Source organism: Eurosta solidaginis, chromosome 2, assembly GCF_040869045.1.
Source record: "Eurosta solidaginis isolate ZX-2024a chromosome 2, ASM4086904v1, whole genome shotgun sequence".
Classification (NCBI taxonomy): domain Eukaryota; kingdom Metazoa; phylum Arthropoda; class Insecta; order Diptera; family Tephritidae; genus Eurosta; species Eurosta solidaginis.
The window spans coordinates 151,258,816-151,330,904 of record NC_090320.1 but is presented as its reverse complement, the minus strand read 5'-3'; the positions used below and the strand labels follow the sequence as shown (position 1 = coordinate 151,330,904).

At 39.1% G+C, this 72,089-nt stretch overlaps 2 pseudogenes; both read right to left on the bottom strand.

The window, feature by feature from the left end:
* Positions 1–16,580: 16,580 nt before the first annotated feature.
* LOC137241696 (tRNA-dihydrouridine(20a/20b) synthase [NAD(P)+]-like) lies at positions 16,581–50,185 on the bottom strand (annotated as a pseudogene).
* A 9,248-nt stretch (positions 50,186–59,433) lies between these two features.
* LOC137240283 (T-complex protein 1 subunit eta-like) lies at positions 59,434–65,059 on the bottom strand (annotated as a pseudogene).
* Between the last annotated feature and the right edge of the window lie 7,030 nt (positions 65,060–72,089).

The following is a 72,089-nucleotide window of genomic DNA, read 5'->3' as shown; positions in this document are numbered from 1 at the left end:
AACAAATCAACCACTGGAGCGATTTTCGAAGGGAGGTGAAATTTTTTTTCCTGCATAAGCGTTATCTTCAACATTTAGAAGAGGCCATCCGACAACGCAAGCAACAAGGCCGCGAAAAAGCCAAGGACTGCGTCCTCGCTTTAGAAACGCTGATCCGCCAGCACCCAAAAATGTGCAAGAAAAACCACCTCGTGCGAATCTACGATGACCTACGCGTTGAATACCGCCTCTTCGTTAAGGGCAGCGAGTTTAGGACGATCGATGAGCTCCTGGAAATTACGGAGGAATATGAGCTGCTAAAAAGCGAGGAAGCGAAACAGAACAAAGTGGCGATCCACAGCCTGTATCATCTTCAACCGGAGTACGATAGAAAGGAGTGCTGCTGGCGCTGCAGGGAACGCGGACACCGCCGCTTCCAATGCGGGGGCCGTTGGAGAATCTTCTGCTCCAGGTGTGGACAAGACAACATCCTCTCCAGGGATTGCCTATGCCCTTCGACCAACCAATCCACCGACAACAACACATCCAGGATGTCGTCAAACTATGTGAGAGGAAGCCGCCAAGCAGCATTTGTTCGGCCACAGAAACCAATGGAACCAGCAGCCTGCGAGCCCGCTTCCGAAATGCAAGTAGATGACCGTTTCTATATACCGATAACCATCGCGGGCATGAGCGTGCTCGCGCTAGTGGACACCGGCGCCACCCTTTCATACGTCGATGTGTCAATACGAAATCCCCTGGAGAGTAACAACATCAAACCACGTCTTAACAGGCGAAGCGTTCAATTGGCAGACCAGACGTGTGTGAATATGTCGAATTCCTACCCAGCAAGGATTACGTACCTAGGACGAACGACTAACGCAATGATGTCCGTCATCCCGAACCTGGCAGAACGGATGATCTTAGGAATGGACTTTTTACGGGAAAGGGGAATCGCCCTCACGCTATATGGCCAGCCGTTAGAAGTCACCTTGGCCAGAAGATCAGCCGAGTTAGACACACTATGTACAATGACCAGCTGGGAACACGCGAACAGAGGCCAAAATTCGGAGCAGGAAAATTTCCAGCGCACCACCAGCAAAACCGGTAGCCCAATTACTGCAGCCGAACATTCGACCATCCGCAAGCATAACCGACCACTGAAGCAGCGCTTTTACCCCCGTTACCCGGTTATACAAAAATACGACTGCAATAAAGAGTACCGAAAAAGCGCCGAACGCGATATGCAATGCGCTCTCCCGCCGCCCGATACAAAACACCGATGCAGACATATTTTACACAAAAAAACGCGACAGAGAAGAGCCCGGTGAGATTAATGGCAGCCTTGCAATATCCGAGGCCATGTGAAATAGTAACCGCCGACTTCGTGCCACCACTACCACGTTCCAAGCAAAGAAGCAATTACCTCCTCTCCATGATCTACAAATTCTACAAGTGGGTGGAGTTAATCCTGGCGCGCCAAGCAAAAACCCCAAGCGTGCTCAAAGCGCTATAAGAAAAGGCCATATACTTACTTGGTTGTCCGAAAACCTTCCTGACCGACAATGGGAAGCAGTTCGGAGGAAAAGCGTTAGCACCGTTCCTGAGCGACCACCTCACATGGGATTAGGAGATTCCACAAATGGTACTTGCAATAAACATGGTCAGAAAAGAGGGTACAAAAGCATCTGCAGCAGGCATAAACTTCGGCGAAATAAAACGACGTCAGAGCGGGTGCGCACGGAGGGAGCAGTACCAGTGGCCAGCCAACCGAGTAAAAACGCAAAGGGGACCAATTTTTTTCGAGTCACATTTTACCGAATACCTGATGGCCATGATGAAATCACAACCCGAGGAAGATGGAAACGAAGAAGAAGAATATAATGTATTATAATGAATTGTATGAAATATACTCTGTTAGTTTTAAGAACAATGAAATGTAACTATTCTTACGTTATACAAATGAATTAAAAACATATACTCTGTTAGATATAAGTGGAATGACTCTGTATAATTTTGAGAGAAAAGAAAAAAAAAAATTAATAAAGTGCTTCGCCCACATACACACCGGCATAAGACCTAGGCCATGCCTGGAGATCCATCTTTCCCCACCGCAGCTTTCCGTCAACCGAAGTGGGAGAGGGACTGTAACGTAGCGTTACAATAACATACCCCCCCTGTATTTCCTTATTCACTTAAACCTGAACTCCCCTCTACTTAGTTCTCTATACCATAGCCAACAACCACTATGGTAAATAAGCACATGCTGCCAACGACTGATAGTAAACCAATGGTGTGTTCCGCCAATACAAGAAAATCACAATAATGGTGTATTGGTTTCTCAACCAGTTTGCGGCACCACCTATATAAACAGCGAATTTGCATTTTTGCAATTCAGTCCTCGCAGGTGAGCCAGCGGGAGTGGTTGTATTTTTTAACACAAAATTTCCACTCCGGCTAGCTAGCTGAGTGGAAGGGGCGCTCCTAATCCCATGACGGCACGAATGGTGTCTTCGGACTATCTCCCGATCGATCGATCCTCGGTGTCTCGGCTGGTGCAGCCCCGCCCCCTTACGCAACTTCTATTAGCGTGCAAGTAGGGAGGCGGTGAAAACAGCACTAACCCGAGTCCTCGCAGTCTCTTCCCAAAGTGACCGACCCCCGTACTACCGATCCTGCCGAAGACTACCTATCAATCCGATCCCGCCGAAACCGCAAACCGAACCCCCCGGAACGAGCCGCCGCTGTCCAGGTAAACACCGTGGCCAGCCTACTTCCCCTCTCACTACGGTCCTGGTACGCGCGCCGTAGCCCAACGTCGCAACCTCGCCCCTCTGCTGCCGCCGCCGCACCCGTCCCGCCGCTGCTCCGACGACCGTTGGCCGTCCGCCATCCTACCGCCGCTAAGCCGCTGCATCCGTCCGGCCGCTGCTACGACGACCGTTGGCCATCCGCCATCCTACCGCCGTTAAGTCGCTGCATCCGTCACGCCGCTGCTACGACGACCGTTGGCCGTCCGCCATACCACCGCCGTGCCCATCCCGCCTTGCTGGTGCCGCCGCTGCTACACCAACCACTGGCCGTTCGCCATCCTACCGCCGTTAAGCCGCTGCTTCCGTCCCGCCGCTGCTACGACGACCGTTAGCCGCCGCTCCGCCCCCCCCTCACCATCTTGCGACGGAAAGTTGCTGCCCGTCTAATATCTCCAGCCGTGTGTGCGTGTGTTCATAACACATCAATATTGTGTATTTATTCAGTAGGGGTTTGTGGGACTTTTACCCGACTCTGGATTGACTGAGCGTTACCCCAGCCTTAGACCAGAGTTACCGAGAACATCATCTGTCGGGTACCACTAATTTATTTATATATGTAATACCACGAACAGTGTTTGACAAGCATTCCGAGTGTATTTCTGCCTTGAAAAGCTTTCACTGAAAACGCATCTGCCTTGCAGATGCCGTTCGGAGTCGGCATAAACGGGACCTATCCCGCCAATTTGTAGGAAAACAAAATAGGAGCACGATGCAAATTGGAAGAGATGCTCGGCCTTAGATCTCTTCGGGGGTTATCGCGCCTTACATTTATTTTATTTTAATATCACGAACAGTATTCCTGCCATGATTCCAAGGGCTTTTGATTTCACCCTGCAGACCTTTTTCATTTTCTTCTACTTAATATGGTAGGTGTCAAACCCTTTTACAAAGTTTTTTTTTAAGTTATATTTTGCGTCAAAAAACCAAACCAAACCAATGAAATATGGTATCCCTTGCTTCGTATTTGGTATATAATTATGGTATTTTTTTCGTTTTTCGAAATTTTCGATATCGAAAAAATGGGCGTGGTCATAATCGGATTTCATCCATTTTTAATACCAAGATAAAGTGACTATAATAATAACGACTATCAGTTGTAATGTCAAAAGAGAATTCAAAACTGATTTACTCTTTATTAAAAAGTTGCTTCTTTTATACAAAATTTTTTATATGCTAAAATACCTACTTACACTAATACTTACGAACTAAGTGTACTACATACATATATATTCAGTTCCCTCGGAACTGCAATCTAAACAAAAACGAAAAAAGTTGTGGGAAATGCAACGTAAATATAAATTAATCGTGGAAATAATTTGTGTGCCAGTAAAAGCTTGTAGTGAACATTTAGTCAGCTTTAAATTGAAAAATAATAAGCTTCAAGTTACTAGACAGTGCACGGCGTAGACTGTCGTAGCGTAGCACGAGTCAGAATATATATGTGTACATGTTCATATGTACGATCAAGGAGGTTTTTCCTTGCTATTGAATTACAAAAACGGTACGGAAATTTGTGGGGTTGTATACGCGAAACTATTATATACAAAAAAATAACGAGACGACCGAACCGTTTAATGTGAGCGACAATAATACAATAATTTATTTAAGCAACTTCAAATATGTACAAAGCATGAAAAGTAAAGAAGAGAGTGAGTGCAAAATTAAAGGCAGTGATACAATGAAATTTTTTATATAGATGCGTTTAACACGAGCTCATGCATGACAGTAACAGCGCCACAATCAATGATGCAAGATGGCGTATTTACAAAAAAAATCAGCTTATGTTTATTTTCGCCAAAAGTGTAAGTTTGTTTTTCTAAAAAAATGTAACGCTTTTGCGTTGCGAGCAGGCAACAATTTTCACAAAAGAACGAGATACCCCGTAAGGGCTTTACCTGCTTTTTAGAATAGAACAAGATATATTTACAAACCTTGCGCGGCATATAAAAAGCGGAACACTTTCATTTGATTTCATTTATTAGAAGAGAATAGACCCTTGGAAGGGTCCTCCCTTCCATCATGTCTCAAAGGTGGAAGGTAAATTATATGTATTCACCACCAGAAGGAGTCATCATAGCATCCTACGCCGACGACTGCGCGATAAGGGCCACCGGTCCCGGCCCACTCATCAATTAGCTATGTAATAAAATAGTCAACTAACTCCCTGATCTCTCCAGTTTTACAGCCTCGCGAAACCTGACATCGTCACCGACCAAATCAACGGCGACCTTATTTACAACATGGACACGGCAAATATCGACGATGTTGAACATCCACGTCGAGGGCATTACGCTACTGTCTTACAACCAAAAATACTGGATGTGATTTTCTATCAGAATCTGCATTTAGGCAAGCACGCAATCGCAATTGTACCTAAAATCCAGAGCCGTAATAAAATTCTCTAATCTCTTGCCCGCAGCATTTGGGGTGACAACAAAGAAACGTTCATTACCACTTAAAAAGCAATTGGTCGACCGATTGCATTTTACGCGTCCCCGATATGATCGCCAAGTCTAGCGTTACTCACTGGAAGAAAATACAGGCCTGCCAAAATACTTTCCTCAGAACCGCTACGTTCCCAGAACACCACCTACAACAATGAAGAGAGAGTACTCCCCATTAGGGTGAGAAATGAAATGCTGAATAAACAGTTTCTATTGAATACCCAGAAATCTGGGCATCCCAACAAATATCTGATTGATGAGGTTCCCAGGGTCTTAAGCATTATGAGGAAATAGCGCACCTGAGAACACAGCGCGTCACTGTATCTCAACTTTGATCTGGGTACTGTGATAGGTTAAACTCTAACCTATCCAGAATCAACCCCAACATACAAAATATATGTCCTGCTTGGAATGTGTCCTTACATCACACCAACAATCTCTTCATTTGTAATTTGGAACAAACGCCTCTAACACTTCTATCACTATGGTCCACCCTGTTGAAACTGCAAGTTTTCTTGGACTCCCGTTAGAGGATATTGATGACAATTTGTGATCGGTCGCGCCAATTGGATGGGGCGCAGCACTTCTACAACAACAACAACAACCTTCTACTCCTTAGGTGCCAATAATATAGGTTATAATTTTTAATGGTAAAGTCGGACCTCGATTATCCGTGATCCGGTTAACCGGTAACCCCTATTAACCGTGATGGCCAAAGATCAGTCTATTGTTTTTTCTTTGCAGTGTTTTCAAATTGTTTGCTTCGGTTAACCGTGATTACCTCTATTATCCGTGATGACAGCGAAAATTGTGTTTGTGTTAATAGCACGTCACTGTAGGTGAATATGTACATATGTATGTATAATAAACATGAAAACGGGGAATTCCCTTGTTTGACGATGAGCCAGAATCATTTACAAGTTATTATTGTAGTTTAGATTTGAAATTTGAGAAGTACGGGTGGTTAAATCTTAATATATTTAGTATGGCACGGTACCAGTGGTAAAAAGAAAAATAAACGTTTTAAATATTGAAGATAAAGTAAAAATAATTAACGAGCATTTGAAAAATAATGTGAGTGTTAAGATGATAGCTCAAAAATACGAAGTTGGGATGCAGACAGTTTATGACATTTTAAAAAGCAAAGACAAGCTTTTAAAGTTTTGTGCAGAGAGTGATTCGGTGGTTGGATTTCGTAACCGGAAAACTTTAAAGACAGCTGAAGAACCAAAAGTAGATTTGGCACTTTACGAATGGTTCAGACAAGAGCGTTTTAAAGGCACTCCAATTACAGGACTGATGATAAGAGAAAAGGCTAAAATATACCACACAAAACTAAACATTGATTCTGAGTGTGAATACTCCAACGGGTGGTTGCAAAATTTTAAGAATAGACATGGAATAAAAAGACTTCAGCTGAAGGAGAAAAACCTTCAGCAGACTATGTAAGTGCCACAATGTTTGTAGAACAATTAAATGAATTAATATTAACGGAAAATCGTGCCAGTGGGCAAATTTTTAATGCGGACGAGACAGGCCTTTTTTGGAAGTGTTTGCCCGAGAGCAGTTTGGTTTTTCATAATGAAAGTTTCATAGATGGAAATAAGGTGTCAAAAGAAAGATTAACCACTTCAGTTTGCGCTAATGCTGCTGGTACACACAAGTGCAAAGCTTTAGTTATTGGTAAAAGTGCTCGTCCAAGAGCCCTAAAAAATGTATACGACCTTCCCGTAATTTATAAAGCCAATTCAAAAGCATGGGTAACGCAAACAATATTTTTAGAATGGTTTACCAAAAACTTTGTGGCAGAAGTAAAAGAGCATCTTAAGAAAATCGGTCTTACGGATGATAGCAAAATCCTTCTGTTATTGGACAACTGCCCGGCACATCCACACGTTCACGATTTTAAGGCTGAAAACGTTATTGTAAAATATTTGCCACCGAATTGTACGTCCTTGATCCAACCGATGGATCAGGGTGTAATATGGTGTTTCAAATGCCATTATCGTAAAACTGTAGTGCAAAAACTAGTCTCGTCAAATAAAAGAGAAGATTTTAAGAAAGAACTTAATATAAAGAAACCCTGTGGTCCATTGATAATGCTTGGGACGCTGTTACTTCTGAAGTTTTGAAGAACGCTTGGAATAATTTGTTATGCCCAGATAACGAAGGTGCGTAGGCATATTTTTATAATTTTATAAAATATTTTCATGCAAAAATTCATTGATTTTTGTTATAGGTATTGACATATCGAATACGCACGTGAATGTGGCACAAATGATCAATATTGCGGATGACTTTACCACTGAGGATATAGAGACATGGCTGAAATGTGATGAAAATGTCTCCCAATTTGCTGTTTTGTCAGATGAAGAAATTATAAGCATGACAAACAGTAACTCAGATGAACCTGAGCGAGACAATGGATTGGAAGACACTGATTAAGACCATGTAATTGTTTCAGAAACCACTTTAAAAGAAGCGATAGAGGCATCAAGCACATTGCTGATTTTCCTGGATATCCCTGGTTGTCCCGGAATTACAGAGCAGGATAAAATTCAAGTTTATCGCATACAAGAAAAACTTATAAAAGAAAATTGTAAATTGAAAAATATTAGACAAACAACATTACACGACTTTTTTTTAAGAAATTGTATTCTTTTTTTTGCTTGAAGTCATTTTTTTGCCTCATGTTTTCAGTAGAAAATTTCATGTATACATTCATTATAAAATAAAATAAATGTAAGGCGCGATAACCTCCGAAGAGATCTAAGGCCGAGCTTCTCTTCCAATTTGCGTCGTGCTCCTCTTGATTTTCCCTACAAATTGGCCGGACGGGACCTACATGTTTTATGCCGACTCCGAACGGCATCTGCAAGGCAGATGAGTTTTCACTGAGAGCTTTTCATGGCAGAAATACACCCGGAGTGCTTGCCAAACACTGCCGAGGGGCGACCCCGCTTAGAAAAATTTTCACATTCAAATTACATTCATTATATTTAATATAAAAATTTACATAATTTTCTTTAATTAATTTTTTTTAATGTAAATATGTATGTACACCAATGTTCACTTGTTAAATAATAAAAATATTAAAAAAACTATAATCAAAATTTTTATTCCATTAACCGTGAAAATCGATTATCCGTAATGCTTCTGGTGTCGACCATCACGGATAATCGAGGCCCGACTGTATTTTTCAGACTAGGAGAACAAACGTTTTTAACATAATAGACACCATCAGCTAAACCAAACATAATGGTGACTATTTAAATTTAATACAGGTTCTGTAAAAAACTTCAATTTACTCGTTATTGATTATTGACATAAGTTTAGCACCTCTTTTATACATATTTTTATTAGCCCTATTCATTAAGTAATTATCAGTCTAGTAGTGGGAAAAAGCTGCCTTATAATTCAAAATCATGTTGTTGTTTGTTTTAATTACATATAACATTTTAAAATTTTTAGTTTTTATGTATGTATAATCTACAAGATCATCCTAATCGCCCCCTCCCAAGATCTGCAATTTATAATACTTCGGTTGAAATATTTTATGAAATGAATAGTTTAGCCAAAGAGGATAAATATAATAAGAGACGTCACTCGTTACTTGCATAATGTTTTTGGTTAGGGAAATCGCAGGTGATTTTTTGTGCGAGATGTGCATAAATGCCTTTATACATTTTCGTGGGGTATTTGTGTTTATTTTTCAAACTGTATTTAATTAATTAATTAATTCTCTTTTCAAAAATCACATTTGCATAAAGTGCCTATACGACATGGATAAATGCGAGACAATTAAAAATGCGTACTTTTCGCTGAAATTTGGCAGCCTTGGTCACTATTTCATGATCACGGTTGCCAGACCACATCTTTTTTCTTCCGCCCGAAGTTAAACAGTCCCGAAAGGAAAAGGTCCCGAAAGAAAAAAAAAAGGTCAGCTCTTGCCACGGCCCTAGCGTAGGCCAATGACAAAAGTATATACATATAAATTCTCCGACAAAAGTATATACCTATAAATTCTCCGGCTACAAATTTATCACATCAGCTCTATCAGCTGAAAAAAGACACGTGCGACAGGGTGGCACAGACCATTTAGTATAATGGTACGTGCAGATACAAAACCGTCGTGTAGAAAGCCTCGCCAATCTGACACATCAGAGTGGAAATCTTCAGCCGATTAGAAGTTTTATTGTGATCTTTAAAAGATATTTTCACATGTAAGGCCTACTTTACGAAAGCAAGAGGGGCCAATAAACTCATTCACCTTACAAAATAACGCCGTCACTCTGAAAAAGGCGGCAACAGAGAAAATATCCATCACCCTATCACAATGACCACCCGCCACCGAACGTGTACCACAGTCATAATAAGTAAACGAGCTTCCTTTTGTTTTTCTTCCACATTGACTCACTACGCATCGTTGCACAAAAGAACGCCAGGCCGCTCGCTACCCCAAGCTCTGCCCTCTATGTGACGGTCGACATCCGATTCGCTCGTGCACCGTCTACAGGGCGAAGACCCCGCTGCAACGGTTGCGCGAGATCATCCGCCTGAACTATTGCCAAAACTGCTTATCAGTGGTACATTGCGCGAAAAACTGTTCCAGCGACGGCAGGTGCAGAGCTCACAGAGTATATTAACTTTAATTGGATAACGGTTGGTTTTACAGGTATAAAGGAATCGAGATAGATATAGACTTCCATATATCAAAATCATCAGTATCGAAAAAAAAAATTTGATTGAGCCATGTCCGTCCGTCCGTCTGTCCGTTAACACGATAACTTGAGTAAATTTTGAGGTATCTTGATGAAATTTTGTATGTAGGTTCCTGGGCACTCATCTCAGATCGCTATTTAAAACGAACGATATCGGACTATAACCACGCCCACTTTTTCGATATCGAAAATTTCGAAAAACCAAAAAAATGCGGTAATTCATTGCCAAAGGCGGATAAAGCGATGAAACTTAGTAGGCGGGTTGACCTTATGACGCAGAATAGAAAATTAGTAAGATTTTGGACAATGGGCGTGGCACCGCCCACTTTTAAAAGAAGGTAATTTAAAAGTTTTGCAAGCTGTAACTTGGCAGTCCTTGAAGATATCATGATGAAATTTGGCAGTAACGTTACTACTACTACTATATATATGCTAAATAAAAATTTGCAAAATCGCCCACTTTTTAAAAAAAAATTTTTTAAATTTAAAAAAAAAAATTTTATATCTTTACGGTGTATAAGTAAATTATGTCAACATTCAACTCCAGTAATGATATGGTGCAACAAAATACAAAAATAAAAGAAAATTTCAAAATGGGCGTGGCTCCGCCCATTTTCATTTAGTTTGTCTAGAATACTTTTAATGCCATAAGTCGAACAAAAATATACCAATCCTTCTGAAATTTGGTAGGGGCATGGATTCTATGATGGTAACTGTTTTCTGTGAAAATGGGCGAAATCGGTTGAAGCCACGCCCAGTTTTTATACGCAGTCCACCGTCTGTCCTTCCACTCGGCCGTTAACACGATAACTTGAGCAAAAAACGATACATCTTTACTAAACTTAGTTCACTTACTTACCTGAACCCACTTTATCTTGGTATAAAAAATGGCCGAAATCCGACTATAACCACGCCCACTTTTTCGATATCGAAAATTACGAAAAATTAAAAAAATGCCATAACTCTATACCAAATACGAAAAAAGGGATGAAACACGGTATTTTGATTGATTTATTGACGCAAAATATAACTTTAGAAAAAACTTTGTAAAATGGGTGTGACACCTACCTTATTAAGTAGAAGAAAATGAAAAAGTTCTGCAGGGCGAAATCAACAGCCCTTGGAATCTTGGCAGGAATACTGTTCGTAGTATTGCATATATAAATAAATTAGCAGTACCCGACAAATGATTTTCTGGATCATCCTGTTCCACATTTTGGTCGATATCGCGAAAACGCCTTCACATATACATCTAAGGGCCACTCGCTTTTAAAACCCTCATTAATAACTTTAATTTGATACCCATATCGCACAAACACATATAGAGTCACCCCTGGTCCACCTTTATGGCGATATCTGGAAAAGGAGTCCACATATAGAACTAAGGCCCACTCCCTTTTAAAATACTCATTAATACCATTCATTTCATACCCATTTCGTACAAACACATTCTAGAGTCATCCCTCGCCCACCTTTAAGCCGATATCTCGAAACGGCGTCCACCTATAGAACTAAGGATCACTCCTTTTAAAATACACATTACCACCTTTCATTTGATACCCATATCGTACAAACACATTCTAGAGTCACCCCTGACCCACCTTAATGGCGATATCTCGAAAAGGCGTCCACCTATAGACCTAAGGCCCACTCCCTCTTAAAATGCTCAGTAGCACCTTTCGTTTGATACCCATATCGTACAAACATTCTAGAGTCACCCTTGGTCCACCTTTATGGCGATATCTCTAAACGGCGTCCACCTATATAACTAAAGCCCATTCCCTTTTAAAATACTCACTAACACCTTTCATTTGATACCCATATCGTACAAACACATTCTAGAGTCACCCCTGGCCCAACTTAATGGCGATATCTCGAAAAGGCGTCCACCTATAGACCTAAGGCCCACTCCCTCATAAAATGCTCAGTAACACCTTTGAACTTAGGATCACTCCCTTTTAAAATACTCATTAACACCTTTCATTTGATACCCATATCGTACAAACATTCTAGAGTCACCCCTGGTCCACCTTTATGGCGATATCTGGAAAAGGCGTCCACCTATAGACCTAAGGCCCACTCCCTCTTAAAATGCTCAGTAACACCTTTCGTTTGATACCCATATCGTACAAACATTCTAGAGTCACCCTTGGTCCACCTTTATGGCGATATCTATGGAACTAAGGATCACTCCCTTTTAAAATACTCATTAACACCTTTCATTTGATACCCATAACGTACAAACATATTCTAGAGTCACCCCTGGTCCACCTTTATGGCGATATCTCGAAAAGGCGTTCACCTATATAACTAAAGCCCATTCCCTTTTAAAATACTAACTAACACCTTTCATTTGATGCCCATATTGTACAAACACATTCTAGAGTCACCCCTGGTCCACCTTTATGGCGATATCTCGAAAAGGCGTTCACCTATAGAACTAAGGATCACTCCCTTTTAAAATACACATTACCACCTTTCATTTGATACCCATATCGTACAAACACATTCTAGAGTCACCCCTGGCCCACCTTAATGGCGATATCTCGAAAAGGCGTCCACCTATAGACCTAAGGCCCACTCCCTCTTAAAATGCTCAGTAACACCTTTCGTTTGATACCCATATCGTACAAACATTCTAGAGTCACCCTTGGTCCACATTTATGGCGATATCTCTAAACGGCGTCCACCTATGGAACTAAGGATCGCTCCCATTTAAAATACTCATTAACACCTTTCATTTGATACCCATATCGTACAAACATATTCTAGAGTCACCCCTGGTCCACCTTTATGGCGATATCTCAAAAAGTCGTACACCTATATAACTAAAGCCCATTCCCTTTTAAAATACTCACTAACACCTTTCATTTGATACCCATATCGTACAAACACATTCTAGAGTCACCCCTGGCCCAACTTAATGGCGATATCTCGAAAAGGCGTCCACCTATAGACCTAAGGCCCGCTCCCTCATAAAATGCTCAGTAACACCTTTGAACTAAGGATCACTCCCTTTTAAAATACTCATTAACACCTTTCATTTGATACCCATAGCGTACAAACATTCTAGAGTCACCCCTGGTCCACCTTTATGGCGATATCTGGAAAAGGCGTCCACCTATAGACCTAAGGCCCACTCCCTCTTAAAATGCTCAGTAACACCTTTCGTTTGATACCCATATCGTACAAACATTCTAGAGTCACCCTTGGTCCACCTTTATGGCGATATCTATGGAACTAAGGATCACTCCCTTTTAAAATACTCATTAACACCTTTCATTTGATACCCATAACGTACAAACATATTCTAAAGTCACCCCTGGTCCACCTTTATGGCGATATCTCGAAAAGGCGTTCACCTATATAACTAAAGCCCATTCCCTTTTAAAATACTAACTAACACCTTTCATTTGATACCCATATCGTACAAACATATTCTAGAGTCACCCCTGGTCCACCTTTCTGGCGATATCGCGAAAAGTCGTACACCTATATAACTAAAGCCCATTCCCTTTTAAAATACTCACTAACACCTTTCATTTGATACCCATATCGTACAAACACATTCTAGAGTCACCCCTGGCCCAACTTAATGGCGATATCTCGAAAAGGCGTCCACCTATAGACCTAAGGCCCACTCCCTCATAAAATGCTCAGTAACACCTTTGAACTAAGGATCACTCCCTTTTAAAATACTCATTAACACCTTTCATTTGATACCCATATCGTACAAACATTCTAGAGTCACCCCTGGTCCACCTTTATGGCGATATCTGGAAAAGGCGTCCACCGATACACCGAAGGCCCACTCGCTTTTAAAATACTCATTAACACCTTCATTTGATTCCCATATCGTACAAACACATTTTAGAGTCACCCCTGGTCCACCTTTATGGCGATATCTCGAAACGGCATCCACCTATGGAACTAAGGATCACTCCCTTTTAAAATACTTATTAACACCTTTCATTTGATACCCATATCGTACAAACATATTCTAGAGTCACCCCTGGTCCACCTTTATGGCGATATCTCGAAAAGGCGTTCACCTATAGAACTAAAGCCCATTCCCTTATAAAATTCTCATTAACACCTTTCATTTGATACCGATATGGTACAAGCACATTCTATAGTCACCACTGGCCCACCTTTATGGCGATATATCGAAAAGGCGTCCACCTATAGAACTAAGGACCACTCCCTTTTAAAATACTCATTACCACCTTTCATTTGATATCCATATCGTACAAACACAGTCTAGAGTCACCATTGGCCCACCTTAATGGCGATATCTCGAAAAGGCGTCCACCTATAGACCTAAGACCCGCTCCCTCTTAAAATGCTCAGTAACACCTTTCATTTGATACCCATATCGTACAAACACATTCTAGAGTCACCCCGGTCCACCTTTATGGCGATATCTCGAAAACGCCTTCACATATACAACTAAGGCACACTCCCTTTTAAAATACTCATTAACACCTTTCATTTGATACCTATATCATACAAACCACCTGGTCCACCTTAATGGCGATATCCCTAAATGGCGTCCATCCATAGAACTATGGCCTACTCTCTCTTAAAATACTCTTTAACACCTTCCATCTGATACACATGTCATACAACCACATTCCAGGGTTACCCTAGGTTCATTTTCCGACATGGTGGTTTTCCCTTATTTTGTCACCATAGCTCTCAACTGAGAATGTAATGTTCGGTTACACCCGAACTTAGCCTTCCTTACTTATTATTATTATTATTGTTATTATTTATTCATTACGGCCAGAAGCCTAATTACAGTTTCTTTATCTTATAGCAAAGGTTTTACAATTTTTATATAATTTTGTTTTAAATACTGTTATTTGGTTGCAACCTTTTACATCCAAAGGCAGATCAGACCTTTCAGACCCTTGTAGAAAGTATTCTGTTGATCAATTTCAGTTCTAAAAAACGGCAATTTGAAATTATGTTTGGTCCTCGTATTTACGTTGTGAATTTGCTCACCTAATGCTATATTTTTATTTAAATACTCAGGCACATTTCCACGTTTGATATTCAATATAAATTTCATGGAGTGAAAAAAAAATTTTTTTTTGCTTCACACTTAACCAGTCTGAAGTCTTCAACATGTTAGCCTATTATTTAAGTTCATACATTTGAATAGTAGGTTTTTGTTTAATAAATTGAGTCTTTCTTTAAACGGCAAGAAATATCAACACATACATATATCTTCTTCCTGCTTTTCTTTATCCCTAGTTTTAGGCAACCATAGCTCGTCAACCTCTAACCAGGACGGGAAGAGTGGCGAATGACCGAGGCATTTGCAATCAATCATGCACGTTATGCAACTCATCGTGCGTGCTTCCAAGCCGGCGGACTGGCCGTCGTTAGGTTAAGTTAGTTATAAGTTTTTATTTTTTCCTCTTCTTTACGGCCGGTGATCCTTGGAGGACTCTGAGGTTGCGTACCGCAAGGGGGGCGGCATGTTTAGGCCGAATGCCTAACTTTCACTTCATTGATGGCGCTCCTCCCTAATGTTTTAATAATATTTCCAGCCACCCACACTCACGCCGGACTTGTGTGCATGCATGCACATGCATGCGTTTCATACACATACATGTGTGTGTGTGTAGGTTGTCAGCACCCATGGACGTATATTTGGGGGTGGTTGTGTGTGTGGCTTTTCCCCTCCTTAATACCAGAGGACCTTTTCGCGGCTTAGCGGTTGTCATCAACGGGACAACCGGACTCTTTCTCGATTGACCACCAAGCAGTTCACGTCGCCCAGGATCATCACCGCCAGCATTTGTACGTAAAGGTAAATTTACATCATAACCACTGTACTTTTTCTTTTCACTTGAATTAAATCATATATTATAACGAGGAAAAAATCCTCATGTGTTCTTATTTATTTCTTTTTGAGTGAACCATCCACTCCGAGATCGACCCGTGTGCGCCTCACTGCCGCTTTCAGACGCAACCAGGCCGAACACTGGGCATCCCAACAGACATCTGATTGACGAGGTTCCCAGGGTCTTAAGCATTATGAGGAAATAGCGCACCTGAGAACACTGTATCTCAACTTTGATCTGGGTACTGTAATAGGTCAAACTCTTACATATCCAGAATCAACCCCAACATACAAAATATATGTCCTGCTTGCAATGTGTCCCTACATCACTCCAACAATCACTTCAATTGTATTTTGGAACCAACGCCTCTAACACCCCTCTCACTATGATCCACCCTGTTGAAACAGCAAGTTTCCTTGGACTCCCGTTAGAGGATATTGATGACAATTTGTGATCGGTCGCGCCAATTGGATGGGGCGTAGCACTGCTACAACAACAACAACAACCTCATTGAACCTTCTACTCCTTAAGTGCCAATAATATAGGTCATAATTTTTAATGGTATTTTTCAGATTAGGAGAAGAAACGTTTTTAACACAATAGACACCATCAGCTAAACCAAACATAATGGTGACTCTTTAAATTTAAGACAGGTTCTGTAAAAAACTTCATTTTACTCGATATTTCTTATTGACATAAGTTTAGCACCTCTTTTATACAAATTTTTATTATATAATTATCAGTCTAGTAGTGTGAAAAAGCTGCCTTCTAATTCAAAATCAATTTCGTCGTTAGGTGAAGACACCTTATCTTTGAATTCATTGAAAAATTTACCATCCGAATTCTCATTCCAAGTGAGCACATCTGGTGATTTATTTGAGGATGTATACACTTAGTATATTCTAAGGGACTACAATACGATTCTGTGTGGGGCTTTAACCCTTTCACCCCTGAGTTTTTTTTCGAAATCAGGCGGTGTTTTCATCATTACGACAGCTAATCCTGTAATATGACTAAAATATAAGATGTTTGGCATACCTGAATCCTTACCGTTATCCTGGGATATATAATCCCAATAACATTTATTAACATTTATAGGTGGGACGAATAAGTCCCAATAATACCAAAAGGGCCAAAAATTTGTACACATCTAAAGGTATAAACAAATATTGGGATATTATTATCCCACACAAATGCATTATTGGGATTATATGTCCCAATGCAGTCATAAATATAAAAAACTTACTTTGTTCATTATAATTTCTTTCCAATTTCAAAGGATTAATATTTATTCACACCTAAATTTTAAAGCAAGCGGTATATTACGAATAAAAACGGTACCAGATAGACGTTTCACACTGAAATACAACGCGTTACTGATGAAATTTCGCGACATGTCTGTGCAAAATATTGCGTAACGGGAAATTTGATGTAAATAATGACGAAACGCGGTTACTGATCATCAAAGAAGGCTTCAAGGTTTTATTGGGCACATTTCAATGCGTAATTGGATAAAAACTAAAAGTTATACACATATTTGAAGTTTGCTGGGACGTATTGTCCCAGTAGGGGCAAAAGGGTTAAGCCATAACGTTCCTCACAAAATTCAAATATTTGTTGCTTGCTCCTAAAATTGTTGAACTCCAAGCTCAGCTTCCTTTTCATATGACTGCTCCACATAAATGTAAAATGGTGATGAAAACATTGAATATGTATGTGATCATCAGCACGTGTGGCAATATCCAACCATTGCTGCACGCATTCCATCGATGTTTCGGCTTCCCCGCAGAGTTCTTTAATAATTGTAGGATTTGAAAATAAACCTCGTGCTTCTATTACACCATCAGCCTGTGTTTTTATTTTTTTTATTTATTTATTTATTATTTAATTTATTTATACATTGCCATTAACAATAAGTGGTTTTTGGATGGACTTCTTTACTTGCGACCAGTGGCGGATCCGGGTGGTGAGGGGGCGATCGGGGTATTTGTATTTATTTTTCAGACTGTATTTAATTAATTAATTAATTCTCTTTCCAAAAATCACATTTGCATAAGGTGCCTACACGACATGGATAAATGCGAGACAATTAAAAATGTCCCTCATAGAAAACATTAGGCACCAATTTTTTAAATTTCCAGCGAGTTATTGGTGGCTCTTATTATATTTATCCGCTTTGGTTTAGCTATATATTCATTTCCAATTTCCATTTGTTTGTTTGTGGGTAAAATCAGTAGAGAAATTGTACCATTCTGGTATTTGAAGAAAGAATTGCGTACTTTTTGTTAAGGATTCGCATCTTTAATGGAGCAGTAAGGAAGGCAGTCGGCATGATCTAGTGGTGCTCTGTGGCCAGTCATATCGGCTGGACGGGGAACTTGCCAACCTTACCGTCCTGCGCCATAAACAGAAAAAATTCCTATCATTCCTTTGAAATGGTCAAACAGCGCAGAACTAATTCAAAACCCTGGAAATTCAAAATAAAACGACATCCGGTCGAACCGGATGCCACGGACAGACCGTTAAAACATTCAACTTCAAAAAAAAAAAAATTTAACCGAACCGGACATGACCGGTTACCAAACGCTGAAAATCAAAAAAGGGGAGAAAAAGGAAAAGGCCCAATATGTATAGGGGCGCCGCGGGTGTTGTTGCGACGCCCGGTGCTTTATCTCACCATGGCCACCGACGCACCTAATTTTCGGTGGCCCTTACCTGGAAACCCTATGCCTTCTAAATGAAACAGAACATCAGCATTCCCGTTTCACTTTACAAGTTTATTTAAGATTCATTATATTTGGGAAAAAAACTTAGACAATATATATACTTGATAAGTATTATGTAAATTCCTGAAGATTTATACTACCGAATGGTCAATCTTATAAAATCAACGTCAAAAAGAACTGCCCCATCCTTGATAGTTGATTTGATTCTATATCTTCTTCACGTCTCATTAGTGAATAAAATGGCTTAATCAGAAAAAAAGGTGTAACCTGAGAAAATTGATTAGTCTGCTCTGATGTTGACTTTGTAAGACAAACGTTCTGATATAATCGTCGATGATTGCCACAACTATGTGTAGACATGGCAATAAATACAATACAACTAAGCCTATACTAAGGCTTATTCAAAAATATGATAAAAGACCCCTAAGGCACAAGGAAATTTTTAAATTTTATGTATTACCCAATATGTAGTACGTAGTAAGATATATTTGTTATTTTCTAATTTTACCCAATAGATACTACCTTAGCTTATTTTATTTTACTTGACTCTATTGTAATTTATGGTTTTCTGAAGATTTAGCTAATTTTACTGCAAGTGCCTTTATTTTATTTAGCTTAATTCAGTGTAGCGTAGTTCTATTTAATTCAAATTTATTTTATTTCAGGTAATTTACTTGGATTGGTTTAATTGTATGCCCTTGCACCACAAAAGTTCACTAAAAAAATTAATCGGTTGTACTTGTTACCTTAGTTTATACCTTTATGAGGCATAAGGTAAAAAAAAAAATAATAATGTATTAATATTGGTCTTATCGTATACAATATTACTACTGACGATTTATTGCTTACTCAGTCACCTGCTTTATTACTACATTTACCCCTATGCTGGGAGAAAATAACGCTCATTCTAAGAGATTCAATGCTTTAGACTTAGAAGCAAAACAAAGATCTTTGTCCCACTGTTCAGAGTTACGCTTTTGGCAATACCTGAGGTAAGTTTTGGCGAATCTTACAGCTAAACCGGAAGCACTTGTCTGGGCAGCTAAAATGTAAAGGCATATTCTTAAATTTCATAAATGGTAATAATGGAGGAGATTCATAAAAGATCACCTATCGCAACAAAATTAACTTGAAGCAGCATAAAGTGCAGTAATTATAACTAACCGCTCCCTGCTTATGTGATGTCGTTCGGCTTTAACAAAATTGTCTTTCAACATGTATTAAATTGTCGATACGGTCTTGAAATCTGCTAATCCCTACCAGTTTTACAGCACAATCAATGAACTCAGCGGAATAGAGTTCGTGCTAAGGGCTTTGAATTTCTAAATCTATCGAAAACGAGCTTTATCCTGTCAGGCTTGGAAAATTGTATACTCCTCTTACATCACATAAGCTGAATACCAAAAAAAATTGTTCGTCGTTTTACTGTGTTGCGGTCTGCTGCAAGTGTTGAGGGAAATATAAATGTAATCTTTTATGCATCGCTATTTAAAATATGGGTTTTTTATAAAGAATGCCGTATACAATTACTTATTCGATTATAAATAAAAACTAATAAATCTTTGTCCGTATTACGGAACGAACTCACCATGTTTCGAACGTCGTTGTTGTTGTAGCTGGTGTTGCAGCAGGCCTATGTTCGGGGCCCTGCTGTTGTTGTTTTTAAAGTAGGTGATGTTGCAGCAGGCATATGGTTGGCGGCCCTGCTGGTGTTGTTGTAAAAGCTGGCGTTGCATCAGGCCTATGTTCGGCGGCCCTGCTGGTGTTGTTGTAAACGTAGGTGTTGCAGCAAGCTTATGTTTGGCGGCCCTGCTGGTGTTGTTGTAAAAGCTGGCGTTGCAGCAGGCCTATGTTTGGCGGCCCTGCTGGTGTTGTTGTAAAAGGTGGTGTTGCAGCAGGCCTATGTTCGGCGGCCATGCTGTTGGTGGTAAGTCCGGCGGTTGTCGTGCGTCTGGGTGGGCGTTGCCGGTGGTTGCGCGCGGTGTTGCACGCAGTAATGGTGCCAGCGCGCGGTTTCGTTGGCGCTATTGGTGGTGGTTGGGCGTCGAAGCGGTTGTTATGGGAACTGCGATGGTGGTTGGCGCAGTTGGTGGTGGTTGCGCTAAGCACACTTAAAGAGCATGCTTGATGATGCGCGGTTCCTAAAAATTTTTTTTTGCGCCGTCGTCCAGTTTTGTATCTACTGCCGAAATGAATGAGTGCTCGTTGTTAGTTTAAAACTCTCTGTAGTATTGTTATGGCCGACAATTAGTTTGTAAGCAACTATGGCTTTATTGCAGACCAAGAGAAAAAACGTGCAACTTTCTCATATACACAGTCGCCCCCTTTCATGAGCGGAGAAAAATAAATGCTTATGTAAAGTCTAGCAGACACATTTAAGATTTTAGCACGATTCCTTTGTTTTTCAATGAAAACTTGCACCCTTCACCAAACTGCTGTGATTTAGTTTTCTATCAACGCATTAGCCGCATCTCCTTACAGAAGTGAATTGCGGTTATTTTTCCACACATTTCTAACGCCAATATGCGAAAACTGTGCCGCTTTTGTCGCACTATCTTATTTTATATCGCTTTCTTTATTTATTGAATTCTTTTCAGCTAACGAAGTTTTGCAAAGCGCCGCGCCAAATTTACGCCACCGAACTACACGCAAAGTTTCTAATAAGTGCCAATTACTTCAACGAAACTACGAATTGCTTGCTACGCCGAGTTTTTCCACCATCTCTCTTGCAAAATTTTTCCACACACGTGATGATATCGTCGAAGATTTTTTCTTCTTCCATTCAACGATGGAAAAACGCAGTTATCTAACTGTGGCGGCGATTATCGATTGGTTTGTTGTTATGGTTAGCTCATCCCTACAGCCTTATACATGTCGCGTTCCGGCTGTCAAACCTTTGTGTTGACGTTAGGTGGAACGAAGAGAAAGCGTAAAACTTTGCAACTTTTGTATGTTGTGGGAACGTCGTGCGCTAATTTAGGTAAAATTTTACCACAACGACAGTGCATAATTGCCCATGCATCGGATGCATTTTGCGTTCGCTATCTCCTTTTGACAATCTCTATGCCAGTACAATGAAATGAATAAAATCAGCTGATGAGATGAGCCACCTACACAATTAAGCCAGGTGTTATTGAAAATTCGGCAATGTCATGGGAATTTTTGGCGCTGCCACCCGCACGAGACTAACAAGATTTTGTTTTAACCACCCCAGGCAGACATAAGTGAGGGTGAATCCTAACCTTTTTCCTATCATCAGCCAACTGGTACGTTCCAAGGGTGACTCTCCCAAGTGGACCATAACAAACCTGCTTTGCTTTGAAGACCTGAAGATAAAGCGAACAGGAAACCCGTTCATCTGTGGGAAGCGACTACCAGGAACCTTCGATGCCAGCAACGTGGGGCACGACTAACCCCAAAAGTTCTACCGCGAAGCCAGCCGGGCAACAAGGTCCATAAAAAAAAAGTTAAGTCAATTTTTTAATTAATTTTGTTTCTTAGTTTAAATGGCTTTGCGGCAATTAGACATTTGTTATGGAGAACTCGTCAAAACTCCGTATGGTTCTAGTGGTTATCGCCCCACAGAAAGGCAAAAAAAAACATATGTGTGTAGACATTTTGGTAAAAGAGAACTCGTCCAAACTCCGTATGGATCTAGTGGTTATCGCCCCCACAGAAAGGCAAAAAAAAACATATATGTGTAGACATTTTGATAAAGAGAATTAGTCCAAACTCCGTAAGGCTAGTCCAATACAAGCGTGGACTGCCATGCTGTTCACGGTTCCCGGTGAGTACGCGTGTGAACAACCTATGATATATATATGTAGTTTTTCAGCTTTACTGATCTATTAGGGTCAGGTGCAAATAAAATGCGATTTATTCCACGATTTAGCCCAACGTTTCGATAATTATCCTTATCTTCTTCAGGGGCGGTCTATATTTGATAAAGAAAAGAACAACACGGCGTTATCACAACACGCGGTAAACAACAAACGCACAGTAGATTTCACAACAACAAAAATAATAGACAAAGAGACGAGAGAAAGAACAAGGTACACACTCGAGAGCCTAAGAATAATGCAAAACAGAGAAAAGGCAATGAACAAGAATGAAGATACACAAGACATAGCCGCGACTTACTTATTATGCCTATGACAGATAATTAGTTTTAGTTTGACAAGTTTACCATATAGTGATGGTAGCATTAAAAAATTTGTTTGTAAAGTAATAATAAAATCGTTTTTTAAATACCAATGTGAGTGAATATAAATAATTGTTTGTGAAGGAATATTTCATATAAAATTGAAATTTATAATTGTGCAATACTTTGTTTGAAACTATGTAATTTGGATCGTGTAATTTTATTTCTAATGTTGTTTTTGTCTTTTGTATTTTGTTATAAACAAATATAGACCGCCCCTGAAGAAGATAAGGATAATTATCGAAACGTTGGGCTAAATGGTAGGTAGGTAGGTTGAACTGGCCGGTCCATGAGGACCTCACATAGACTGATTGAGTCCGTAGTGTTACCAGAAGTTTGTTTTAACGACCAAACTGAAAAACCCTATCAAAAACCAGGACCTATGTTATAAAATAACTCCGTCCTCTTGGCAAATACTAGAAGCTTCCTAGGACTTAAGCCACTTGCTGCTTCTAGATCTGACAGCTGTATCACTCCTAATAGCTGGAGTCTTAGCCTGGCAAGTGCAGGGCACGAGCACAGAACGTGCTTGATCGTTTCCTCCTCCAACCCGCACTTCCTACACCTGCTATCACTGACCAAGCCTAATTTAAAGGCATGTGACGCCAGAAGGCAGTGTCCAGTCAGAATACCCGTCATGAGTCTACAGTCCTCTCTTTTTAATGATAGAAGCAACTGTGTTAGTCTAAGGTTGTAAGACCTACACATAATCTTCGACACTTTACAGCCCCGCGCTTGAACCCACGCCTTTTCTGCTTGGTCGATCATGTGCACCTCTCGCCTTCGCTTAATCTCGCCCAATCTAATTGGGACGTCTACGGAGCAAGCTTCAAGGGATGCGCCCTTTTTAGCTAATTCGTCCGCTTTTTCATTCCCATCTATTCCCATATGCCCTGGGACCCAATATAGATGTATGCTTCTCCCTGTCTCGATTCTCTCCAGAGACTGCTTACACTCTAACACGCATTTAGATGCTGTGCTATGCGAGATTATTGCCTTAATTGCTGCTTGACTGTCAATATAAAAGTTAACACAGTTGCAGCTTAAGTTGTTCTCTTCCAGGGTTTCTACTGCTTTGGTTACGGCTAATATTTCCGCTTGGAAAACGCTACAGTAATCCGGCAGCCTGTAGGATCTGCTTAATTCTCGATCAGCGCAGTATACCGCAGACCCTACTCCTTCCACTTCCTAAATGGTGGAATAAATCGCATTTTATTTGCACTTGACCCTAATAGATCAGTAAAGCTGAAAAACTACATATAAATTAATAAAACTGATCGGAAATTACCATTAAACCTATAATATCATTGCTCGGGGAGATTACTGGGCGAGATGTCCCCGACCGCCAAAACGCCCAGACAGGGTAAAAAAAAAAAAAATTTAATTTGTAGGTTTAAAAAAATCAATTTATAAATTGGGAAAAAAAGTTGCAATCACTCCCGGAAGAAGTGTTTCTGGTGGGCATTCGCCCGAACGATTGGTCATGCGACTTTATATTAAGGAAAACAAAATTTGTAAATTGTTAGCTTAAGTAATGGTGTGAAAAAAAAACTTCTATCTAAAGCAAAACGCAACGCAATTAGGGGCTACAAAAAAAGTCAAAATTCACCCCGCCCTTCACCCTATATTATAGACGATGACTGGTAAAAAAAGTATATATATAAAAGAAATGTGCGAGGGAATAAAAAAAAATTCGCGAGAATAAATACTAAAATTACTGGTTCGATAATCGTATCACAAAAAAAAAAGATTCGAAAACTGGAAAAAAGCGATTAGGCAAATATATACTACAGGTGGTGAAGGGAATGCTGACATCCCATCATTAGAAGGAACATGGTATCTGAAAAAAAATTTTGTTACATAAAAAAGGGTTCGCGAGACTGGTTGGGGCCACTAGGGTCAGCCCCAGACACACACAGGTTGGTCCCAACACACCCAGCCGCAACGCAGAGGCGGTCTCCAGGGACGCGCTAGTGGGGCTGGCTGGGGGTGTTGGGGCCTCCCGTCATTCGCCCTGGACACTCCTCCTGCCTCCACCGCTATGGGTGGAGCGTCTTCAATACCCGCTCCCCAGACTGGTGGGACAGGAAAGGGTGCCGCCTTGAATCCCAGCTCAACCCGTCACAATCCATGTGGTATTCTGTGGTACCACCTGAGACGTGGGCTGAGATGGGATCCTACTATTCACACACACACTGACACCAGACAATACAAATTCGGCAGATAAAAGAAGTTATAAAAATTTAATGTTTCAAAAAAAATAAAAACCCCTATTAGCGGACTTATATGTACAAAAGCCGACTAACGGATAATATCCGGTAACAAAACCCCAATTACAAAAAAACAATTAAGTGCGTGCAGCACTGCCTCATCGGGTGAATACAAAAATTCGGAGGTCTGACGTTAAGTCCCGTGGCTCCTTCGGCCACTGCCCCCGATGACCACTCCGGACAACTTGATCCGTCAACCATCCCACCGCAACGCAGGTGGCTTCTCCTGCGCCTGCTCACCTCGGACTGGTGGGATGGTCAACTTCACAAGTTGACCCGGAATGACCCTCGCGACCAGCGCTTCAGGTGTCACGTTGGGCGCCATCTGTTATGGATTCGCATATTTAATGGAGCAGTAAGGAAGGCAGTCGGCATGATCTAGTGGTGCTCTTTGGCTAGTCATGTCGGCTGGGCGGGATTCTTGCCAACCTTACCGTCCTGCGCCATGGTCAAACAGCGCAGAACTAATTCAAAACGCTGGAAATGCAAAATAAAACGACATCCGGTTGAACCGGATGCCACGGACAGACCGTTAAAACATTCAAATTCAAAATTAAAAAAAAATAAACGCAAAAAAAATTTTACCGAACCGGACATGACCGGTTACCAAACGCTGAAAATCAAAAAAATGCTAAAAAGGGGATAAAAAGGAAAAGGGCCGAATATATATACGGGGCGCCGCGGGTGTTATTGCGACGCCCGGTGCTTTATCCCACCCTCAAATCCTTGGCCACCGACGCACCTAATTTTCGGTGGCCCCTTACCTGGCAACCCTATGCCTATGAATGGTCAATCTTATAAAATCAACGTCAAAAAGAACTGCCTCATCCTTGATAGTTGATTTGGTTCTATATCTTCTTCACGTCTCATTAGTGAATAAAAAAGCTTAATCAGAAAAAAAGGACAAAAAGATGTAACCTGAGAAAATTGATTAATCTGTTCTGATGTTGACTTTGTAAGACAAACGTTCTGGTATAATCGTAGTTGATTGCCCCAACTATGTGTAGGCATGGCAATAAATACAATACAACTAAGCCCATACTAAGGCTTATTCAAAAATATAATAAAGGAACCCTAAGGCAAAAGAAAATTTTTCAATTTTATGTATTACCCAATATGCAGTACGTAGTAAGATATATTTGTTATTTTCTAATTTTACCCAATAGATACTACCTTAGCTTATTTTATTTTACTTGACTTTATTGTAATATATGGTTTTCTAAAGATTTAGCTAATTTTACTGCAAGTTCCTTTATTTTATTTGGCTTAATTCAGTGTAGCGTAGTTCTATTTAATTCAAATTTATTTCATTTCAGGCAATTTATTTGGATTGGTTTAATTGTATGCCCTTGCACCACAAAAGTTCACTAAAACAAATTAATCGGTTGTACTTGTAACCTTTGGTTATACCTTTATGAGGCATAAGATAAAAAAAAATAATAAATTATTAATATTGGTCTAATCGTATACAACATTACTACTGACGATTTATTGCTTACTCAGTCACCTGCTTTATTACTACATTTACCCCTATGCTGGGAGAAAAAAACCGTTCATTCTAAGAGATTCAATGCTTTAGACTCAGAAGCAAAACAAAGATATTTGTCCCACTATTCAGAGTTACGCGTTTGACAATACCTGAGGTAAGTTTTGGCGAATCTTACAGCTAAACCGGAAGCACTTGTCTGCTAAAATGTAACGGCATATTCTTAAATTTCATAAATGGTAATAATGGAGATTCATAAAAGATCACCTATCGGAACAAAATTAACTTGAAGCAGCATAAAGTGCAGTAATTATAACTGCGGAAGATTAAATGCTGTTTAATGTCATTATCAATGCTGTGTATTTGCCTTAAAATGTTATACCACCTTGTGCTATGCCATCTCTATGATAATTTGTAATCGATGTTTGTAAAAATAAATCGTTGATACCCTGGGGTTTTTTGCCATCGCTTTGTTCAAGTTGATATAAATACGTGCAACGGCAAAAAAGTCACGTTAGGTCACGCGAACAAATCGACACGTAAAAAACACCAGGAAATAAACTTGCTAAGTCTAAAAGCCTGTTCATCCTGTGTGTCGATAGCGTGATACGCTTTATTTCCTGTTTTTACAAGTTTTTGCGGTTTGCAATCGTTTTTCGTGTTTACGAGTTTTCACGGTTTGCAAACATTACATTTTCAAGTACCATTCGCCGGCAATAGCGTGCCATTAAATTTGCTATTTGAGGTTATGGTGAAATGCCTGCCACTACTTTACATACATAGTGGCAGTATTAAATTTCAACAAGCGTCTGCAAAATATGATACCATGATCGCCTCCACGCCGGAGTAAACGTAATCAAGCAAATAATTCTGTGCCCACCACTTTTCCATCATCCAACTTAGCGAAGATCACCGCCAAGTCCGCTAAAGCCACATCGAGTGCTCCATCATTGAGTGTGTCGTCAAAAAGCGAAACAGCAAAGGCCGACAAAGGTACACCAATAGCTAGAACTCTGTCGTTAGAAGCAATGCCGCTTGTTCACAAGGGTCTAGTGTTTCGCCGTCCACTGGCCAGCCAGCTATCAGTCAGGCCACCAGCCTCATACAGCTAACTACTGCGCCACCATGTAGTCAAGCCCCAGCTATTATGTCATTTTCGCCGTTGCAAGAAATCAGTACTCCACCAATTACTGCCAAAACTATTGGTAATTTACTGACAACTGCTTCATCATCTGGTGTGCCATTCAACATTCAAATGACCAGAACCGCATCTTCTAGCGCTCCTCCATCTGTCATCACGCCACTCGCCACTGGAACGACAACTTCCTCATCGTCTAGCGCTCCGCCGTTTGGTGACCTACTGCACAGTACGCCAGCATCATATGCTTTACCATCGAATACTACATCAGCCAACGTTCAGCAGTACACAACCATGCCAATGAATGTTCCACCAGCCACTAACCTACAAGTGAATACATTCAACCGAACCCACCAGGTAAGCGAGTTTATATCAAACCCTTTACATGCTAATTTAATTTCTAGCAGCGCCGCCTCAGTCGGGCTCACCTCTGCTAACGTCGACCTCGCCAGCTTAGAACATGGCATTTCCAATGCTACAGCAACAACTTCAACCAACTATTCAGTTTCGTCACAGTTGAACGTACTTTACCAAATGCAACAACAAATAAGCAAATTGGAGATGCAACTGCATAATGCACATGCCAGAATATGCGAAAACGAACACCAACGTTTCGCATTGGTAACGACACCGTCAAGGCCGCCATTATCATCGATCACCCTACCCACGTATATTTATTACCATGCAAATGGTATCAAGCCAGCCGTACCGCAGCGTCAAGTTAACGCAGTCGGCGATACCGAACGCGCCTGTGTAAATAGTTTTGTCTGCTCAGTCAATGAACATTCTGCCTTAGGTATGCCACATAGTAGTCATGCTGCAAGCATTGATAGACAACCACACATAAATACTTCTGCCAGCCTTCGTAACGTGCAGACCGCAGCCTACGTGCCGCACAGTTATAATGCCCCTACAACCAATATTCAGTTGATTCCCCAAACTAATTTCGAATTTATTTACTATGCCACAACACGGCGCATCAACGCATACATCAACAGTGACGTCGGGAATTAACCCTTCCCCTACGAACGGTGCAGTTTTACCTAGGAAGTTGCTTGACCTACCACAATTCTCGGGGCTGCCAGAATACTGGCCTGTATTCTACGCATCTTATGTTGAGTCTACTTCTGTATATAATTATACTAACTTTGAAAATAATCAGAGATTAAATAAATGCTTGAAAGGTGAGGCGAAAGACACGGTTAAATCTTTGTTAATTCACCCTAGTAATGTAGGCGCGGTAATTGAACAACTACGGTTCAGATACGGCCGTCCAGAACAGTTAGTACGTAGCCAAATCAAAGAAGTGCGCGGCATGCCAAACATTTCTGAGACTGCCATCCACAAGTTAATACCCTTTGCAACAGCCGCTAGAAATCTTACCGTGTTTTTACAATCAATCGGTGAAGAAAAACATTTAGCAAATCCGACATTACTAGAAGAATTGACTAATAAATTGCCCCTTAGCAAACGTTTAGATTGGGCTAGATATTCAGCGGTGATTCAACCATATCCTACAATCGTTAATTTCAGCGAATGGCTTTCTGAAATCGCAAAGTTTGTCCAAATGATCCAGGACCATGATAGTCGTGAACCGAAATGTTGTCCGGTTTTGCATGCAACTAAAGATCAGGTGTCATTTAAATGTTTAATATGTCAGGGTCAACACCGTCATTTCGAGTGTCTTCGCTTTCTGGATGCCGAAGTGTCGGAAAGGTGGAAGACAGTCAAACATCTACGTTTATGTTTTAGTTGCCTATCACCAGGGCACCGCACTACTGCATGCCGCCGTCGTAAAATATGCACCACTGGTGGATGCCAAAAATATCATAATATAATGTTACATGATGGTGCTGCAAGTCGTCAGGTGGACACCATTGATTCGTCCAAGTCGTCAAGCACCAATAACGCTGTCCTTAGTTGCTCTGCGTATGCTTCAAGTAATTTGTTGTTTCGAGTAGTGCCCATCACCCTGTATGGACCAAATAAGAGCGTGAATGTTTATGCACTCCTGGACGAAGGATCGTCAACTACAATGATGGACTTGTCACTAGTGCAATAACTTGTAAATGTCAGGAGCGTCAAGTGGAAATTACATGGTTCGGAGGTAGAGCAGCAAATGAGGAAGCAGCTGTCACCAACGTTTCCATTAGCGGATTAGGTATGAGAAAGCGTCACACTCTTAGGAATGTCCATGGTATCGACAATTTGAGTCTACCAATGCAAACCCTCAGTCAGAGGGACATCTGCGATGCCGTCAGATATCAGGGAAAGATGCCAGTTCAGCCATACGAAAATGTAACCCCCAGAGTTTTAATAGGGTTAGACCACTGCCACTTGGGTCTACCTACCAAACCTGTAATAATCGATAGGGAGGGTCGCAATGAGCCTTTCGCGACCATGACGGAACTAGGTGTCTGCATTATCGGACCATCGAAGAACGTTCCACAAATACAGCCATCTTGCCTACATATAAATACTTCGGATCGTCATATGAACGCAATGATAGAAAATATTTCAATATAGAATCATTTGGGGTGAAAGCCGCGCCCTCAATCGTAAGTGCTGCCGACATACGAGCCAAAGACCTTCTCCGATCAACTACGATCAAAGTCAATGGGCGTTTCCAAACCGAATTGCTCTGAATGAACGACAACGTGGAGCTACCGGAGAGCTACTCCATGGCGTTCAGGCGCTTGGTGGGCATCGAGAGGAAGATCGCGCGTGATGGAGAGTTCGGGAAGGCATATAACCAAATCATTTCCAATTATGTGAAAAAGGGGTATGCGCGCAAACTGCAACTCTGCGAGCTAGTCGAAAGCAGCCCAAGGACATGGTATCTTCCACATTTCGCCGTGGTAAATCCCCATAAGCCGGGCAAACTTAGATTTGTGTTCGACGCAGCAGCTACTTCTCATGGAGTATCGTTAAATTCAAAATTGATGAAAGGGCCCCAAGAGTATCGATCACTAGCCTCCGTTTTATTTCATTTTAGAGAAGGTGCCGTGGCTGTTTGTGCTCATATTCAAGAGATGTTCCACCAGGTGGTCATCGTTCCGGAAGATAGATGCGCGCAAAGGTTTTTGTGGCGCAATGGCAACGATCAGCAGCTGCCAAATGTGTTTGAGATGACAGCGATGACATTTGGTACAGCCTGCTCACCTTGCTCGGCCCATTACGTCAAGGTGATGAACGCAAAATACCATACCATACATGACCCACGAGCCGTCCGAGCCATAACGGATTACCACTATGTGGATGACTACGTCGATAGTTTCTCCACCGCGTCGAGAGCCATAGAGATTTCCAAGCAGGTCTGCGACATTCATTCAGATACGGGTTTTCATTTGCGAAAGTTTAGGTCGAACTCTTTAGAAGTTGCAACGGCGTTAGTTGGTTACCTCAAAAGAAGCTATGGAGTCGGGCAAGGTGTTAGGAATGCTATGGCAGCCATCCAGTGACCACTTCAGGTATCGTCTGGAATTCTATGGAGTCAATCAATCAGTCATGAATGGAACAGTGGTGGCTACAAAGAGAATGCTGCTAAGTATCGTCATGTCCATCTTCGATCCTTTGGGGTTCTTGTGCCACCTCACCATCACAGCCAAGTTGCTGATGCGCGAACTCTGGAAGCGGAATTTAGGCTGGGATGAAGCCATACCTGGGGACGCAGGTGCAATGTGGCACAACTTTAGAATACAAATCTCGAACGTCACGGAGTCCAAAGTTACCCGTCACTATTTCCGACTAGGCGAACCAAAATCACTGCAACTGCACATATTTGTCGACGCCAGCGAAGACGCGTTTGGAGCTGTAGCTTTCTGGAGGTTGCAGAGCACGGATAACACAATCGAGGTTAGCCTCGTGTATGCGAAGACGAGAAGTGCACCACTCAGGACCCTTAGCATACCCAGGTTGGAGATGCAAGCTGCCGTTTTAGGGTCGCGAATGCTGACAACGATAACTGAGGAGCATACAGTGCCAGTCACCCAACGAATTCTATGGAGCGACTCGAAAACTGTACTTAAATGGATAGCCAGTGAACATTGTCGGTAAAAGCCCTTTGTAGCCCACAGAATAGCAGAAATTCTTAACGTAGCCACTCCAACGGATTGGAGATGGGTTCCAACGAAAGATAACGTAGCTGACGATGCTAGTCGAGTGAAGAAAGATGTAAGCATGTACCCATCGTCACGTTGGTTCACGGAGCCGTCGTTCCTCTACCAGTCGGAGGAAACGTGGCCTATCAACGACGCACCTATTGAGAATATCGAAGAAAGCGAAGAGCTTCGCCCGAAATACGTTTTGTTAAGCGCAACAGAAAGCGCATTTGAATTTGCGAGATTTTCACCATTCTTAAAGCTGAAAGGGTTACTGCCTGGGTGCTACGCTTTGTGCGCAATTGCAGATCTCGACAGAATAAGCTGAACGACGAACCTGCATACGGACTGACTGCTACGGAACTCGACGAGGCCGAACGTCTATTGTGTCGCCATGCCCAGCGAGAGGCGTTTTCCGCCGAATTAGGTCAATTAAAGGAAGGGTTGAATGTGACGGTGGTTAGTTCGTTGTACAAACTGTCACCGATTCTAGACTGTGACGAGCTCCTTCGAGTTTGCGGCCGTCTAGATGCAGTCAGTTGGCTTTCTTATGAAGCAAGGCGTCCCATCATTTTACCGCCTAATCATGCATTAACGAAACTTGTAGTCACCCACGAGCACGGGAAAATGATGCACCAGAACACGGAGGCAGCTATCTGCATGATTCGTCAGAAGTATTGGGTGCCTAACTTAAGGAGGATCATTCGTAGAGTAATAGCCAACTGTAACGTTTGTAAATTGAATAGGGCCAGAAAAATTGTGCCAATAATGGGTTTGCTGCCGGAGGATAAAGTGACGCAATACGTGCGGCCGTTCACTTACACGGGATTATATTATTTTGGGCCGGTGAGTGTGACGGTCAGTCGAAGCACAGAGAAGCGATGGGTAGCTTTATTTACATGCTTGACTGTACGTGCTATCCATCTGGAAATTGCTTATGATCTTTCAACTGACGCGTGCATATTGGCCATTAAGAACTTTATGAACCGGAGAGGAGTTCCCAGCAGAATAAGATCGGATAATGGCAAAAATTTCATAGGGATTGCTGGTGAGGTTGAACGTTTCTCAGATGTGTTTGACTGTTGCGCGTTGCAGGGTGAGTTGACATCGAAAGGCGTTGAGTGGGTCCTTAATTGCCCGGAGAATCCCTCTGAGGGCGGCATATGGGAACGCATGGTAAAATGCGTGTAGAAGGTGTTACGACACACAATGAAAGAGGTGAAGCCTAAAGAGCACACATTTTATAGTCTGTTGGTGGAAGCTGAAAACGTGGTAAATTCGCGTCCGCTTACACATTTGCCAGTAGAGCCTGAACAAGAAGAGCCTTTAACACCGAATCATTTTTTACTGGGGTGCGCAAACACAGCGCAAAGATGGAGTGCTGTCCAACCGGATCAAAAGCTTTGCTCACTTCGTAAACAATGGTGCGTTGCTAGACAATTACGGGATAGGTTCTGGAAAAGGTGGGTGGAAAAATATTTGCCGACGCTGGTTCGGCGTGTTAAGTGGTGTGCGCTAACAGAGCCATTGCGAGAGGGTGATCTCGTGTTCATTTGCGATGTAAAGGAACCACGGAAAGAGTGGCGACGAGGTCGCGTGGAGAGAGTTTACCCTCGGAAGGACGGCCAAGTCCGACGAGCTCATGTGTCAACTTCTTCAGGAACAGTTCAACGTCCTGCCTCCAAACTGACTAAGCTTGATGTAGATAGTGGTGAATCGGCTTCGATCCACGGGGTGGGGATGTGGAAGATTAAATGCTGTTTAATGTCATTATCAATGCTGTGTATTTGCCTTAAAATGTTATACCACCTTGTACTATGCCATCTTTATTATAACTTGTAATCGATGTTTGTAAAAATAAATCGGTGATAACCTGGGGTTTTTTGCCATCGCTTTGTTCAAGTTGATATAAATACGTGCAACAGCAAAAAAGTTACGTTAGGTCACGCGAACAAATCGACACGTAAAACACCAGGAAATAAACTTGCTAAGTCTAAAAGCCTGTTCATCCTGTGAGTCGATAGCGTGATAATAACTAACCACTCCCTGCTCATGTGATGTCGTTCGGCTTTAACAAAATTTTCTTTCAACATTTCTTAAATTGTCGATACGGTCTTGAAATCTGCTAATCCCTACCAGTTTTACAGCACAATGAATGAACTCAGCGGAATAGAGTCCATGCTAAGAGCTTTGAATTCTAAATCTATCGAAAACGAGCTTTACCCTGACAGGCTTGGAATCGTATAGTCCTCTTACATCACATAAGCTGGATACCAAAAAAAATTGTTCGTTGTTTTACTGTGTTGCGGTTTGCTGCATGTGTTAAGGAAAATATAAATGTAATCTTTTATGCATCGCTATTTAAAATATGGGTTTTCTATAAAGAATGCCGTATACAATTACTTATTCGATTATAAATAAAAACTAATAAATCTTCACATTCTTAGTTTGTCCGTATTACGGAACGAACTCACCATGTTTCGAACGTCGTTGTTGTTGTAGCTGGTGTTGCAGCAGGCCTATGTTCGGGCCCCCGCTGTTGTTGTTGTTAAAGTAGGTAATGTTGCAGCAGGCCTATGGTTGGCGGCCCTGCTGGTGTTGTTGTAAAAGGTGGTGTTGCAGCAGGCCTATGTTTGGCGGCCCTGCTGGTGTTGTTGTAAAAGTTGGTGTTGCAGCAAGCCTATGTTCGGCGGCCGTGCTGTTGGTGGTAAGTCCGGTGGTTGTTGTGCGTCTAGGTGGGCGCTACCGGTGGTTGCGCGCGGTGTTGCACGCAGTAATGGTGCCAGCTCGCGGTTTAGTTGGCGCTATTGGTGGTGGTTGGGCGTCGAACCGGTTGTTATGGGCACTGCGATGGTGGTTGGCGCAGTTGGTGGTGGTTGCGCTAAACACACTTAAAGAGCGTGCTTGATGATGCGCGGTTCCTAAAAAATTTTTTTTGCCCCGTCGTCCAGTTTTGCATCTGCTGCCAAAATGAATGAGTGCTCGTTGTTAGTTTGAAACTCTCTGTAGTATTGTTATGGCCGACAATTAGTTTGGAGGCAACTGTGGCTTTGTTGCAGACCAAGAGAAAAAACGTGCAATTTTCTCATATACACAGCCGCCCCTTTCATGAGCGATGAAAAATAAATGCTTATGTAAAATGTAGCAGACACATTTAAGATTTTAGCACGATTCCTTTGTTTTTCAATGAAAACTTGCACCCTCCACCAAACTGCTGTGATTTAGTTTTCTATCAACCCATTAGGGGCATCTCCTTACACAAGTGAAGTGCGGTTATTTTTCCACACAGTTCTAGCGCGAATATGCGAAAACTGTGCCGCTTTTGTCGCACTATCTTATTTTATATCGGTTTCTTAATTTATTGAATTCTTTTCAGCTAACGAAGCTTTTGCAAAGCGCCGCGCCCAATTTACGCCAGCGAACTAAACGCAAAATTTCTAATGAGTGCCAATTAATTCAACAAAACTACGAATTACTTGCTAGCCGAGTTTTTTCACCATCTTTCTTGCAAAATTTTTCCACACACGTGATGGTATCGTCGAAAATTTTTTCTTCTTCCATTCAGCGATGGAAAAACGCAGTTATCTAACTGTGGCGGCGATTATCGATTGGTTTGTTGTTATGGTTAGCTCATCCCTACAGCCTTATACATGTCGCGTTCCGGCTGTCAAACCTTTGTGTTGATGTTAGGTGAATGGAACGTAGAGAAAGCGTAAAACTTTGCAACCCTTGTGTGTTGTGGGAACGTCGTGTGCTAATTTAGGTAAAATTTTACCACCACGACAGTGCATAATTGCCCATGCATCGGATATATTTTGCGTTCGCTATCTCCTTTTGACAATCTCTATGCCAGTACAATGAAACGAACAAAATCAGCTGATGAGATGAGCCACCTACACAATTGAGCCAGGTGGTATTGAAAATTCGGCAATGTCATGGGAATTTTTGGCGATGCCACCCGCACGAAACTAACAAAATTTTGTTTTAACCACCCCAGGCACACATGAGTGAGGGTGAATCCTAATCTTTTTCTTATCATCAGCCAACTGGTACGTTCCAAGGGTGACTCTCCCAAGTGGACCATATGATTTATACTATACATAATTCTATATAAAGATAAAAAAATATGTAAAATTAAGACAACCTATAGTTCTTTGGGCAGCTCTTAGTAGTTGGTGGAACCTATCTTGCTCCGGTCCGAAATTTGGTTAATGCCGCAGAAATTATTTGAAAGTCGAGGGCTCATACTTTATGAACAATGTGGAGAGTTGCTTAAATGTGGATATACTTTTAGTATTTTTCAGCTAAGATAACTAATAAAAATAGTCTTGAATTAGCCTAAGTGACACATTTATAATGTTTCGAAACCTGTATAAGAGCTTTCAATACACGACCCGAAAAAGCGGAATAATAAAATATCCTTTCCAACAGGTTGTTTAGGGTTCACAATTAGCGTAAATTTTTCATGAATCATAAACTTTCTCATCAAGATCAGTAAAAAATGAGGCTTTTCCCAAAACAAAGTGAACACTTTTTATTTTCATCTTATAATTATTTAACCAGAATTTAAGCTTAACTTATTGCTTATGCTGGTTCAAGACTCTGGCGGCGCCATGGTGTAGTGGTAGCGTACTCCGCCTACCACACCGAGGGTGCTGGGTTCAAGACTCGCGCAAAGGCAACATCAAAATTTAAGAAAAAAGTTCATTCAATTACAAAAATGGATTTCTAAGCGGGGTCGCCCCTCGACAGTGGTTTTTCAAACACTCCGAAAAGTTTCTGCCAATAAAAACCTTCTCAGTGAAAATTCTTCTGCCTTCCAGGTGCCGTTCGGAGTAGGCATAAAAAATTAAAGCCCCGTCCCGTATATTTGTAGGAAAAGCTAAAACGGGGCAAGATGCAAACTTGAAGAGAACTTCGGCCTAAATATTTTCTGAGACAAATCGCGCCAACTTTATAGTAATGAATTTACTGCAAATCCTCTTATTTGCAACCTTCTGCTAAGTTCGAATCACTAAACTGTTGAATAAATAAATTCACTATTCAATAATGCAAAATGGCCTTTATTAAAGTTCTTCACAACAACATTACTATTGCTCGCCAGATAACGTCTTAAATCAAACTGATTGTCGCGCCTCTACTGTTGCTGCCTTTTATACTCTGTGATTTCTCGTTCACATACTTCTAGGCGCTTCCCGATTTTACATAGTTACTGCTATGAAATTATAACTACAGATGCACGTGTATAGCTTCTCAAATGCGCGTGTATTTGTGAGCGACACTTCCACAATTATAATTGCCTACTTTTGGGAGCATCTCAGATAAGATATCTGCATGTGTTTGAATGTGAGAGCGACACTTGCACAACCATTGCATACTTTCGGGAGTATCTCAGATTTATGCATGTGGTTGTGCGCTGCTTCTCCGCTGCGTGTACGTACATATGTGTAGACACAATGATTGAATTATTGATGTGCTTACAAGTAACTGCTTAGCATCGGCTTAGAGATGATAGTATCCCTTAGTGCTGCTAATATTCGTTACACTGCCCTCCACCTAAGTCTGATCGTCCCGATTAGACAAATCTCTCGATCTAATCTTGCCAGCCTTTCCAAACCTTTTTTTTTTGTTGTTGGTTGTATAACAGCACCAAATCTCCTTCCTGAAACCCTTCCGAATTAATTGCTTTATCGTACCTCGCTTTCATCTTGTCACTCATAATCTTTGCTCGTTGCCTTACCAGATCGTGTATCTCTCTCAGCACTTCTTCCAAGACACCAGTGGATTTCTTGACATTTCTCTCCCCATCGGTATCTATCCCATACTTCAAATCAACTGGCAGTCGAAGGTCATTGCCAAAAATTACCTTTGCGGGAGTTTGGCCGTTGTCTCATGTACTGCCGATCGATAGGCTATCAAGAACAATGATATGTGTGTATCCCAGTCCTTATGGTACTTGTCTACTTCTTTCCTCAAATGCTCTTCCAATGTTCTATTGAAACGTTCCACCATACCATCGGACTAAGGATGCAATGCAGTTGTCCGTGTTTTTCGAATGGCCAACTTCTTGCACATTTCTTGGAACATAGCTGATTCAAAATTCCTGCCTTGGTCAGAATGTAACTACATTGGTACACCATACCTTGCAACCCAATCGTTTGTAACCACTTCTGCTACTGTTTCTGCTTCTTGGTTTGGGATTGGGTATACCTCTGGCCATTTACTGAAATAATCCATAACCACCAGTACGTATTTGTTTCCACGGTTGTTAGTAGGAAATGGACCTGCGACATTCATGGCGATCCTTTCAAATGGTGCACCTGAAATATACTGCTTCGTTTAGCCATGAATTCGTGTTTTGGGCCCTTTCGCTCTGTTGCAAACCTCGCAGTTGGCAATCCACTCGGTGAACGGCTGACGGCAACCAACCCAGTAAAATATCTGGTTAATTTTCTCGAGTGCCTTCGTGATTCCAAGACGACCTATACTTGGACCATTATGCAGGTCGCTGAGCACGTCAGGAATCCTCTTTCTGGGAACAACTATCAGTTTCTTCTTGCATTGACCAACCTCACTCTCCCATACTCGATGAAGGTAACCGGATATCAATTCTAAACTGTTCCACTGTGCCCAATATGACTTCGCAATAGGACTCTCTGCTGACATCTCTTCTCTGTTTGGTCTTTCGTTTCGTTAGAGCCTTTGGTTAACATGTGACAGATCTGTTCCTTGTCCCATTCATCCGTAGACGTTATAGTCATTAGCCGGACATCTATAATGTCTTATTTAGCCTCGGCCTTTGAACAGTGCTTGCTTTCCAAACTACGTGGTCTTCGTGACATTGCATCAGCATTTCCATTTGTACTACCTTTTCGATGCTCAATGGAAAAGTCATAACTTTGTAGTCGCTCGATCAACCGCGCCAATTGTCCTTCCGGATTACGGAACTGCAGAAGCCATTTCAACGCTGCGTGATCTGTCCTGACACGGAATCGCTGGCCGTAGAGGTATTTGTCAAAATGTTTAATACACTCTACCAATGTCAACATCTATTTCCGCGTAACGCAGTAGTTCCTCTCTGGTTTTCCAATCGAACGGCTGTAATATGCAACTACCTTTTCCTGTCCATCGACCAGTTGTGATAAAACGCCTCCTATAGCATATCCACTCGCATCTGTATCTAGAATAAATGTTGCTCCTGGAATCGGATATGCCAACATTGGGGCAGTGAACAAACGCTCCTTCAATGTTTGGAAAGTCACTTCTTGCTCCTTCTTACATTCAAAAGCTTTTCTTGTAAGCTCATGGAGGCTATGGGCTAAGCTGGAAAAATTTGGTACAAATCGGCGGTAATATGTGCAGAGCCCAAGGAAACTTCTCAATTCGTGTAGGTTCTGTGGTCTTGGCCAATCTTTTACAGCCTCTATCTTTTCGTTCTCAGTGCAGATGCCCTCTGTCGTTACCTTGTGACCCAAATAATTTACTTCCTTTTTAAACAGCGCACACTTTTTGGGACTTAACTTCAGACCAGCGCCAGCTATTCTCTGGAAAACTTCCTCCAAGTTCTTAAGATGTTCATCAAATTTCTTGCCCAATACGATGATGTCGTCCAGGTACACCAAACATGTTTTCCAATGTAGTCCTTTCAGTACCTGGTCCATGAGTCTCTCAAAAGTAGCTGGTGCATTACAAAGTCCAAAAGGCATCACTGTAAATTGCCAAAGACCATCACCGACACTGAAGGCTGTTTTCTCTTGATCTTCCTCCTTCACCTCAACTCGCCAGTAGCCGCTTTTCAAGTCCAGTGTGGAAAACCATTTCTTACCAGATAGCGAGTCCAGAGTATCGTCAATTCTTGGCAATGGGTAGCTATCCTTTTTCGTAACGTCACTCAACTTGCGGCAGTCCACGCAAAACCTCATTTTTCCATCCTTCTTCTTTACAAGTACTACCGGTGAGCTCCATGGACTAGCTGATGGCTCGATGACGCCGCTGCTACTCAGTTCTTATATGATTTGACTCACAAATTCCCGCTTCGCCAGTGGAACACTACGTGGAGCTTGACGGATCGGCCTCGCATCTCCAGTGTCAACTTGATGTTTCACAACGTTGGTGCGGCCTAGTTTGGAACCATCCTGGTCAAATATGTTCGCGTACTTTAGGAGCAGTTGTTTTGCCTTACTCTGATAGGCTTCCTCTAGCCCCTGTGTCCAAACCGTGATGTCTTTTCAAAGATCAGTATTACTAGATGAAACGTGTTCCTGGAGCTGTTCACAGTTAATAACTACTTCAGCCTCTTGGAATCTTCCTAAAATAGCTCCTTTGGTCAGTTTGAGTGGTGACTTGAACTCATTGAGTACTCTTACCGGAATACGTCCATCTTGTTTTGTCATAGCCAAGGTTTTTCCTACAAGTATGTTCAGTGCTGATTTGTTTGCTGCTTCGACAACCCACAATTTGTTTGTCCCACAATCTCCATCAAACTTTGCCCAGATGACTGCTTCGGATTTTGGTGGTATTTGCTGACTCTCTTCCACCAGCACTCGTTTGCTGCTGTAGGCTCTCTCATAGCCGAAATTAAGTAGCACATCCATGTTCTTATATTGCATCGTCTTGCTTTGCATATCGATCTTGATGCCTTGGTCGATTAAGAAGTCCACTCCAATTATGATTTCATCAACAATCTCTGCCACTATAAAATTGTGTAGTACCATGACGTTCCCAATTGCTATTTCACATGCTACTTCTCCAATTACCTGGGTGTCCTCTCCTTGTCTGTACGTAACCTTGCTCGAAGCAATGGTCTTATCTTCTTGTTGACTAAATCTGATCGAATCGTGGAATGGGATGCACCTGTATCTACAGTCAATAAACGTTCCTTTCCATCCATATGTCCTCCGACAGTAAGATTGTTTGACCTCCTTCCAATTTGCGAGATAGAGATTATGGGGCATTCAATTGAGGGAGCCAGCTGTCGCCCCTTGCGGCTGACTCTCTTTATTTTAACGATTAAGTGGACTTGGGGATTTGGTCATCTCCGTCTGCTCTGCGTTTACGGCCACCCATATTGTTGGAACTATTAGGACCGGTGCTGCAATGACGTGCAATGTGGTCTGGGTTGCCGCACTTGTGTAGCATTATGCGTCATGCCCACCTATGCAATATATTTGCGGCATTACGCATCATGAACTTCTATGCCAATACATTTTTGTAATAGCATAATCATATTACAATATTATGCGTCATAAAATACATTGACCTAACACAGCGGTAAGCCAGCATCAATGAAATGCCGAATATGAAACCCTTGTCAGTTCACACATTACAAATTTTGCTTAGTCACTCACTCCGGTCAATACACTGCCGATCGTCAATGTTAGTTTGCCACCAAAATATTTACATACAACCAATAATGTGAATTAACCAAATATTCACATACAAATATTTTACATGAATAGCAATCTGCTGACTTTGCATACAAATCTACATGTATGCATACCATTTATACAAATCTACATATATGCATACTACTATTACAAATATACATGTATGCATACCGTTTATACAAATCTACATATATGCATACTATTAATACAAATCTACATATACAAATCTACATATCACTAATACAAATCTACATATCTTTAGTATTAGAATAATTATGAATGTATAGGTTAAGAAATTATGTATAAAAGGGAAAGAAGATTTCATCAACAATCTCTGCTACTATAAAATTGTGTAGTACCGTGACGTTCCCAATTGCTACTTCACATGCTACTTCTCCAATTGCCTGGGTGTCCTCTCCCTTGGCTGTACGTAACCTTGCTCCAAGCAATGGTCTTATCTTCTTGTTGACTAAATCTGATCGAATGATGGAATGGGATGCACCTGTATCTACAGTCAATAAACGTTCCTTTCCATCCATATGTCCTCCGACAGTAAGATTGTTTGACCTTCTTCCAATTTGCGAGATAGAGATTATGGGGCATTCAATTGAGGGAGCCAGCTGTCGCCCCTTGCGGCTGACTCTCTTTATTTTAACGATTAAGTGGACTTGGAGATTTGCTCATCTCCGTCTGCTCTGCGTTTACGGCAACCCAGATTGTTGGAACTATTAGGACCGGTGCTGCAATGACGTGCAATGTGACCTGGGTGCCGCACTTGAAACATTTCATAACTTCAGAGCTTTTCTGTTGTGATGATCCCTTCAGTGCTTCCAAAATTGTGTGCACCCAATCTGACCTCTCTACTTCCACAAGATGGGCTTTGTACGCTGGCTTACTCAAAAGTGAGGCAGTTTCCCAAGTCAGTGCATAGAATACCGTTTCAGCGAATGTTTGCTTTGGGTTCGCGTATGTGGCTCGCTTCGTTTCGGCGTCCCGTATGCCGTTTATAAAGCTCTGAATCTTTACCCTTTCAGTGTATTCCACGGGTGCGTCCGCACTTGCAAGATGAGCCAATCTTACAACATCCGAAGCATACTCCTGCAATGTCTCATTTGCTTTTTGGTAACGCTTTTGCAACTCAATTTGGTATATCTGTTTTCTGTGTTCGGTTCCGTATCGCCGTTCTACAGCAGACATCAATGCTTCATAGCTGTTGCGTTCTGGGATGGGCTGTAATATCTCAGCAGCTGGTCCTTTTAAAGCCACGAACAATGCAGCAACTTTATCTTCAGCATTCCAGTTGTTTGCTGCTGACGTCTTCTCAAATTGCAGCTTAAATACCTGGAATGAAACAGAACCATTAAACGTTGGGGATTTTACCTTCAGAGTAAACGGTGAAGTGATTGGACGGTTCAATTGTAACTCCTGAATCCGATCTTTCAAAGCATCTATATCGGCCTCCACTTTATCTTGTAGTTCACTAACAGCCTCCAGCTGCGATGAGAATTTTATTTCCTGTGTCTCCAGCTTTGTTGAGATACGATCTCCTTGTGCTTCGAGCTGTAATGATATGCGTGCCTCTTGTTCTTTCAATTGTTCTCTAATTTGTGACGTCATGTGTGTTTTCTGTTCCTCCAATTTTGTTTCCATCTAGGATGTTATACTGTTCTCCTGGGATTTCAATTGTAATATCACATATGTCTTCTGTTCTGCCAGTTAAGATGTTATATTTGTCTTTTGTTCTTCCAGTTGGGATGCCATATATGTCTTCTGTTCTTCCAGTTGAGATGACATTTGCGACGACATTGATGTTACTGTCGATGTTTGTGAAGAAATTCCAGCCAATATCATGTTCAAGTCTGCGTTCGCCACTGTCTGCGGTGTTTCATTTTTCTCCTCCAATTGTGTTGTCTCATCGCCATCAAGATGAAAGTCATACTCTTCCACGTCAATTCCTTCTAATTCCATTGCCTCACGTAGTCGTACCTGAAGTTCGAGTTTAATGCCGGTTTTATTCAATCCATGGCTCTCCAACTCCTTCTTCAGTTGCTGGATCTTCAATTCACTTAACTTTGCCATGTCCTTGTAGTCCTCTGGAATTTATTCAACAATTCCTCTTCTGACACCAATTATAACGAATTTACTGCAAATCTTCTTATTTGCAACCTTCTGCTAAGTTCGAATCACTATACTGTTGAATAAATAACTCCACTATTGAATAATTCAAAATGGCCTTTATTAAATTTCTTCACAATAACACTACTACTGCTCGCCAGATAGCGTCTTAAATCAAACTGATTGTCGTGCCTCTACTGTTGCGGCCTCTGATTTCTCGTTTGCATACTTCTAGGCTCTTCCAGAATTTACTTAGTTACTGCTATATAATTATAACTACAGATGCACGTGTATAGCTCTCATATGCACGTGTATTTGTGAGCGACACTTCCACAATTATAATTGCATACTCTTGGGAGCATCTCAGACAATATATCTGCATGTGTTTGTGAGTTGCTTCTCCGCTGCGTGTACGTACATATGTGTAGACATAATGATTGTATTATTGATGTGCATACAAGTCACTGCTTAGCATCGGCTTAGAGATGATAGTATCCCTTAGTGCTGCTAATATTCGTTACAATATATTTGCTTTTATTTTTTATCACGGTTCAGGTCTGCTTATTCAATCGTTTATTTGTCAATTTAGCAATGTCTGGCTCCATCTTAAAATGCTGTGATAATTATTTCTTTGTGCTAAAAAATCTGAGAACGTGTGTTTAGTGATCCTATTGCCCTACTATGAAAAAAGATGTACACACATAAAAATAAATCTTTTATTTCATAGTTTTGATATCGGCTGACACTTCGGCCAAAAAATTGCCTGAAATAGAACACCTAAAACTTTTTAGAAAATTCCGCAAATTTTCAGCTTTTCGGTAAGAATTTTTAGAATTTTTTGCATGAAAATTCGCGGAATTTTGCAGAATTTTCTAAAAAGTCTTAAGTGTACATTTGGATTGTATTTTGGAGTATTTTAAAAAAATATCGAAAATAATTAAGGTCGCAGCAAAATTAGTAAAAGCTTGAAAAATCTGAGTGATGATGACTTTTGCAGATGAGTGTAGATATGTATGTGTTGTCAGGGTGTGGGTGTTCCCCGCTTTGGGCTTTGAGCGCATCTTGTCCCGCTCGAGTATGGCAGCACGGTAGTAAAGGGCCCAATGCCGGAGATTCCCAAAGTCCAATTGAAAAAGAAAAATAAAGACATAAAAGGAAAACAATTTTAACTAGTCTGGGCACAGAAACGTAAAACTGAGAAAAACACTTATATAAGTGCACAATTTTTTTGTGTTGGGTACAACACATCAAAATCACAACAACCATAGGAAGAGTTTTTGATTTCCGCTTTCGGAGTTGTGATCCTGGGTCCAGGGCGCGCCTTGTGACACCTCTCCCCATATATTTTGGGACGCGGGTTTGCAGTCGAACGCTGAATTATAATGCCAATATCGTGATAGGTGTTGATGTTTTGGTCGTCCACTAGAACCAGTCTAGAGGCGGTGTACAGCCACAAATGGCAGAACAGTACTTCATCCACCCATGATTATATTAATACACTTTACCACTGAATTTAACACGGAATTATCACACAAACAGTAAAATAATATCCGCGAGTAAATTTGCCCACACGATAAAATGTAAACAAACCCGAAATGTCAAACTAAAGAAAATTCCCAATATGGGAAAAATTATAAAAAGCTCATCTTCCAAGGGTTGCAAGATGAGCGGTAAGGGTGTGGTGAAAGTCGGAAAAGGATGGATATAGGGTGGAAATGGTTGCGGTTGGTTTGAGGATGACGAGAGAAAACGGCACATGAAAACGGTGTCCCTTATGGATACCGGCTATATAAGAAGGGATAACTGTAGAAAGAGTATAGTTGTTGAAATATAGCAGCAAACAAGTCTGCAGCGCGCCGCTCGCCTACAGAAATGTTCAATAATAATAAATTTTAACAGTAAAAAGTATATCACTGTGCGCGAAATGTTAACCCCGTTTTAAATTGGAAAATAAAAGTGGTGCTTTGTTTTATTAAAATAAAGTTATTAACATAAAACAAAAATCAAAAAAACCATTAAAAGGCAAAAAGCCTTATACCAATCGCGCGCTCTGGCGACAAACAAATTTTAAATTTGGGCAGGAGCCAAAATCTAGCGGCATAAACGATGCGGAATACCGTGAATCTGGTAAGTGTTAGAATACTATCGTTTTTTTTATGTGCATAGAGGGACTTTCGCGCCATTTGGGGTTCGCGGAACCTCCACTTCGACTTCGGTCACCAATCTTCTCCAGGAATCCGGCTCTGGCATAATGCGTATGCAGGCCCGGATTTCAGGGAGTGTAAATCCCCTCTCCCCCTCTTTAAATTTCACTAAAATAATTTCTTTATAATGATGTTTTTTGTAAATTCATTTTTTTTTTTTTTGTTGGGATACATTTTTTTTTATCCACCCTAATGCCCAATATTGGACATGTCAAGGATATGTGTTTAGCTTGAGGAACGTGGACGCCCAAATTGGCGTAAAATCCTCAAATCAATTTGAAGTCGCACTAATAAAACTCCTTCATTCCTCCGGTAGGAGTATCACCGCTAATGCCCAAAGGCTTTTGTGTGGCGCCAGGGATATTTCGTTTACATAAATTTTTCATCACCATCGTACCATAATTGCCATGCCATAAAGGATTTTTCTTTACAAATATAATGAGCGAAGACAGCAATCAGGAGTGTTGAGTGCATCAAAAGTCACCTTTTAAAGAAAACGGGGAAAATTAAAGCAACCAAAAGGTCGCAACGTTAATATACGTATGAGGGTAGGCTAATTTAAGTATTTTTCTTCTGTCCAAATCGCATTTGTTTAAATTCAAATGAAATCGCAGTAAACTTTGTAAAGTGCTGTTCGATGACCAGAAAGGGGCCAAATAGTCGAATTTAAACAATTTCGTATGTCTTTTCCGTTTTTTTCGCAATAGCTGGAAAAAACCAGCTCACACCAATTTCCCTTAACCTCCATAATAGAGCTCTGTTATGTAGGCATTAGGGCATTGAATCTAGTTCGTATTTCGCTCCTACTAAGAGCATAAAAGTTTGGCCTGACTTTGGAGGCAGAAAGGCCTAAGAAAATATTTCACAGTTTCGTTTTTTTTATTAACCGATGTATATTTTAATGTGGTAATGCGATTTGGCGTCAAATTCGTCATAAATTAAGATGTTCTTTTGTCAGAATGATTTATATGGGGTTTATGTAAACCATTTGTATGAAAATTTTATTTTGCGAATTTTCACTTATACGTTTTTTTTAACATTACGAGTTTTTTTGTGATGATAAACGATTGTATGTACAAGTATAATGTATATATATAATTCTCGTCGTTTATGAGTCGATTTTTATTTGGAATTTCGTTGTTTTTTTGTGCAAATGATCTGTTGGTCGAATTGTCGAAAAAAATTCTGATTTGAACATATAGCCTCCTAGAGGAATAAGTTAAAAACTTTAAATTTTCGAATTTAATCATTTTATTGAATTTTTGTATAAAGTTAAGATATTTTAAATAAATAATATGTTAGATTGAAGATGAAAAGAAAAAGGATATAATGGCGTTCTAAATTTAATCGGTAAGGGCGGGGGAGGATGACGCAAGGGTAAGTGAGTAGGGTCATTTGGAGCAGAGGAAAAGGGGACTCGCTGCCAGGCAGAAACTCGAGCGGTCCAAGGTAGGGTGGGCTTTCTGCGAGGGAGGTGCACGGATGTAAGTATAATGATGATTGTGACATCCGCCCCGCATCAAGGTGGACAAGGGTTAAGGGCCCCGAGCTCTCGCCCTGAGCTAGCTGGGGGACATTCCACCTTGATTGCGCAAAGGGGCGGATTCACCTCTAAAAGGTGTACGCGACAGTGTGTTTGTATGAAACATTTTAAGGTCACTTTATCTTACTTAAAAAGTTGAATTAAATCGCCCGTCTCCCTCCCAAATCGTGCTGGATGCGCCCCTGCTTCAGACATAACGTTAATATTTAGAGGATCTGATACCTTCTGCCACATGTTTCGTCCAGGTAATGTCAAAAATGTGGCACCACATTTTTCTAGTGGTGGTGCCGGTTCCACTGTAGATCGTACTGATTGCTCTCCACTGCCATTTAATCAGCGTAATTTTACCGGTATGCTGAAGTTGTTTGGTAGCACACGCCTTGTAGTTTCTACAATATTTTTCACTAGTTCTGGATGTCTCAGCAGACCACAGCCATATGCTTTAGAAATTGCCCATGATTGCAGACAGCCACAATTCAAATCCGTGCCATCAACATATGGACATATTAACTGGGCTGCTAAGGAGAATTCATGCATATCGCACGCAGCGAATTGTGATATACAAGGAATGTCCTCTAAACTTGTGGTAAATTTATTATCATGCGCCTTTTTACTATTTATAAATGAATCAGCGATGATCATTGGTGTCAATGCCAGTTTCACACCATGTTGACGAAGAAGCCGCCTGAATTCCAATTTGCTATATCGCACCATTGGCGCGCTGACTTTGTAAATCCATGCGATGTGTTCTTTCCAGTGTTAAAAACATTTAAAATATCTATATGTGGCCTTGGTTCATTTACATTTATTTACATTTTACAATTTTGGTTATGCTCTTTATTTCGACGCGCCAACTTGTAAACACAAATGTCAAATTCTTCTTCTTATGATTTGTTCACAACAAAATTTGAGTGTTGGCTACTTTTCAACAAAGAGGATAAATATAATAAGAGCCGTCACTCGTTATTTTTTAGGCATTTACTCGATGTAAACTATGAAGTAGTCGCTACTTTTTTTTTGGGCGAGATGTTTATAAATGTCTTCTATACATTTTCATGGGGTATTTGTGTTTAATTAATTATTTAATTCTCTTTCCAAAAAACACGTTTACATAAAGTGACAACACCGCATGGATAAATGGAAGACAATTCAAAAATGTCCCTCATAAAACAAAAGTAGCGACTGCCTCACAGTTCACATCGAGTAAATGCCTAAAAAATAACGAGTGACGGCTCTTATTATATCTATCCTCTTTGCTTTTCAATATCAGATGGCGTCAGTGTCGCTCATTCTACCGTTCTCCATAAAAATACGTGCAATCTATTCATTATGCATAAGCTTGTGTTAAACTCATATATATGAAAAACTGCTTATGTGACGGAGCTATAAATACGGTTGCGAATATGTATGTGTGTGTGTATATTCATGTTTACAATTATTAGGTAGTGTTCTGTTGAACGTATGTAACTAATTATGTTTTGAATATTATTTGAGTACTAATATTAGTACAGTGTCTTAGATTATTCGATCACAGTGTGTCGCAAGTTTCATCCAACATTCCGGCCCCGTTGGAAGTATCCACTTTCAAGAAACCGGCAGTATAGCAATTTTATGTATAGGACGGCTGCAGGTACCATTGGTAGTGCGTAGGTACACCACTCGAACTTGGTCGTCAAGTCCTTGGATCTGATGACATCGGGCAAAGTGGGCGAGAGTTGAGAATAGCTTCCACTTCCACGGCAACCGTGCTCAGTTCTTCAAAAGTCAATCTTGTGTTGGCTAAAGTTCGATTCAAATGTCCCTTTGCGCTTTTCACCGCAGCTTCCCAAAGGCCGCCAGAGTGAGGTGCCCTGGGAGGGCGAGCAAAATTTATAAATTTCTTTTTGTGTATTAATTTCAAACAGAAATTGTTTTTTGTAATTGATATTAGAGAAAAATTTTAAGTTTACAAACGGCGATGGTTACTAGGACATGTTTCTGAATTTCACTTCTTCATCAGCTAGCTTTTCGGGAGCTGAGCGTTGAACTCGAATCTCCAACATTCACATCAGTGCAAGCCTTTAGCTGCTACGCCATATGAATTTTCCGTTGTTCGCTGTACAATTGGTCTCTAAGAGTTGCCTTTTTGTTTATATTCCTTTTGATCACCATATAGGCACATACACTCTGTATGTAGTTTATTCCTAATGGTGTGGATATGATTTTTAGGCGCGCTTTTGAAAGCTTAGTAACATTTGTTCGGATTTTTACAATATTTGTTTTTAATACTTCCGCTGTTACTATTATATCAATATGATCATATGTATTTAATTAGCGAGCTTTGCTCATATTGCTTTATACAATGGTTTTTGTAATTGATATTAGAGAAAAATTAAATACATATGAGAAATTGTTTTAGTTCCTTTAACTGGTTGGACGCCCTGGCAAATTTGTGGCGTTATCGCCAAATATGTCGCATGGCAGTTTTCTACGACCACCCATGCGCTTCAGAGCGTTTAGAAATGAGTTCGTTGAGAGACCTGACCCAACCTCGATATGTACTGATTTCGTGACGAGGCAAACAAACACGGCCCCGTAAGATTTTATAGGAGCCTTGCCTCTAATTCGCAAGTAAGTATTTACTCGTCCACAGAAATCAACTCCACAACGTACAAAAGGGCGAGCGGAAGTGAGACGTGTGGCTGGCAGTGGTCCCATGACTTGTTGAGCTAGAACTGGTTTATAGCGCACGCAGTGTACGCAAGACCGAACGATACGACGAGCCAAGTCTCTGGCATTGATGATTCAATATTCTATACGTATCACGGCAACCAATGCTTTAGGGCCGGCGTGATAATTTCGAATATGTAAATGGCGTATGTAGTTATATACAAATTGCGAATTACTGGGTAGCAAAATAGGATGTTTGTGAGAGTCTGGTAAATTTGCATAGTCCAATCGGCCACCAACTTTGATGAGTTCGAATCCAGTGGTGTTATCTATAAAGGTATTGAGATGTTTTAAATTGAGTAATTTAAAATCAACAAAAAAGTGCTGCTGTTGTAAATTCGAAATTATGCTGTGTAGTGCGCGTCGTAACTCTGCAGGTAAGGGAGTAGCTGTGAGTGTTGATTTCTTTCTGCACGAATCGCAGAATCGGAATAACCAGGCAACGAGGCGTAAACAATGGGAATAAGAACTTATGCCGTTGATGATTTCGATCATGTGATTTGTCCCCTTGACTGTGAGGGGTTCAAAAAAATTAATAAAATAAATAAATAAAATAAAAAAAAAATGTTGTCTTTGGCTTTAACATTAAAGTACGTGTTTTTAGAATATGATATGAAAAAGGTTACATTAAAAACTCAAGCGCATGCGTCGGCCTTTCTTTGCCATTTCATCTAAAACTTTATCAACGGTAACAATTTGATCACGGTGGATGCTTAGTGATGCACAGCCATTCAATCGATTTTCACTCATCGTGTTTCTCAAATAGTTTTTAATCAGCCTAAGAGTTGAAAAAGATCTCTCGTTCGTTGCCGCTGTTACTGGACGCGTACACAAGATTTTCAACAACATGTGAACATTAAGAAAAGCCACGGAATCGCATTTCTGTAATATTAATCATAGATAAATTAATAGAAAAAAAACGAAGTACCTCCTTCAGGAATAAGTAGAATTCATTCTTTTTGAGCCTATGTATGAGATCTAACGTATACGTATATAAAATTCAAAAGAAAGAAACTGATCGAATAGGAAAAAATTTTATTTAAAAAAGTCATATCTACACGGAAAAAACACATTAGTGTTTTACATTTTTAAATTTGAAAAACACATTATTTTTGCATTTATCAAATAATTTGAATTTTACATTTTTGAAATGTGTACTTGAAATGAAAAAAAATGTAGATATTACATTATAATAATATGTTTTCCACATGGAAAATAATGTCAGATATGCATTATAGGTATTTCAAAATAGGAAATGTGTACTTCGAAAAAATGCTGTGAATTTAACAATATTTAAATGTGGAGAATAAAATCAAAGCACGAGAATTAGTATCGTTTAGTTCGGCAAACAAACAGAACCGTAAGCAATGTTTATATGTATGTTTATATGTAGCTTGTCGCCGTGACGTAAGGGCAGAAGAATCATGCAAATATTCAGACGCATGGAGTTTTCATACCCAGCAAAAATCTAGTGACTGAAAATGACGACCAACAACAAAATATCCCACAATGAAATGTCCGATCCATATATGCTTGCCTTTTCTTACATGCAATGTACCCTCAAATACGTCACAAAAATTTTCTGCGAATCCGCCATTTGTTTTTTCAGCTTGAAACCACAAGCGCAGCAACAGCAGAGTAATAAAAATTGATTTACAAATCATTTCGGATATAATAAAAACTAAATTTAACTTAAGTGTTGTGTGCGCTACGGTATTTGCATTTTATATTAATAATACATTTATATTTTCCACAAAGGACCCAAGATCAAGTAAGTTTTAGTGTGATATGGGAAAAGCCATTTTCTGGGAAATCTAACATCATTTTTCCATATCGCTACACATCAATTCATTCATTTTCATTACTGGTGCTACAAAATCTGCATCGTTCAATCTGTTATATTGTCGGATTTGCTTTAATATAATTTGAATTAATAAAAAAATATTATTTACAGGATATTGAAAATTTGTCCCCATTATCGCCAGAGGTGATTTCGCGTCAGGCAACAATCAATATTGGCAGGATTGGACACGGTAAATCCACTGTTGTGAAAGCTATTTCCGGAGTTCAAACGGAAAGCCATTTTTTATGCAATGCCACGACAGCAGCAGCAACAACCTATCTGCCAATGCCACCACAACCTGGTCCACCTGGTTGCCCTCCAATACCTCAACATCCAGGCTATCCTCTACAACAAACAAGTGCACCAGGTGGTTACTTGGGTCAAATGATGCCACCAACACAACCTGGACAGGCGCCAATGCCCAGTCAGCCACCCATGCCGGGTCAACCCCCAATACCCGGACGTCATGGTAATAATGTATGCTAATACAACTAATATATTTTAAATATTACTGATGATTATTTTTGTATTATTTTCTTTAGCAACCACCTGTACCTGGTACTGGTATATATCAACAGCCGCAACAGTAGATCAACGCCGTTTAGATCCCGATCGGATGCCTAATCCGATAAGCGTTATCGTTGAAAATCAAAATAACGCTGGTGGTGATTTTATTACTAATGAACAGGGTTTATTACCACGATTGGTGACCACAAAGTATGTGGTAACTCCTCGCCACGTTACGTTAGATATTGATATTCGAAATTAATTTTTTGTTTGGCAATTACGTTGATCTTTCTCGTTTGCAGGCCTTTTTTTATTGCATACCTGCAACAGCTGATTTATTAAAAACAACAGCTTTGTTCTATACACTTACCATCTCACCAATAGCACGCACGGTTGGATATGAGCCACCCATTGTAAATTTTGGTGAAATGGGTCCAACTATATGCAATCGTTCCAAGGCTAATATGCAATTTGTAGATGCTGGTCGTCGTTCCCAATGTCTAATGTGTAAAGTAACAACAGATGGTAAAAAAACTCATTCACTTTTACTTGTGTTCATTGATCCATATTTTTTCTAAACAGTGCCACCTGAATATTTCCAACATTTGGGCCACCCCGAACAGCGTGTCAATAAATATGAACGTCCTGAACTTGTATTGAGTACATGAGTTTTTGTGTAAACAATATTTGGGTACCGATAGCTCTCAAGGTAGAACCTCAACTCATATCCAACATCAATGCCTCGCATTCAATTGTGGACGCTGTACGCACTACATTGCGTTCACACAGTATGGACAAACATATTGTTGATTCCAGTGGTAGGGCCACAATTTCAAATGATGGGGCAACCATTATGAAACTATTGGATATTGTGCATCCAGCCGTAGAACTCTAGTCGACATCGCCAAATCTCAAAATGCTGAGGTAAGTTTTTTGTTATATTAGAATGTGTAGAATAAAAATGTTTCTCTTATCAGGTCGGCGATGGCACCACTTCAGTAGTACTTTAAGCATGTCAAATCTTAAAACAAGTTTAGCCATATGTTGAGGAAGGCGTGCATGCACTTATCATCATTAAAGCTATACGCAAAGCATTACAATAATGCATGACCAAAATATGACATGGCTGAACATGTCGAAGCGCCAATCAAAGGAACAACAACATGCTTTATTGGAAAAATGCGCTGCCACAGCAATGTCCTCCAAACTTATTCATCAACAAAACGATTTCCTTTCTAAAATGGTTGTGGACGCTGTACTCTTCTTTGGTGGATCCAACGTTATACAAAAAATATAAAATCGCAATTTTAAATATTTCAACATTTTCCAAGGTTTGATAGTGGGTTTGACATTAATTTTATTTTTATAGTTTATAATTATTTAAAGGTTGCGTTAATGCTAGAACATGTACATTGATTTTACGTGGCAGTGCCGAACAATTTTTGGAAGAAACTGAGCTTCGTTACATGATGGTACAATGATTGTGCAGCGTACAATTAAACATGATTCTATTGTTGTTGGTAAGTCAAAATACAACTTGAAAAAAATGTCTAATCTTAAATTTTTAAGTAATATTATGAAAAGATTGTGTCCAACTACGGAAGAAAAACTATAAAATTTGTGTCAGTGAAATGATAATTATTACTTTTTGTTGTTAGTTTTGGGGCATCGTCTTCGAGTGCCTTCTGATGTTGTTGTTGTAGCAGTGCTTCGCCCCATCCAATAGGTCTGACCAATCACAAATTGTCATCAATGTCCTCCAACGGGAGTCCGAAGAAACTTGCTGTTTCAACAGGGGTGGACCATAAAGAGAGGGGTGTTAGAGGAGTTAGTTCCACATTACAATTGAAGAGATGGTTGGTGTCATGTGGGGACACATTGCAAGCAGGGACATTTTGTATGTCGGGGTTGATTCTGGACAGGTAAGAGTTTAACATGTTACAGTATCCAGATCGAAGTGGGACTAGAGTGACTCGCGTTTCCCTAGGGAGCGTGCGTTCCTGTTCTGCAATTTTAGGGTATTGTTCTTTGAGTACTGAATTCACCGGGCAATTTCTGACATAGAGGTCCGACGTCTGTTTGTGGAGTTCATCAAGGACCTGCTTATTTTTTTTTTGGCTTCATACGGCTGTGTTCTCAGGTGCCGTATTTCCTCATAGTGCTTACGGGGGTGACTCTTAAGACCCTGGTCGGTGTTGGCTCATCAATCAGATGTCTGTTGGGATGCCCAGGTTCCTGGGTATTCAACAGAAACTGTTCGGTTAGCATAGCATTTCATTTCTTTCACTTATTGGGAGTATTCTCGCCTCATTATGTAGATGGTATTCTGAGGACATAAGGAGACAACCCGTGGCGATTCTGAGGGTAGTATTTTGGCAGGCATGTAGCTTCTTCCAGTGGGTAATCCTTAGGCTTGGCGACCATATGGTGTAGGAAACAATAGTGACTCCTTCTGGTGGTGAAGATAGCTATTTATATGTACAACAGAAGTAGGGATATGACACCGGTTTGAATGTGAGTTTTTTTGAAGCTATTCCAGAAAGCGTTGAGGATTTTTAATATCTTACGAGGTACCTTTGTAAATGTTTCTGAGAATGAAGAATGATACCTATTCAAACTCAATTTGCACCAGGACAATGCCGCTGAGACTTTGCTATACTTTAACATACAATGCTTTACCCGTTTTTAGCACAACTATCATTCTTGATTTTATTAAATTTTAAAAATGTTTCTTCCTCTACAGTTCAGCATATGTTTTGCCAACGTAGGTTGGCGATATGTATGCGCAGGACCGTGCCTTCGCTACTTTATAATGAATGTCAATTCTCATCACTGGATATTGCGGCGCACAATTGACCAACAAGACGATGCCACGACACTTTTGAGTATTCTTGATCTGAAAATTAATATGCAAGGAATTTGTAAAACAAACGAACAACACACACTGAAATAATCTTGTTTAAAAAGTATCTAAGAATCTAATAATTCTAAGGTTTTTCCTACGTTACTAATCTAAGCTTTTTATGCTCTAATTAAAATAATATTCAACAGTCTCGTAAAGTTTCCAAAGAATTTTAAAGCAATTTAATTGCAACGAATTTGTCAATAATTTTTAACCAAAATTTATAAACTAGATGTATAACAAAAAAGTATTTTGAATATAAATTTTTGTGATGAACTTAACTGAAATAATTCTAAGTTTTTTCCTACGTTACTATTCTAAGCTTTTTATGCTCTAATTAAAATAATATTCAACAATCTCGTAAAGTTTGCAAAGATTTTTAAAGCAATTTAATTGCAACGAATTTGTCAATAATTTTAACCCAAAATTTATAAGAGATGTATAACAAAAAAATATTTTGAATATAAGTAATTGCTGATGAATTTAACTGACAGTACCAATACCATCAACTAAATGGTCCTTATAAATATTGTAATCACATAATTCAAAACAAAAAATTACTATGAGTACCTACGTTTATTATTGCAAAATCACGAAGAAAGAAAATTTCAGGAAGTACCCTAAATCTAAAATTATTCCACTGAATGTATATATCGCATTTTAAACTAAAAAATGTGAAAACTTAAAAAAAATTTAATTGATATTTAAGTGTAAATCGATCCATGAAAGCATCGTAAAATAACTTATGTTTTTTGGTAGTTAACGTTATCGTTTAGCCTGGTTTTGTTAAAAATTTTGTTATTTTTGTGGTATAAATCAACATTCAACACAAAGCTTCTCTGATTATGAGTTGCAATACTTTTTGGTTTAGGTTGCGATATGTAAAATTACATATTTTTGTACACAGTTCTAAAATGTAAAGGAAAAACATTTATATTTGTCTATTAATGAAATTATTAAAAAGATATTGTTATATTAATGATATAGAGAAGCGCCAACACGAATGCAAGAGGTTTCAAACCTCTGGTAGGCAATTCACCACTTTAACTGTCAGAAAAAATGTTAAATTGTTCATTTTATGTAAAAAAAATTGAAAGTTGCAATTGAAGTTCTGAAAGCTCGAGAATTTCAATTGAAGTTCAAAAAATTACAATTGAAGTTCACAATTTTCAATAGAAGTTCAGTAAATTATAATTGAAGCTCAGGAATTTCAACTGCAGTTAAGCAAATTACAACTGAAGTTCAGAAAATTACAATTTAAGTTCAATTATAATTTTCTGAACTACAAACAGAAATTCTGAACTTCAATTTTAATTTTCTGAACTACAAATAGAAATTCTGAGCTTGAGTTTAAATTTTCTGAACTTGAATTGAAATTTTGAACTTCAATTGTAAGTTTCGAACATCAATTGTAGCTTTCTGAACTAAAACAAAAAAGGTATAGTATTAAAATTGGCGAATTTCAAGTCAACTTACTCAAATTGTGAATTGCCTACTCTCGATTTGATGGTTTACTGCAACGAATAGTTCTGTTAGTTGTTCTCTATTGTTTTCTATATCATTAATTAATTAATTTAAGTTTCCCTTAACTTTGTATGCATACAATCGCAGACAATAAAATTTGTATTTATGGCTCACCAACAAGACTGAAAAACTATTCCTTCCTTAAGACTTATAGTTAATAATTTACAACTATTAGGTATAAATAATCTAATATATTATAAAAATGTTGAATAAAAGAAATGTTAATGGATTTGAATTAAAGAAATGTTTTATTTATATAGCAGTATAATCCAAGTAAAAAAACGGTCATAATACTAGTGAAAAGGCGGTCATATTAAAGGAAAAATACTGTAAAAATGCTCGTAAAGTTACAGGTATATAACTTAAAAAATTACTGCCATAACGTGAATCTAAGAACAGTACAGTACTATAGTTTTGTTTACATTTCGATAACCTAATACCGCATATGTTTGAGCAGTATGGACAATCACATAAATAGGTACGACGGAATGGACTGCCCTGCAAAAATTGGTGGATTACGTGTTCCATTTTCTTCACGTTGGAGTACCCTAACAATACTCCTTTGCAATGCGTTTGCGGACCACCATCAGCCGATCATTGCTCGTTTTTTAACGACCGTGATCAAGACACGATGACGATCGAACAGAGTTGCCAAAAGTAAAATATTGCATACAAATAACTGATAATAAAATTTTACTATGGATACTCTGATAAAATGCAACCGCGCACTGGTTTTATGTATACATACTATAGTATAGAGAAATATTAGTTTCTTTATTCACGCAAATGCTAAATAACATAAGAATATTCATAGTATAAAATATACAAGTTGTATTGCCCCTCTTCATTTACTTTCATTTTAAATTAAATTCACTCCGATAATTCTTTCCGACACAATTCCTCTTTAGTACTTTGGCATATGATCCTCTGTGGGTGCTCCATGGAGTACTACAGTGAAAGTACTTTGGAAAGTACTCTCACGTATGTACTCTATGGAATACTCACAAACAAAGCGAGAGTGTGATCACCTAATTGGAGCACATTTTTTGTAAGAATACAGATTAGTTTTAGAATACTCCTATACTCCCAAAGGAGTATTCCTTACATTATTTATGGAGTACTCGCGTTTTTTGAAGGGTATTTATAGAGTACTCTCGTTTTTTGAAGGGTGTCCACAAAAGGGCCCGACGCCCTGTACAAATGCTACTTAACGATTTAGGTGTTCCAGCGACACAGATATTACTCATTTGACTGGTCCATTTACGGGTACATTTTTGCTGGGATATTTGCCTTTTCATTCCAATGAATGTAATCGCGGTTGAAGCAAACGAGCAAACGCCTGAATTGATTATATTCACGCATGCAATCAATTAATTATCCTCTTTGGTATTATGACCGTTTTTTTACTTGGATTATACTGCTATATAAATAAAACTTTTCTTTAATTCAAATCCATTAACATTTCTTTTATTCAACATTTTTATATTATATTAGATTATTTATAATAGTTGTAAATTATTAACTATAAATCTTAAGGAAGGAATAGTTTTTCAGTCCTGTTGGTGAGCCATAAATACATTTTTTATTGTATGCGATTGTATGCATGCAAAGTTAAGGGAAACTTAAATTAATTAATGATATAGAAAACAAAAGAGAAGAACTAACAGAACTATTCGCTGCAGTAAACCATCAAATCGCGAGTAGGCAATTCACAATTTGAGTAAGTTGACTTGTAATTCGCCAATTTTAATACTATACCTTTTTTATTTTAGTTCAGAAAGCTGCAATTGAGGTTCGAAAGTTACAATTGAAGTTCAAAAATTTCAACTCAAGCTCAGAATTTCTATTTGTAGTTCAGAAAATTAAAATTGAAGTTCAGAATTTCTGTTTGTAGTTCAGAAAATTATAATTGAACTTAAATTGTAATTTTCTGAACTTCAGTTGTAATTTGCTGAACTGCAGTTGAAATTCCTGAGCCTCAATTATAATTTACTGAACTTCTATTGAAAATTGTGAACTTCAATTGTAATTTTTTGGACTTCAATTGAAATTCCCGAGCTATCAGAACTTCAATTGCAACTTTCAAATTTTTTTTTACATAAAATGAACCATTCAACATTTTTTCAGACAGTTAAAGTGGTGAATTGCCTATCAGAGGTTTGAAACCACTTGCATTCGTGTTGGCGCTTCTCTATATCATTAATATAACAATATCTTTTTAATAATTTCATTAATAGACAAATATAAATTTTTTTTCTTTACATTTTAGAACTGTGTACAAAAATATGTAATTTTACATATCGCAACCTAAACCAAAAAGTATTGCAACTCATAATCAGAGAAGCTTTGTGTTGAATGTTGATTTATACCACAAAAATAACAAAACCAGGCCAAACGATAACGTTAACTACCAAAAAACATAAGTTATTTTACGATGCTTTCATGGATCGGTTTACACTTAAATACCGATTTAATTTTTTTTAAGTTTTCACATTCTTTAGTTTAAAGTGCGATATATACATTCAGTGGAATAATTTTAGATTGAGGATACTTCCTGCAATTTTCTTTCTTCGTTATTTTGCAATAATAAACGTAGGTACTCATAGTAATTTTTTGTTTTGAATTATGTGATTACAATATTTATAAGGACCATTTAGTTGATGATACTGGTACTGTCAGTTAAATTCATCAGCAATTACTTATATTCAAAATATTTTTTTGTTATACATCTCTTTTATAAATTTTGGGTAAAAATTATTGACAAATTCGTTGCAATTAAAAATCTTTGCAAACTTTACGAGATTGTTGAATATTATTTTAATTAGAGCATAAAAAGCTTAGAATAGTAACGTAGGAAAAAACTTAGAATTATTTCAGTTAAGTTCATCACAAATATTTATATTCAAAATACTTTTTTGTTATACATCTAGTTTATAAATTTTGGTTAAAAATTATTGACAAATTCGTTGCAATTAAATTGCTTTAAAATTCTTTTCAAACTTTACGAGATTGTTGAATATTATTTTAATTAGAACATAAAAAGCTTAGATTAGTAACGTAGGAAAAAACTTAGAAACATTAGATTCTTAGATACTTTTTAACCGAGATTATTTCAGTGTGTGTTGTTCGTTTGTTGTACAAATTCGTTGCATATTAATTTTCAGATCAAGAATACTCAAAGGTGTCGTGGCATCGTCTTGTTGGTCAATCGCGCGCCGCAATATCCAGTGATGAGAATTGACATTCATTATAAAGTAGCGAAGGCACGGTCCTGCGCATACATATCGCCAACCTGCGTTGGCAAAACATATGCTGAACTGTTGAGGAAGAAACATTTTTAAAATTTAATAAAATCAAAAATGATAGTTGTGCTAAAAAGGGGTAAAGTATTGTATGTTAAAGTATAGCAAAGTCTCAGCGCCATTGTCCTGGTGCAAATTGAGTTTGAATAGGTATCATTCTTCATTCTCAGAAACATTTACAAAGGTACCTCGTAAGATATTAAAAATCCTCAACGCTTTTTGCAATAAATTCAAAAAAACTCACATCCAACCGGTGTCATATCCCTACTTCTGTTTAAATTGTACATATCAATAGCTATCTTCACCACCAGAAGGAGTCACTATTGTTTCCTACACCATATGGTCGCCAAGCCTAAGGAATACCCACTGGAAGAAGCTACAGGCCTGCCAAATACTGCCATCATAACCGCCACGGGTTGTCTCCTTATGTCCCCAGAACCCCATCTACATAATGAGGCGAGAATACTCCCAATAAGTGAAAGAAATGAAATGCTAACCAAACAGTTTCTGTTGAATACCCAGGAACATGGGAATTCCAACAGACGTCTGATTGATGAGCCAACACCGCCCAGGGTCTTAAGGAGTCACCCTCGTAAGCAATATGAGGAAATACTGTACCTGAGAACACAGCCGTTTGAACCCAAAAAACATAAGCAGGTCCTTGGTGAACTCCATAAACAGGCGTCGACCCTCTATGTCAGGAATTGCCCGGCGAATTCAGTACTCAAAGAACAATACCCTAAAATTGCAGAACAGGAACGCACGCTCCCTAGGGAAACGCGAGTCACTCTAGTCCAACTTCGATCTGGATAGTGTAACAGGTTTAACTCATACCTATCCAGAATGAACGCCGACATACAAAATGTATGCCCTGCATGCAATGTGTCCCCACATGACACCAACCATCTCTTTAATTGTAATGTGGAACCAACGCCTCTAACACCCCTTTCATTATGGTCCACCCCTGTTGAAACAGCAAGTTTCCTCGGACTCCCGTGGGAGGACATTGATGACAATTTGTGATTGGTCAGACCTATTGGATGGGGCGAAGCACTGCTACAACAACAACATCAGAAGGAACTCGAAGACGATGCCTCAAAACTAACAACCAAAAGCAATAATTATCAATCCAATGACACAAATTTTATAGTTTTTTCTTCCGTAGTTGGACATAATCTTTTCATAATATTACTTAACAATTTAAGATTAGACATGTTTTTCAAGTTGTATTTTGATTGCCAGCAACAATAGAATCATGTTTAACCCTCCGTCAGGCGCACCCGATCTGTGAGGCACAGCACACACATTTTTTTGTCTCACCTTATCGTGTTTTACCATTGACTTTGCTGGCGCTCAGTAGCCGGTTCTTTTGATGTGCTCTTCAGAGCAAATCAATTCAGTTTGTGTTTGAGTGTCACAGCGTGAAGTTATACGGAGTTTGATCTGAGAGGCTCATTGCGCCCTAACTCGTCTTAATTTTTAAAGTGAGTATTTCAAAAATGACTGAATTGAAATTAACTACTGCCTTCTGTTATCCCTGAACAAATTAATAATATTTTATAATTACTTGGAAATAACCTCATTTATTGATGTGGCCTGAACGGCACATTGCGCCCGAACACGTTACAATTGTTTTTATGATTTTATTCGTTTTAGAATCTACACAAATATGTCCCGTAGATACTTCAATTTAAACATATCGAAAGACGTGGAAGAAGTGATAAGTTTGCTGGTGGCTGATGATGACGATCCCACCATATGTGATGATTTTGGTGCGGAGAGTGATGTCGCTTCCGAGGACGAGGTAGAAGAACATCATGAAAATTCCGAGACAGAGCAGGAGACCGACGAATATAAGCAATATTCTGCAGACACATTTTTATTTCTAGGAAAAGATAAGATCAGTAAGTGGAATCGAAACCCTCCTCTGCGAAGTGTTCGCAGGGGGCCTCATAACATTATTACCCACTTACTTGGAGTCAAAGGGAGTGCAAGAAATTCCGCTACTGCTGTTGATATATGTAGTACTATTTTTACCGAAGAAGTTTTAACATGATTGTAACATACACGAATCAATACATTGAGACCATAAGAACCAGATTTTCTAGAGAAAGGGACATTAAACCCGCTGATATTATAGAAATACGAGCTTTAATTGGGTTATTATACCTTGCATGAGCATACAGGGGGAATCGTCAAAGCCTCGAGGAACTCTGGGGAAAAGACGATGACGGAATCGAAAGATTCGGTCTTGTAATGAATATTAAGCGATTTAAGACACTCTCGCGTTGCCTTCGTTTCGACGACCGAAGTACAAGAGAGGAAAGAAAAAGACTAGATCGGCTAGCTCCAGTTCGAAACATTTTCGAGAAATTTATAAAAAAAATGTCCATACAGTTATATTCTTGGGGAAATGTGACTATAGATGAAATGCTCCCTGGTTTTCGTGGAAACTGTCCCTTCAGGCAGTACATACCATCTAAAACAAATAAATATGGCATCAAATGTTTTGCTCTCGTTGACTCAAAAATGAATTATGTATACAACATAGAAATCTATGCCGGAAGCCAACCAGAGGGACCCTTCTCTATTAGCAAGAGGCCGATAGACGTAGTTCTAAGAATGTCTGAACCTCTTTTCCGAACTGGTCGTAATATTACAGCCGATAACTGGGTTACCGATATGGATCTAGTTGACGAGTTGAAGGAAAAGAAACTATCATATGTTGGAACCGTAAGAAAAAATAAAAGGCAATTGCCACCGGAATTTATTGCTACTAAAGGAAGACCACAATTCTCAAGTTTTCTTGGGTTCAATGACGGAAAAGTGTGGTCTCCTATGTTCCACGTTCTAAAAGAAATGTTATTCTTGTTTCAACTCTGCATAACAACAACAACATTGATCCTGACTCCAAAGAAAAGAAACCTGAAATCATTTCGTTTTATAGTTCAACTAAAGGTGGCGTTGATACTGTAGATAAAATGTGTGCTACATTCAATGTGTCTAGAAATATCAAGCGTTGGCCACTGGTAATATTTTTAACAATGCTTAATGTCGCTGGTATTAATTCTCAAGTGATATACCTCAGCAATAACCTAGAACCACTGCGCAGAAAACTTTTCTTGAAAAAGGCTCTTGAACTGACATTCGCGGAGCTACAGCGAAGGAGTCTGAAAACCAGCGGATGCCGTACAACCTTCAAATAAGGCTTAAAAATATCGACCTTCACTTTCAAATGAACGAAGCTCTTCCCCGCCCCCTAAACGAAGACGATGCTCAACTTGCACTAGCCAAACCGGTTTGAGAAGACTGAGAAATCACGAATGCAGGAAATATAAATCACCACTATGTTTATCCCATACATATATGGTGTGTGAACATTGTTATGCTCCAGAGGACGAAAATACTCTCTCAGAAGAGGCCTCAAATAAGCGCAATAAAAGGACTGTTTAACTTTTATATGTTTAGTGTACTCATACTTTTATAATTTTCGTATTCCTTATATTTCCACAAGATTGAATTTTTGTCGGACTTTTTCATCTTTTGTAAACTATTTTACGTTGTATGTTTTACCTTTAAATTTTTTAACCCTAATTTACGATTTTCGTTGCAACTGATACATTTTTGTCAAATAAATGGATTTTAATGAAAATATTTACATATGTTTTTCAATCACATCCCTTAATGCCATGCCCGTAAGTCCCAAATGTGTTAATCCATATAATTATACTTGTATTATATGTTTTTAAAAGTGTGCCAGTTAAGCTCTTTGCGCCCGAAGTCGACAGCCAACATATTGCGCCTGACGGAAGGTTAATTGTACGTGGCACAATCATTGTACCACCATGTAACGAAGCTCAGTTTCTTCCAAAAATTGTTCGGCACTGCCACGTAAACGCAATGTATATGTTCTAGCATTAACGCAACCTTTAAATAAATATAAACTATAAAAATAAAATTAATGTCAAACCCACTATCAAACCTTGGAAAATGTTGAAATGTTCACCACCAACTTGACGGTCTTCAAAGTAATCACATTGACCCAAAACACTTGAATTCATATCATTAGCTGTAGTCATAACAGCACCACTACAAGCTTTCATTGTACGTTTCAAATCTTATTCTGGTACACTAACAGAACATTTTACGATCTGCAAAATACTGTGTACCAACATCACCAATTGGTAGTTTAGATAACACAACATTGGCGTCGTACTTGGCTAGTTTATTGTACAGAATACGCCATTCAGCATCAACAATTTTCTGATACTCTTGAACATTATCAGTACGTACTTCAGCATTGTCACGCTCAGCCTTGACTTCCAATTCTATATTTAAAATTGCGATTTTATATTTTTTGTATAACGTTGGATCCACCAAAGAAAAGTACAGCGTCCACAACAATTTTAGAAAAGAAATCTTTTTGTTGATGAATAAGTTTGGAGGACATTGCTGTGGCAACGCATTTTTCTAATAAAGCACGTTGTTGTTCCTTTGATTGGCGCTTCGACATGTTCAGCCATGTCATATTTTGGTCATGCATAATTGTAATGCTTTGCATATAGCTTTAAAGATGATACGTGCATGCACGCCTTCCTCAACATATGGCTTAATTTGTTTTAAGATTTCACATGCTTAAAGTACTACTGAAGTGGTGCCATCGCCGACCTGATAAGAGAAACATTTTTATTCTACACATTCTAATATAACAAATAACTTACCTCAGCATTTTGAGATTTGGCGATGTCGACTAGAGTTTACGGCTGGATGTACAATATCCAATAGTTTCACAATGGTTTCCCCATCATCTGAAATTGTGGTCCTACCATTGGAATCAACAATATGTTTTTCCATACTGTGTGAACCCAATGTAGTGCGTACAACGTCCACAATTGAATGCGAGGCATTAATGTTGGATATGAGTTGAGGTTCTACCTTGAGAGCTATCGGTACCCAAATATTTTTTACAAAAAAACTCATGTACCCAATACGAGTTCAGGACGTTCATATTTATCAACACGCTGTCCGGTGTGGCCCAAATGTTGGAAATATCCAGTTGGCACTGCTGAGAAATAATATGTATCTATGAACACAAGTCACTTCGTTTTGTGACGTCGCCGCGTCAAGTTCGGGTTTCCCCACAATTCAACCGCGTGTTATAAGGGGACTCTATTCATGCGGTTGAGAATCAAATGGCGGATAGTGTGGGAATCGAAATGGCAAAAATCTAATTAAAAACATTTAAAAATACTAAATAATTCTGCGTGTTACGAGTTCGTCGTAAAAAAAAATGCAAATTGTGCAAAAAGATTATATTGCTATCGGGCAAAAATCTGAAAAAACATTAAAATAAAAATATACATTTTGTGCAAAAAATACATATAATTGCTATCGGGCAAAATCAATTTTAACATTAAAATGTTAATAAATACATTCAACACATAAACGGCACACGGGCAAATGTCCGGAACAATTAAAAACAAATAAATTAAAAAATATTTAATTTAAAAATTATGTTAAATGTAAAAATATAAGTAAAACTTTCGTTTTACATAAATTCATACATATATGATAACCGGAACACATAACGGGGTAGAGTTTACCTTATATATAAACTGCGATAAAATTGCGATAATATACATATAACTCCACCAAGGACAAAAAGAAAAAATAACGGGATTGAAAATTTATTATATATTGATGTACAGTCTTGTACACATAACCAGAATGAATATAAATTCTTTAAAATATATACCTGAGACGACGAAAATACTTTTACAAACCGAAAAATAATTACCCCAATTGGATAAAAGTCAAATTGAAATAAATAAGACAAATTGAATATAACATGGCGTGGTGCCAAGTAAAAGCCAACCCTAATTGAAAATACGAACAATTACAATAATTAATACTAAATTGCAAGCTGCTACACCTTGGTACTACCATTGTGTATTAGTGGAGCTAAAATTACATATACAACAATCTGAAAAAAGAACCATCCGACATACAACCTGGCGTTATGGACTGCGTCCGTTCAATTCAACCAAACCCAAAAAAAAAAATGAACACAAGTAAAAGTGAAAGATTTTTTTTACCATCTATTGTTACTTTACACATTAGACATTGGACACGACGACCAGCATCTACAAATTGCATTTTAGCCTTGCAAACGATTGCATCTAATTGGACCCATTTCACCAAAATGTACAATGGGTGGCTCATATTTCCCCTCAACCGTGCGTGCCATTGGTGATATGTTAAGTGTAAAGGAAAAAGCTGTTGTTTTTAATAAATCAGCTGTTGCAGGTATGCAATAAAAAAAGGCCTGCAAAAGAGAAAGATCAATGTAATTGCCAAACAAAAAATTAATTTCGAATACCAATACCTAACGTAACGTGGCGGGGAGTTACCCTGATCTTGTACAACATATTTTGTGGTCACCAATGGTGGTAATAAACCCTGTTCGTTAGTAATAAAAGCACCACCAGCGCTATTTTGATTTTCAACGATAACGCTTATCGGATTAGGCATCTGATCAGCATCTAAACGGCGTTGGCCTACTGTTGCGGCTGTTGATATATACCAGTACCAGGTGAAGGTGGTTGCTAAAGAAAATAATACAAAAATAATCATCAGTAATATTTGAAATGTATTAGTTGTATTAGCATACATTATAACCATGACGTCCGAGTATTGGGGATTGACCTAGCATGGGTGGCTGACTGGGCAATGGCGCCTGTCCAGGTTGTGTTGGTGGCATCATTTGACCCATGTAACCACCTGGTGCACTTGGTTGTTGTAGAGGATAGCCTGGATGTTGAGGTTGTGGAGGGCAACCAGGTGGACCAGGTTGTGGTGGATAGCCCGACTGTTGTGGCATTGGCAGATAGGTTGTTGCTGCTGCTGTCGTGGCATGGCATAAAAAATGGCTTTTCGTTTGAACTCCGGCAATAGCTTTCACAACAGTGGACTTACCGTGTCCAATCCTGCCAATATTGATTGTTGCTTGACGCGAAATTACCTCTGGCGATAAGGGGGAAAAATTTTCGATATCCTGTAAATAATAGTTTTTTATTAATTCAAATTATATTAAAGCAAATCATACAATATAACAGATTGAATGATGCAGATTTTGTAGCACCAGTAATGAAAATGAATGAATGGATGTGTAGCGATATGGGAAAATGATGTTAGATTTCCCAGAAAATGGCTTTTCCCATAGCGCATTAAAACTTACTTGATTTAGCGCACACAACACCTAATTTAAATTTAGTTTTTATTATATCCGAAATTATTTATAAATCAATTTTTATTACTCTGCTGTTGCTGTGCTTGTGGTTTTAAGCTGAAAACAACAAAAACAAAACAAAAACTCATATGTACCCAATATAAGTTCAGGACGTTCATATTTATCGACACGCCATCCGGTGTGGCCCAAATGTTGCAAATATACAGTTGGCACTGTTGAGAAAAAATATGGATCAATGAAAACAAGTAAAAGTGAAAGATTTTTTTTACAATCTGTTGTTACTTTACACGTAAGACATAGGTAACGACGACCAGCATCTACAAATTCTACAAATTGCATATGAGCCTTGCAACGATTACATCTAATTGGACCCAATTCACCAAAATTTACAATGGGTGGCTCATATTCACCCTCAACCGTTCGTGCCATTGGTTAGACGGTAAGTGTAATGGACAAAGCTGTTGTTTTTAATAAATCAGCTGTTGCAAGTATGCAATACAAAGAGGACCTGCAAAGAAGAAATATCAATGTAATTGCCAAACAAAACATTAATTTCGAATAGCGATACCTAACGTAACGTGGCGAGGAGTTACCCTGATCTTCTACTACATATTTTGGGTTCACTAATGGTGGTAATAAACCCTGTTCATTAGTAATAAAAGCACCACTAGCGCTATTTTATTATCGGATTTGGCATCTGATCGGGATCTAAACGGCCTTGGGCTTGATCATACTGTTGCGGCTGTTGATATTTACCAGTAACAGGAGCAGGTGGTTGCTAAAGAAAATAACACAAAAATAATCATCAGCAAATTTTTAAATATATTAGTTGTATTAGCATACATTATAACCAGGTCGTCCGGAGGTGTCCGGGTATTGGGGGTTAACCCGGCTTGTGTTGGTGGCATCATTTGACCCATGTAACCACGTGGTGCACCTGTGACGTGCACGAAGTGCAACAATTGTTTTCTGGAAAAATATCAGAATTTGTAATATTGTACAACTACAAACATAAATACATATTAAATTCACTTTCCAAACACTTACATCCAACATCTCTAAGTTGACATATTTCACAATACCTATGAATATAGTAGGTGCGAGAGAGCACGATACATTGTGGCAAAGCTAAATGTGTCAACATGCTATTTCATTTGGAGAATTTTTCTTTCCATATCGTCACCCCTGTCAAAAATTCTCGTGGATGTTTGCGTTTTTGGTATCGAAACGTTACCTTGGAATAAATCGCATCACAATATTTTGTTTTTTTCTTCAATTTCGCTATACTTGAATCAGCTATTGTAAATAGAATTGTTGTGCAATATATAAAATGAGGTTCAACGGTAGACTTATAAACCATTGTTTTATAGTATCGGCTTACGTGCTTGCACGTCCGTATCATAAAACTTTCCCCTGTACATATTTAAGATACTCATCAAACTTTAATCTGTCGTCTATTATAACTCCTAAGTATTTTATTTGGTTTATTTTTCCAATGAGATATTTGCTATTTTTAGGGTTACATTGTCCACTCCAGAGTATATTTTACTCAAAACTATCTATTTTGTTTTCTTAATATTAATTTTGAGCTTGTTTTGACATAGCCATTTATATACAGAGTCTACATCCGCTTGTATTTTTGATATGGCTTCAGTTACGGATGGGCAGCTTATCGTCAACAATGCATCATCTGCAAATAGTCTTATTTTACAGTCACTCAAACAAGTTTTAATATCATTTATTTATATAATGAAGAGAATGGCGGCTAGTTCTGATCCTTGAGGTAAACCTATTTCAGCTTCTATTTAAGGAGATATCACGTTCCTAATTACAGTTTTCTGTTTTCTTCCTGTACGGTAGCTCTTGAACCGCTTTAGTGCTGTATTTCATTTCCTGAACATCATATCTTTGTCAACAGTTTCAAATGCTCTTTTAAGGTCAAGAGAAACTGAGACTGTTACTAGTTTGCAAGACATTCCTTCTTTCCACTCTGCTCTCACCATGTTAGCGCGGTTTCACAGGAGTATTGTAATCTCAAACCTGATTGCTCGCTTATAATAATTTCATATTTATTTACATATTCGAGCAGCTGTTCTTTATCAATTTTCTCTATTATTTTTTCATCGCTAGGTAACGCATTTATTGGCCGTATTCCTTCTGGTTTTACTGTTCCTTTGACCTTTTCAACTGGTATAATTGTAGACGTTTTCCAGCATGCTGGAAAAACGCCCCTATTAAAACTTTCATTAACTATGCTAGTATAATAGTATCCTAAGTAAACCATACTATCTTTGAAGACACCTTCTGTTAATTATTTTTTTCCACCATATTTATTTTGTAATGTTGCCGCTGTAAGCAAGAGCTGCTCCACATTTACATTTTTAAGTATAAATAAATTTCTATTTATGTCTACCTCAGCTTCAACTGGCATAATGCTTTCAATATTACTACGGATTACTCTTATACTTTCAACAGCAAATTGATTTAGGCTGGGTGCGAGTTGACCTAAATTTTAGGTACCTATACTAATATTCCACTGGAACTTTCCAGCACTGCAACAATTTAGGAAGAAAACTGTCAAAACTGTGGGAGCTCATTTGACAACTAATTGTTGTTTGTTTATACAAACAATACAAAACTGTAGTTTACTCAGGAATACATGCTTTTGCAGGACAGGGATCAATGGAGGAAAAGTATCCTTAGATTACAGAACAAGAAAATGTAGCACCTCCGCCTAATTGGACGCTTACTTCCATCTCAAGTTGAACACGGGTACATTGAGAATGCCCCAAGTAAATAATTTTAGGGAAGCGGTGTGGGCGTTGAGAACCACATACATAACTGCTGAATCTGAACCAGCGTTGAAGATGAAGGATCTAATTTTTATTCCGCCAGCGTTAACGCCAATCTATTTAAAACCATCACTGCACCTTTCAACTATTGATCGGACACCACCGCAGTCGAATCATCGTCCTCTGGTCAATAAAGGAGCTATAATTTGTGCACAAGAGCATTTTATTGGCATATACATATGTATGTATAAATAAAATACTGAATAAAATAAAAAAATTAATTTTATTTTGTTCTTCAAATTTGACATTTCAATTTAGGTTGAAAAGTATGTTCAAAAAATTCTAATTTTTTCTTTTGCACTGCCTTGCCCACAGTTTCCAGTGATTTAGGTTTTTTCTCAATTTAGGTAGCAACTTAGGCAAACTCGCACACAGCCTTAATTGCCTTGCAATTTCGTAATCTTCCTCAACATAAGTGTTGTTCATAAAAACTCGTTTTATTTGAGAATTCTCGTTGTTCATATTTACAGCATCTTTTAAACATTTCCACATTAGCCTTTGGTTGCTACTGTTGATTTAGATCTTATTCTCCATGTATTTCTTCTTTTTAAGCTTGATTACTCTTTTGTAGTGTCGTTTAATATCATTGTAATTCTCCCATGAGTTTGATATCTTTGCCAACTTGTAAAGTTCATATTTTTGCTTATTCAGTTCAGTAAGTTCACGGTCGTACCACTTATTCATTAGTTTGATTTGAACTTGCTTTTCAAAAATCATCTTATTCATTACGTCTTCCAAAATGTTACTTATGACTATGACTTTCTCATCGATGTCACAGTTTGTAAGTTCGGCCAGATTATAGTTCCTGAGGTGATTTAATAAATTCTCACCCGTATAGTTGTCCCAGCATAAGCGGTTTTCATACACTCTCATTTTGTAGTTTTTTTGTACAGGCAGTTTGAAGCAAATTGTCTCGTGATCTGATATTCTTTGATTCTCTAAATTTTGTATTTCGATATCATGGCTATTGCTATAGAGAAGGTTTATTTTGATTCGCGATAATTCGGTTATTCTTGTATTAAGATTGATTAACTGTCTCATTGACATTGATGTGAATATTTGGTTTAGCTGGTTTGAGTAAGTTGAAATTACATTCAGGTTTATATTGAAATGACCAATAAGGACATTGTTTTCATTTTCGGTAAAATACTCTTCCAGCACTTCACCCATTTATCTAATAAACTCAGCATCGCTTGTATTCGGTAAATGGTATACTACACCAATTTGCCACTTACTTGTGCTTCTCGTTGTTTTCAACACAACACACCACATATTATTGTTTATATTGCTGTTGTATATTACTTTAAAGCTAATCAATTTATGAATATATATCAATACACCACCTGTGTGTCGGCTGTGTGAATAACATCTTGCATGGTTATATCCAAGAATATTAAGTTCTGACTCACTGACATTATCTGTGGTATGAGTCTCTGTACAAAAAAAAAATTTGGAGCTTCTTCTTCTATCGTTCTTTCAACTTATTCCTTATTGGCTGTGATACTGTTTATATTAAGGTATATGCACTTCGTTTTATTTTTCCTCTTTCGCTGTTTAATGTTATCTTTTAGATTGATCGCCTCATAATTTTTTAATTGCTAATACCCGAACTTACTTTTCCTTTTTTGCAATTTGTTCATATAGCAAGGATATTCTTCGTCAAATGTGTCATAATTTATGTCTAATAGCAGGTTTAACTTTTCCTTTGCTTTAATACAATTTAAACATTTATTTATGGGATTTTCGTTACACGTTTTTGAATTATGGCTGGCATGGCATTTGTGGCAGGCTTCATCATTTTTGCATTCCGCAGATTTTTGGTTTAAGCCTTTACATTTATAACACCTTAGCACACTGATTGCATTGTAAACTTTACATCTTTCCCAACCAATATTTTTTCGTTCTGCAGCAAATATTTTTGAAAAGTCCTATTTTTCACCTTGTATTATAACATCAAAACTATTGTATTGCCTCGTTTTCTTTCAATTTTTTTCACAACTTTTAATGCACTATCGCTTGTGTGAGCGTTTTGTTTTTTTATTCTCTCAATCAACTCAGCATTATCACCTTGAATATTTACACCTTTCACAATAGCGCTTGGGCGGATGATGTTTGGCACCTTAATTTCATAATCTTTTCCAATATTATTTTCAATAGCTGATTTTATTCTGTCATTCTGTCACGTTCATCAGTATTTACATTGTGAATTACCATTAAACC